The 72,089-nt window shown below is 34.8% G+C and overlaps 3 protein-coding genes across 6 annotated transcripts; 1 reads left to right on the plus strand and 2 right to left on the minus strand.

Moving 5' to 3' along the window:
• Positions 1 to 12,307: 12,307 nt before the first annotated feature.
• Positions 12,308 to 27,665, minus strand: Maip1 (matrix AAA peptidase interacting protein 1). 3 transcript variants are annotated; one of them, XR_013092347.2, is made up of 6 exons: positions 27,191 to 27,665; positions 23,189 to 23,260; positions 22,479 to 22,605; positions 20,880 to 21,027; positions 18,756 to 18,925; positions 12,308 to 14,535 (listed from the first exon to the last, which is right to left on the minus strand). XR_013092347.2 is itself a non-coding variant. In XM_076866606.2 (5 exons), the coding sequence occupies exons 1-5, from the start codon at positions 27,638 to 27,640 to the stop codon at positions 18,847 to 18,849; spliced, it is 876 nt and encodes a 291-aa protein (XP_076722721.2). In that variant the 5' UTR covers positions 27,641 to 27,665; the 3' UTR covers positions 12,308 to 18,846. The 3 variants fall into 3 exon arrangements, 2 of the variants coding, with proteins under 2 accessions (XP_076722721.2, XP_076722722.2); XM_076866606.2 differs by having other exon boundaries at positions 12,308 to 18,925; XM_076866607.2 differs by lacking the exons at positions 12,308 to 14,535; positions 18,756 to 18,925 and having other exon boundaries at positions 20,918 to 21,023.
• Positions 27,666 to 27,824: 159 nt separating this feature from the next.
• Positions 27,825 to 51,259, plus strand: Tyw5 (tRNA-yW synthesizing protein 5). The gene is made up of 8 exons (XM_076866605.2): positions 27,825 to 28,033; positions 34,037 to 34,191; positions 37,490 to 37,559; positions 40,001 to 40,045; positions 41,277 to 41,414; positions 43,461 to 43,548; positions 43,945 to 44,061; positions 46,059 to 51,259. Exons 1-8 carry the CDS (start codon positions 27,956 to 27,958, stop codon positions 46,313 to 46,315), a joined length of 948 nt encoding a protein of 315 aa, XP_076722720.1. The 5' UTR covers positions 27,825 to 27,955; the 3' UTR covers positions 46,316 to 51,259.
• On the minus strand, positions 44,359 to 58,741 carry C9H2orf69 (chromosome 9 C2orf69 homolog). Of its 2 annotated transcripts, XM_076866603.1 has the most exons (3): positions 58,396 to 58,741; positions 52,574 to 53,248; positions 44,359 to 44,485 (listed from the first exon to the last, which is right to left on the minus strand). In XM_076866603.1, exons 1-3 carry the CDS (start codon positions 58,726 to 58,728, stop codon positions 44,369 to 44,371), a joined length of 1,125 nt encoding a protein of 374 aa, XP_076722718.1. In that variant the 5' UTR covers positions 58,729 to 58,741; the 3' UTR covers positions 44,359 to 44,368. The 2 variants fall into 2 exon arrangements, with proteins under 2 accessions (XP_076722718.1, XP_076722717.1); XM_076866602.2 differs by lacking the exon at positions 44,359 to 44,485 and having other exon boundaries at positions 52,421 to 53,248.
• Between the last annotated feature and the right edge of the window lie 13,348 nt (positions 58,742 to 72,089).

A 72,089-nucleotide genomic window follows, 5' to 3' on the forward strand; every position in this document is an offset into this window, starting at 1 on the left:
AGCCAGACAAGTGAGGCTGAGTTGTGAGAATGATAATGAATATAATTTATTATGCACCTACTATGTACCCAGCATAAATCATGTTAAAATCAAAGAAAAATGAAAGAATTATGGGGGATTTCATGACATATTGAGTGGGAAAAAGTAGGATCAAATTAAAACTAAATATCTAAATTCAATCTGATTTGAAAATGGAGGAAATTAATTTTCTTAGAAAAGAGAAGAAAAATTTTAAAAAAATAATGTATGGTTGCATTTACTTTAAATTATTTTATTATGTTTTTATTATGTGGTTATGCTCTGTGTGTGTGTGTGTGTGTGTGTCTTTTTGAATGTTCTGGAGAGACAGACACCTGCTGATAACTGTGGTTTCCTTTAGAAAGTGGAGTAACTAAGTGATAGACATGCAAAGGAAACATAACTTATATTACCACCTCCAGTATAGAGTATGTAAAGGAGAGGATAGTACTAAAGACTTTCCATTTGCTTCTATTTGCACATTATTTTTATAAATGTCTAATCATGTATGTATCAATCAGGATCCCACTAAAAAGAAATAAACCCCTTAAATTATTTCACCAGTGAGAATTTAATCTAAAGAAATTTTAACTAGGTATTAAGTGATTTAAAATGCAAAATGGGAACTCTGAATATCACAGAAGTAATCACCTTTGTTCATTGCTGGGGAACAAAGGAATAAGGTTGGAATTATTAAATTTTAAAAGCTTAAAAAGGAGCTTGGTTGGGGCTGGTATCTCCAGATCTCAGAGGACAGTTTCAGATTTCTGATAAAGGAGTCTCTGTAAAGCCTCTAAAAATTGCACAATGAAATCAACTGCCTGTGCTAGGGTGAAAAGACATTGCTGGGCAACCCTAACAGGAACAGGAAACAGCTAGTTTTTCCTCTTCCTTCCACCATTGTCATCGTTTGGTGCCCCCTAATGGAGATAAAGTGACTGAGCTTCCTTCTCAGTCCCAGGGCCATGTGTATAGCTTATTGGTGAATCTCCCAATTAAGCTGTGCTACAAATGCTACCTACTTATTTAAATGAAAGAAACAATTTAGTTCTATCATAGTTGCAAGAGCCAGAAACAGTATCGAAGAAATTAGAAATGGACCTACTATATGTAACTAGGTACATTGGTTTGTTTGAGTATACGCAGGAGTCAAAAATTTATTTATGGCTTTGCCACTAACTTAATTGGATGATCTCATAAAAATAACAATTTTAATATAACAATAACAAAAATAATATGTAACACTAATTTTTAAAAATAATAATAAAAATTATTTTCTTACTTTATCATGTGCCAGGCACTAAGTGATTTTGTTACACACACACACACACACACACACACACACACACAAATTTTTAAATATTTTTAGTTGTAAATGGACACAATACTTTATTTCATTTATTTATATATGGTGCTGAACCCAGTACCTCACACATGCTAGGCAAGCACTCTACCACTGGGCTACAATTCCAGCCCCATATAATTTAACCCTTGCAACAACCCTATGATGAACAAGTTGATAAGTAACTCACCCGGGGTTACAAAATATTTTTCCACACTTTTTTAGTGGTGCATTATAGTTTGTGCATATTGATGTGATTGATTTATTGGTACATTTCTGTACATGTACACAATATAACTATAATTTGGCCAATATCACTCCACACTATTTCCCTCTTCCCTCCCTGCCTTCTGCTCATTGGTTCTTTCCCTCTACTGATCTCTGTGATTTTTAGGGGATCCACTCCCACTTTGCTTTCCTTTTTCCTCTCTAGCTTCTACATCTGAGCAAAAACATACAATCTTCTGAGTTTGACTTATTTCACTTAACTTGATGGTCTCTAGTTCCATCAATTTTCCAGCAAATTACATAATTTCAATTTCTTTATGGCTGAATAAAACCTCTGGTGGTATATATATATATATATATATCACATTTTCTTTATCCTTTCATCTATTAATGGACACCTAGGCTGGTTCTATAGTTTGGCTATTCTAAATTGTGTTGCTAGAAACATGGGTATGCATGTATCACTGTAATAAGATGACTTTAATTCTTCAGGGTAAATACCTAGAAGTGGCTTAGCTGGGTCATATGGTGGTTCCTTGCCTAGTCTTTTGAGGAGCTTCCATACTAATTTCTATAGCAGTTGCACTAATTTACCATCCCACTAACAGTGTATAAGTGTTCCTTTTTCTCTACCTCCTCTCTAGCATTTGTATTATTTGTATTCTTTTGTATTTGTATTATTTGTATTTATATTATTTGTATTCTTGATGACTACCTTTCTAATTTGTGTGAGATAGAATTTCAGTGTTGTTTTGATTTGTATTTCCTAATTGCTAATGATATTAAACATTTTTTATATATTTCTTGGCCATTTTTATTTCTTCTTTTGAGAAGAGTCTGTTTAGTTCATTTGCCCATTTATTAATCGGGTTATTTGATTTTTTTGGTGTAAAGTTGTTGTTTTTTTTTGTTTGTTTGTTTTTTGTTTTGTTTTGTTTTTTGTACAAGGAATTGAACCCAAGGGTGCTTAACCACTGAGCAACATCCCTAGCCCCCCATCCTTTTTTTATTATTATTTTGAGACAGGGTTTTGCTAAGTTTCTTAGAGCCTTGCTAAGTTCCTGAGGCTGGCTTCAAACATGCAATTCTCCTGCCTCAGCCTCCCTAGCCTTTGAGATTAAGGCATATGCCACTATCCCCAACTGGTGCAAAATCTTTTGAGCTCTTTATATATTCTAGATGTTGATCCTTCTGTCAGAAGAGTAGCTAGCAAAAATTTTCTCCCATTCTGTAGGTTCTCTTTTCACATTACTAAAATTGTTTCCTTTGTTATGTAGAAGCTTTTAAATTTGATGCTGCCCCATTTATTGATTCTTGGCATTATTTCCAGAGCTTTAGGGGTCCCATCGAGAAAGTCATTGACTGTGCCTAAAAGCTGGAGTGTTGAACTTATGTTTTCTTGGCATAGTTTCTGGTCTAATTCTGAGGTCTTTGATCCATTTTGAGTTGATTTTTATGCAGGGGGAAAGAGGGTCACAAAATATTGAGAGAAGGCCAGTAAATAAACCTGGCAGTCTAATAGAGAAATTGTCTCTTCATTACAAAGTTTTGCTATCTCTCAAATGTTAACATGGGATTTAAGTACCAGGCATAGTTATACATCCTTAAAATATAGAACAACCATCTAAGGTAAGAACTGTCATCCCCATTTTACAGATGAGGAAACCAAAGCCTGAAACCCCCAGACCTTCTTTCCCTCCCTACCAGCTGGCAGTGTAGTCTCTTCTGCAAAACAGTAGGAGCTCTAACATAAAAGAACTCAAATGTCCTGGCTCAAAGACAACTAGAAATAAAGACTGCCCTTAAATATTTATAGGCCCCTGACCTCACCAGATTGATAGAAGACAATCTGTGCATGAGTACAAAAAAATATGTCAACTCAACATAGATTTTCATTCCCTTTTATTTTTCTAGGATTTAGATTGGGGGGAAGGGAATCAATGGCTTTTTAAAAATGAGGAAACTCTTCTTCTTTTTGGCAAGTAGTTCTCTGGCTATATCCACATCTGCTGATTACCCTCCATACTGAGTTGGGGAGAGGAGAACATGTTTTTTTTTTTTTTTTCATAGTTCTGCTTTTACCCATTTTTATTTTTTTCCTGTTTGACTTAAATTTTCAGTGTACCACATGTCTTTGAGATGAGTTAATACTGTCACAGCAGAAAAGTTCAGAGCACAGAGAAGCTCAAGAATTTGCCTGAGGACACCCACCTGATAAGAACTGAGCTGGGATTTGAACTGGTGATGAATTTCACTGGAAGTGACAGTAGCAGGACTGCCAAGACTGAAATTGATCTTGTCTTGGAAATTCTATTTTTTAAATGAAAACTCTCCTGTCAGTATGCAACTTTGTAACTTTTGACAAGCCAGGAATAGGGACATTGATAAACTGCCAGTCCTTCAGCCCACTGACCTGACATCATTGAACCCTGACAGTATCACCATAGCATGTCACAGGCAGGCCAGGCAGTATGCTAACACTACCTGAGGTCCACAGTGGAGGGCTTCCCAGGTACCTACACTCCACTCTGAGGGGCCAAGCATGTGGAGTAGGGCAGGACCTGCATAAGCCACTGGAATGTATTAAATTTATAAGGATAGAGTTCCATTTTGTTAGAAAGGTTCCCATAAGGGAAAAAAAGTTGTGCATCTGGACAAAAGCAAGCCCTCTCTGTTCTCTACCAACAGATAACTTCATTTACCACTTTTACTGAGCCACTTTGGCTTATAAAAATGTTCCTAATAATAGCTGCCATTCTAGCTGGAGTGAGATGGTATCTTAGGGAATATTTTTCTCATAATATGCAATAAGAATATTCTAATTTCTGAATTTTTTAAAAAAAATAAGAATTAAGCAATGATAAATTTCCATTAAAAACTTAATTATACAGAAGGCATAATGAAACAACAATCTGTACTTAATGTTTGGCCATATAAAATGTAATGTGAAAACACCCTGTAGTCAACATAGTCTTTGAAAATAAAAATTTATGCAGCAATATAAAAAAAATGTTCCTAATATAATCTGCTGGGAAACAAGTCTTGCTGTGATGACAAGTGGCCTGCCTCAGAGCAAGATCTGAACTCCTCATTTTGGACATCTCATTTTAGAACCCCTTAAAACAGTCCAGCTGGAAATAAAAGTGAAGGAGGAAAGCAACCATCCCAGGGAATGGCACTGAAATGCAGATTCCCTGTAGTTACTCCAAGAGCAGTTAAGCAAAACACAGTTTGGGAGCTGCTCCTATTTCAACCCTTCCCTTCCTTGGGTAAGCTACCACAGGTCATGTCCTACTACTCCTCAAACTTGAATGTGAGTTACTTTAATTGACAATCACAGTTCATCAAATCCAAGACTAAGGGAGATAGGAAGGCATTGATGTTACTTAGACAAGTATTCAAATTCCTTCAAACTTGAATGTGTTACTTTAATCAACAATCATAGTTCATCAAATCCAACACTAAGGGAGGTAGGATGGCATTGATAATTAGATAAGCATTCAAATTCCAGGGCTTTACACTGGCTATGCACATCTTTGTAGGTAGTTAGCTTCTATGCCTGGGTTTCTTCATTTGACAAATGAGTGTAATATGTCCATCTTATTGGCTGATGTGTTATGTGGCTACATATGTCATAACAAAGTACCCAAAACAGCAGGAATAGCTTGAAATAGCATGTTTCTGCAAACCAGAAATCCAAAATCAAGGTACCAGCAGGGTTTGTTCCCTCTGAAGGCCCTAAGGAAGAATTCTTCAAGCTTCTGGTGATCCCAGGCATCCTTGACTTCAACAGACCTCCAGTATTTGCCTCTGATTTTATGGGGCCATCTTCTGTATCTACATGTCTTTTTCTTACTTAAAAGAATACCAGTCATAGGATTTAGGGCCCACCCTAATCCAGAATGATCCCTTCTTGATCCTTAAATAACTCCATCTGAACAAAACCCAAATAAGTCAAATTCTGAGGTTCTAAGTGAATGTAAATGGGAGAGGTACATCAATACACAATAGGGGTTATGTAAGAAGATACCTTACACAGTGCCTATGTGGTATAGGCCTTTGATAGGGTGCGGTTCTTATTGTTTATGTTATTAACAGAGAAAGGTTTGATTTAGAAATGGAAGGGCAGACCTGAGGAGTAGTGGGGAAGGGCTGGCATAAAGGCCCAGCACAGAAAAAGGGAGAGATTCAGAAAGGGGAAGAAAAAGTGCTAGAAGACAGTGCTCCATGGGGTTTGCTTGGTTCCTGTGCCCTCAGATGCCAAGACCCAGGATAAACCATTTGGACTGGATGGGAAAACTGGACACAGTCTGGCCCAGTCTGGCACTGTCCCTCCAGTGTGGTCTCACTTCCCTGAGCGAAAGTAAACAAAGAAGAATAGAGTGTAAGAAACTATCTAAGTTTCCACTTCTCCCTTCCCTTCTGTTATAAGCATTTCAAAATCTTTTTCATGAGAGTAGGAGGAGAGAAGATTCTGGAAGAAACACTGCCAGGGTGCTGAGGCTTCTCACTGAGAAGCAAGTAAACCTCAGTGATTTCAGAAGATTCCTGAGCCCTGGAAATGAATCAAGCATAACAAAAATGTGAAAGCAGCTGGGAAAGCTAGGCCTCTTCCTTCCCAAAGCCAGTATGACAGGCATCCTGGATGCTCTGAAATTTAGTCAACATAATTCTGAATACACCAAAATTTCCTCTGATGTAAATTATACTCTGCCAAGCATGATAGTAAACAGTTTGATATAAGTGTGGCATATGTTTATGTTACCAGAAGAAATGGAAGGGCAAGAGTTGAGTCATGACTAAAAATTATTAAAGACAAAGATTCAAGATTCACTTCTTCAAAGACCATCCTAGTAGCCTCCCGGCCAGGTGTGTGTAATGCCTTTTTTTTTGGTATCATGAACCTTTTGACAGTGTGATAAACTCCACATAATCTTTCTCAGAATAATGTTTTAAACTAAATAAAAATATATAAGAATACAATGCAAAACAGTGATTTCAAAAGACAAGTAATTGGGCTAGAGAACAGCTTGGTAGAAAAGTATTTGCCTAGAATGTGTCAGGCCATTGGTGTGATCCTCAGTATCAGGAAAAACAAACAAACAAACAAAAAACACAACAAAACATATATTAAAAGGCAGTTATTAAAATACTAACAACACAAATCACACATTTGTAATATGGTTCTATAAGTGCTTCTTTATTAATGCACTAAATAACAATATCTAGCAGCAGGTTCTATAGCTACTGTAATTTTAAAGTAATGAAGGATGTAAACAATATTTTAAGATATCTGCCATAAGTGTAGTAGGATCTGCAAATATCTGTGATTTGTTGCCTATATTCATAATTGAACAAAATGCTAAATTTCGCTTGGAGGCAAGTAAAAATAAACATGTTGTAGTTCTCAAAATTTATGGAGATTTGTGGCACCTCAAGAACAAACTTTTCAAAGGTACCCAGTTTTTGGTGGGACTCTTCCAGCTAGCCTGAGCAACAACTCAGTTATGTTTGCAAAGGATGCCCCCTGCTGGGCAAAAGACTATTATTATTCTCCCCAAAACTCAATTGGCCATGTTAGAAAACAATACATCAGGCAATTAATTCACTGACACATCAAGAAACAGAGCAGGAGGTTGCTTGTCAACCAGGCCACATGGCATCTAATCAGTACAGATTTTTTAAAAACCTTAGATATAAGAAAAAAGTGCTGATGGCTGGTGCTGTTGGTTATTAGCAAAGGGACCAAAATGCCAGCCTGGCAGGTTATTTTGAGGGGGGCTGATTCCCCATTATTGTTGGTCAATAATAGCAAAACTTTGCATATTGAATCAAGGTTATATTTCCCAATGGGCTTGTCTGACCAACTTCTTTAGGATCTGCTTTCAATGCTTGCAGCTTAGAGCCAAGTGGAAAGGAAGGAGGGGGGAAATGAATTCAGAACTTATTGTTTGCCAGAAATTAGCTAAGTAATTTCACATGTGTTATTGTATTTAATTCCTAATGCAATCCTGCATCAAATTTACTGTTATTGTTATTATTATTGAGAGAGGTAACTAAGGCTTAGAGAGGAAAGTCACGCTCACTCTGAATGAATGGCTGTGTGGGTTAGTTGCTGGAGGTGCGGAGCCCATTTCTAGTCCAGTCTCTTCCATCAGGGGTAGTGCCACAGATTCCAACAGCAGTGCCTACTCCTGTGAGTGTAGAGTTCTGGAGCCTATTGTTTGGTTTGGATCCCAGGCTTTATTGCTGCCCAGCAGTATAAACTTAGACTAGTTGAAAAACTAGTTTATTTTGTACCTCAGTTTCATTCTCTGTAAAATAATACCCATTGTACCCATTGTAAGGGTTGTGAATGTTAAATACAATGCTCCTAGTGCACCAAATACTTGTAAATCTTCGATTATTGCCAAATTTTTAAAAATAAAGATGAAAAAAGACTTCTTCAGAGATAAAATATGAAGCTGTTACCAATAGACATGTTCCATAAGAACTGTTCGCTATCACTCCTCGAAGACAGTATTGCCTCTTGAGATCCCAAGAAGTCAACAGCTAACCCAATACTTCTCAATCACATTCAATTTTGTTCCCCAGGGAAAAAGTGCTGCAAATAGAAAGGCATGTAAAGGGGAGAGGCCAGAGATATTGTTAAACATTCTATAATGCACAGGAAAGCTTCCCACAGCAAATGATTATGTGGTTCCAAATGTTAATAGTCTGAGACCAAGACTCCCTGCCCTAAATGGAACACCAATGAAGCACAGAATATTATAACTATGTGCTGAGCTGCTAAAGTGAAATTCTAATAGGAGGGGATATAGACAATAATTAAATAAATGAATAAATATAAGTAGATCATAAATGTGATGATAAAAAGAAAACAGCATAACAGGATAGAAAAAGATGGATTGGCATTGCTTTAGACTGGATGGTCAGGAAAGTCTTAGAGGAGGTGATATTTCAACTGAAACTGAAAAATAGCAAGTGATCAGCCCTTGAAGATCTGAGCAAAGAACATAGCTGGCAGAGGGGATGGTTCCCAAAGAGTTGCCAAGGTAGCGACCACATTGCTGTGAGAGAGAAATAGAAAGAATAGGAAGTTAGAAGGAATGGGAGGGAGGAAGGGGAGGGAGTCAAACTCCAATGAATCCTCACAGAATGGCTTCCCTTGGTCAACACTACTTCTTGGTGAGCTCTCCAGAGGGAAAAAATGCCTCTGAGTCTTGATAACTAAAATATGTGATTGCTTATGTGCTGTAACTTTAAATTGGTTTTAAAGTTGGATTTTTGTTTTCATCTTTTTTAATTTTTTGTTTTTCTGCTTTAAGAAGCAATAACAGGAAGTCTCTTTCCTAGCAGTGAATTGGTTACCCAGGTCCATTATTGGATTTGGTTTGAGATAAAACCACATGGTGTTTTCCTGTTCTCTGGAATATAGAGGGCTATTCAGAGGCAGTATTATAAGAAGGAAGTTAAAAAGAAGAGAGACCTGAACATGGTCCTATTTTGCCCTTTTGAAATCTTTTGGCTGCCCAGTCAGATGCAATATTGCAATGAACATCTGAGAATCAATAAAGCCAGGATGAAAGGATGTGGGCAGGGCAGGCAGGTGTGCTCTTGAACCCATCTAGCTTTGCCCATGGTTGCTCTGTATCACAAAGTCAGAGACTAAGTGTGTTAGTCATCTTTCCTTTACTGTAACAATATCTGAGATAATCAGATTATAAAGAGGAAAGGTTTATTAGGCTTATAGTTTTGGAGGTATCTATCCATGATTGCTTGGCCCCATTGCTTTTAGGCCTGTAGTGAGGCAGCACTTCATAGTGGGAAGTATGCGGCCAAGTAAAGCTGTTCAACCATGGCCAGGATGTGAAAAAGGAGACAGAGAAAGAAAATGGGGCCTCATAATTCCCTTCAAGGGCACATCGCCATGGACATTGAACTTCCCATTAGGCTCCATCTCCTAAAGTTTCCACCACCTCCCAGTAGCACAGATCTTGGGACCAAGTCTTTTGACCTGGGGGCCACTTAAGATCCAAACCCAGCACTAAGGAAGAGTCAATAAAGGAGCTGATCAGCTGACTCTACTACTATTCTGGAGGATCCTTTTATATGAAAGTAAAAAATATGGCAGAATGCTTTGTCTACTTCTCAGAAAAGGCAGCAGTAGTGAGATATGTGGTAGCAGTTGTAGGATGTCCGTGCCTACATCTTCTCACATAAGAGTGAGCTAGATTTGTAACTTACTAAACAAGTAATTAAGTACATTTGGAATGAATGTTCATTGGACTGATTGGTTTACAAAATGGGTGGATGGGGTGTTTCCATCTTTGAAGATGGGATAAACTATATCCAGGGTCCTCCAGCAGGAAAGTATATGGTGTAAACAATAGGATGCAAACCATCAAAGATCTGGATGTATCAGTTTGATCAAAAATTTTTCTTTGAATCCTCTATTTCATATAAGTATTTAAGACTATTACCAGACTCCAGTTATATACCACCATGGGATCTCTAAGCACTGGCTCTCAGTGAAGTTAGGAAAAGTGATCCTGCCTGTGATTTGGCAGGGTCGTACTAGTTCAGGACTCAAGTAATCCAAGCAGGAAAAATGACTAGTGATCTATATGACATCATCTTCCCCTCCTCTTAAGTTTTTTTTTTTGAGGCAACAATATACTCAGCTAAAAAACTATTTCCTAGTCTCACCAAAATTATGTATAGCCATATGACTAATTCCTCATTGGTGAAATTAAGTGTATTTTGGTGGGGGAATAGCATCTTAAAAGATAGCCAAGATATATACCCTTTTCCCATTCTTTCCTTTCCTCCGTTTTACTACCTAGAACATGGATATGATGATTGAAGCGCCATCATTCATTTTGTACTGAGGTCAAAGGTCAAAATCTAAGGAGGACAGTTGTAACTAGAGGAGCCTGGATCCCTGAATACTATGTAGAATTGGCATTACAGCCCAAAGAAGCTTATCTCTGGACTTTTATTAGTTCAAGAGAAATCACCTTATTTATTTATTTTTTATTTAAATAAATTTATTTATTTAAATCACCATTTTTAAAAATCTTTGTTTCATATAGTCAGAACTAAGCCTTAAATGATACACCAACCATTTGCATAACTGCTCATATCATCAGATTAAGTGACAAGATCAAGCATTCATATGTCTAAGTTTCTTAAAATCATTATTTTGAACCAATGAACAATATAATCAAATCAACCATATCTAAGGTCTTAGTTAACCAGTTGTGATGTCATTTGGTGCCCCCATTAACCTAAGGGGTGTAATGTACCTTGGCAGAAATCATCAAGTGAAAAAAAAATGGAATTCAAGTGCCCTATAGTCCTTTTCATTTCAAACTTGTTTGACATGTGTGATTACTGACATGCAGAAAGAATGACCATCATCCTCAGGGTCCTGGAACACAGTATTTACTAATTCTCAGCTAAAAACATATAACCAAATATCTAGAAATTTCCTTTTCTTCTGAGCCTCCTGATATATCTAATAGAGTAGTATGTGATTACTGGCTTCCAAGGTAGCCATTCCTAAGGTTAAACAAGAGAAACAATTATTGTTTGTATGTGGTAATTATCATTGCTCCTCATCAAATACTTCAGACTCCACCTTCTAGGAACACGGTGCAATTGTACTTTCTGGATCCCTGTGGTGGAGTATGGCCATGTTTTGGCTATGGAAATGTATTACTTCCAAGTTCAACATTTAATTGCTCATGCAAGATCCTTCAGAAATATATATATATATATATATATATATATATATATATATATATATATATATATATATATATATATATATTTTTTTTTTTTTTTTTTGCCACAGTATCAGGTAATAGCTTCCCATCAGCCTGTATCCAGAGAGAATGTTTAGCTACTATATCTCTTACTGGACATGTAATTTGAACAAGAAATTTAACACAATTTTTTCTTGTTTCAATATATTGAGATTTAGAGGTTGTTTGTTACTGCAGCATTCTATATTATTCTGATTGATGATCATATGATTTAAAAGAAGCATTCAGAGGATGGGAGGAATCACAGACACACTGAATGGTATAATCTATGGTTCCAGCAATCAAAGAGATGTGGGTACATCTCCTTCACTTTGCTCCATCTATGTCAACCTTTTAACATCAACAAATTATATTTGTAAAACCTTTTTGTGTGAAGCAATTTCTCACTACATATCTATCTACAAAAATTTGTCAGTAAGCAAAGCAATCTTCCCACTCCTCAGTGGCTTCAGACCTTTTCAAACCTCCTGCCAATACTGACATTTAGATTCCATACACAATTAGCTCCACCATGTGGTATTTAGAATAAATGACATTTATATAGGATTATAAAAGCAAGGTCACATATCCAATACCATATACTCCTTGAGAGAGGGAGTGTACATAATAAAAATGACAAAGAGCTTGCTAGGGTATCAAATCAAAAGCGAAGGAAAATGTTCCTTTCATACAAACTAGGAAGTTCAGTAAAAGTAAGGCATGTTCATTTATTCATTCAACTAGCATTTACTGAGCTCTATTATGTGTCCAATATTGTTTTAGGCACTGGGAATATAGCAAGAACAAGATAGAAAAAGTTCCTGCCTTAATTTAAAAGACTTACAAATAAATAAATACTGCAATGTCACTTGGTGACATAAATGCAATAAGCAAACAAAAGAACAGGGAGTAACGGGAAAGGGATTATTTATTTCAGAAATAAAGACAAACAGACCACATTTCACATTCCCAGAATTTTTTTATATAACTGATCCCAATATCAAATATTCATAAGCATGAATATTCCCTTTCATACTTAGAATATGAATACTCCTCAAGATGCACAAATGTTGATTTTGAAACTTCACCATACTCAACACATTCAAGAAACCAGCACTCCTTGGAGAAATAGATGAGAATATTCTAGTATATGTTTTTATGCCAGAAAAGACAGTACTTAAAGATTAACATCAGGTCACAGGAGTCTTCAATCTGCTGTGAGACAGGTTACAGGGGCTCCCACTGTCAAAACTGGAGAATATTTAAGCACCGGCACAAATAACTGTACTGATATTATGTCAAATGAATAAAAGTTCACAAATTTGTAGTGATACTTAAGAAAAAGATTAGGGCTCTGTTTTATAGAAGAAGGTCAATAGAAGGTGGCACAGAATAAAAGAATCATAATTTTACAATGTATATTGTAACACCGATTCATACAAGGATGAATTGACATCTTGTATGTCAATTTCTTTTTGCTGATGTAGCAAACTTAATGGCTGACCACACATAGATTTATTATTTTGCAGTTCTGGAGACCAGAAGTTCAAAATGGATGAACAGGCCTACATTTTTTAAGTGACTCTAGGGAAAATCTGTTTCTCATCTTTTTCAGTTTCTACATCTATCCACATTCTTCAATCTCATAGCCCCATGTCCTTCCAACCTCTACTTTCATCATGACGTGTACTTCTAACTCTGACCTTCCTGTTCCTTATGAGGACACTTGTGTTCACATTGTGCCTACCCAAATAATCCAGAATAACCTCCCGATCACAGGATTATTAATCGAATCATACCTGCAAAGTTCTGTTTTTCCATTTAAGACTACATATTCACAGTTTCAGTGATTAGGATATGGAATGGGATGTGGGTCCTATTCAGCCTACCCTACTTTGCAAAAAGTTGCTTTTAAGCAGAATATTGATGTTATCTGTTTTAGTTAATTTTTGTGTCACTGTGACCAAAATACCCATCAAAAATAACTTAAGAGAAGGAAAAGTTTATTTTGGCTCATGATATAAGAAGTCTCAGTCTATAGATGGCAGGCTCCATTGATCTGGGCCCAAGATGACACAGCACATCTTGGCAGAAGGGCATGGTGGAGGGAAGCTGCTCCCCTCATGGCAGCCAGGAAGTAGAGACAGAGAGACGAGGGGGAAAGGGCCATCAGGAAGATGCACCCTTCCAGGGCATATCCCCAGGAATCCACTTCTAGTCATGACTACCTGTCCAGTTAACACCCAGTCATTCCATTCAATCTAGGATTGACTGATTACAACTCTGTATAATCTAATATCTAATTATTTTACTTCTGAATATTCCTGCATTAGTAGGAGCTTTTGGAGGAAACTTCATATCCAAACCATAACAGAGCATCACTTCACAGATTACTTATTAATGACTTTTATAACTAAGTGTTCTCATTATCATCATCTTAAACCATGGGACAATGAGAAATTATATACCAACTAATGTTATATAATTTAAAGTACACAAATAATTTATAAGATAATCTTACCAAAAAATTTTAATCTGGATTTAAATAAGCTTTAGCTCTAACTTCCAGCATAAAGAAATGATGTCACAATAAAATAATCAAACACATTCAGGAAATGACACTTATTGTATGTCTACTACTCTAGACTACTCAAAATTGCAATGTCATAAAAAAGGATGGGAGACATTCTAAATTTTTTAAAAGGATGGAAAAGACATAATAACCAAATGCAATATGTAAACTTAAAATGGATATTGATACTTAACAATCATTTTAAAGACAATCAGTGGAACTTTAAATATAGTTTAAAAATTAGATCACATTATGGAGTACATTAATAACAGCTTCTTATGAATTTATAGATAATGTCCTTATTTTTTAGAAACACACAATTGTCCCATAGTTTAAGATGATGATAATGAGAACACTTAGTTATCCTTATCATCATATCATAACATTTAGTTATAATTAAACTGAGGTATATGATGAGACTCTACGAAGTCAAGCAAAAAGTGATCAAGGGTTGTGAGCTGAACAGTTCCCAGAAATCCTATAATTTGGGGAATTAATCTGAGTTACCTCTAGCCAGCAGAGAGTCTTATCCTATTTGACCCATTTTGGACTTCTGGTCTCCAGAACTGAAAAATAATAAATCAATGTTATGGTACACCACTTCGTGGTAGCTTGTTACATCAACAACAAAAAATTAATACACATGACAATCCTTGTATGGATCAGTGTTACATTATAGTTTGTAAAATCATGATTCTTTCTTTATCACCTTCTATTGGCATTCTTCTTTAAAACAGAGCCCCAAACCTTTATTTTTCTTAAAAATCACTACAAATTCATGAATTTTATTCATTTGATACACTATCAGTTACAGTTATGAACAAGCTACTCTTTAAAATGGAACAGAACTCTATTACATAGATTAAAAGCTACTGTAAGTAGACCCAAGCAAAGCTTAATAAAATCCTCAAAATGATCAAATTGAACCATAAATAACCCTAGTCAATGTAACTTGAAGCAAAAAAAAAAAAAGAAAGAAAATTGTCAAATCAAACTCTGCCCAAATTTCCAATTCATGAGTAAAATGATTGCCATCTACTAAATTTTGTTACGTAACAGGAAATAACTGGAATAATTTTGTACATGCAAGATGTGATAAATGCTTGACTTTGAATCCTTATCAATTTTTATAATAATGAAATGAGTTAGTGCCCTAATGACTTCCAAAGGTATCCCAAAACGTTTTTGTTTGGAATTGCATTTGGAACTAACAGCTTTTCAAAACATGTGATGTATTTCAGTCCATAGAGCCATTATTCTTATTGATGTTCACATTGGCTGTCCTTGCCCAAAGGAAGCCCTATCAAGTTGGCCACTGTGTCCTTTCAACATTATTTTTGTTATCTTTGATCATTTCCCTGCTTTCTTGCCCAAGAATATCTCTTTTTTTTTTTTTTTTTTTTTTTTTTTTTGTTCAAACCTGGAATTGATCCCAAAGACTGCTTTCTTTTACTAAGAAACCACATACAAAGACCATCATCTATCTGGACATTAGACATCCACCCACCCCCAGCAGAAATATAATTTACAAACAAATATGTACATTGATCATAAATCACACATTCCTCATCCATTTTTAAATCTCTGAATTAGAAATGTATATTCAAATTGATGTCATGTAATAATAGGTTGCATTTTTTTAGTAATATGTACCTTATCTATTATCTACTTCATTTAAGATATCTTTCATCTAAGATTAACTGAAATCATATGAAAATTAGGCCTAAGATTAGATGGAATCTAGATTAGCTTTTTATACTTTATAAAAATAAAACATTTCATCTTATTTTCCTACAACTTATTTTTCTTGCTATACATTTTATTTAGGAATAATTTGCATAAAACACATAAAATGACTAACATATCAGAATGCTCCCACTTTAGGTCCACAGTTTGATGAGTCACAACTGTATACAGCCGTGTAACCACACTACAATCAAGATACATGCAATTACCATCATCCCCCCAAATCTCTCTTGTACACATTAGCAAATCAAACTGATCTATCTCACAACCATCTCTCCCACCCAGCCTCAACCCTAGGCAACTATTTGTCATACAAACTAGTTTTACCTTTTCTAAAATTTCACAGGAATAAAATTATGCAACAAGTATAAAATGTACTCTTTTATGTCTGGCTTCCTGCACTCACTTGTATATCCTTTCATCTACTGAAGATTTGGGGTCTTTCCAGTTTGGAATCATTAAGAAAAAAGCTGCTATAAACATTCATATACGTTTTTATGTGTATGTTATGTTTTCATTTCTTTTGGGTAAATATCTGGGAATAGAATTGCTGGATCCTATGGTAAATGTATATTTAACTTTATAAGAAACTGCCAAACTATCTTCCAAAGTGGCTGCACCACTTTGCATTCCTACCATCAATATGTGAGGAATTCCAGGTGCTCCATGTCATCACCAATACTTGGTATTGGCAGTAGCAATGATTAGTATGTGGTTTGAATGTGTCCTGGTGCTTCATGTGTTGAAATCTAATCCCCATTGTGGGGTATTAAGAGGGTGGACTTAATCTACTGTATTTGGAGATGGGGTCTTTCATAAGGTCATAGGGTATTAACTACCACGACTGAATTCAAGTGGTTTTATCAGGAGAGAGGACAGGCTGGGTGCAGTTGCACATGTCTGTAATCCCAGTGGCTTGTTAGGCTGAGGCAGGAAGGTTACAAGTTTAAAGCCAGCCTCAGCAACTTTGTGAGAGCCTGCCTCAAAAAAAAAAAAAAAAAAAATTAAAAAGCTGGGAGCATGGCTGTGAATATAGCTCAGCAATATAGTATCCCTGGGCTTGATTTCTAGTACCTAATAATAATAATAATAATAATAATAATAATAATAATAATATAAAGCGAGAGAGCCGGGGGAGGGGACAGGCACATGGGTGTTTCCTATACCTACCCAAGTAAGGTCCTACAAGAAAACTATCATCGAATGCAGCTCCTCTACCTTGGACCTCCAGAACCGAACCAAACCAAAATAAACCTCTTTTCTTAATAATTCACCCAGTCTGTGGTTATGTCATAGGAAACAGAAAAAAAGATTAATGCAAGCAATTTATGCCTTTTTGGTGGATTTATAGCAGTTTCTTGTGTTTTGCTTTCCTAATGTCTAAGGATGTTTAGCATTCTTGTCAACTTGAGTATCTTTTATAAAGACTCTATACAAAGCCCGGCATGGTGGCACATGTCTGTAGCTACTCAGGAATCGGCAGGACTCCAAGTATAAGGCCAGCCTGGGCTATGTAGCAGGACCCTGTACCAAAATAAAATAGAAAGGGCTGGAATGTAGCTCAGTGGTGAAGCACCCCTGGGTTCAATCACCAGTTCTGCAGTGGTGGAGAAATTTATTCAAATCTTTTGCCCAATATTTATTGGGCTACTTGATTTTTCATCATTGAGCTTAGTCTAAGCATTATTCATATATTCTGGATACGTCCTTGGTCAGATGTATATATTAGAAAGTTTCTCCTAATCTGTGAATTGCTTTTTGATTCTTAAACGAGTGTCTTTCAAAGAGCAGTTTTAATTTTAATAAATTTCATTTTGAAAATTTCTTTCATGGTTTATATTATGATCTAAGAAATTTCGCCTATTCCAAGAGAGCAAAGAATTTCTCCTTCTTTTTAGAATTTCTAGTTTGGGCTTTTGTTTAGGTCTATGATTCATTTGAAATCTAGTTTTACACTAAAATTGTATACAAAATGGGGCAAGAATTGAGGTTCACTTCCTACGTGAACAAATAGTAATTCTGTTTGTTGAAAAGACCATCTTTTGTTTATTGAATTACTTTGGCATTTTTATCAAAAACCAATTGTCCATATACACACAGGTCAATTTCTGAACTCCATATCGTCCATGGGTCCTTAAGAATTCTTATGGAATGTATCTATTGCTAACAAATTCTCTCACGTTTTCTCTCTGAAAAATCTTATCTTTAATTGTGAAGAATATTTTTGCTAAACAGAATTCTGGGACAGCAGGGGTTTTTGTTTTTCTCTCAGTACTTATTACATGGAGGTCTCTCACTTGGAGGAATATGTAGACATTCTTATCTTGATTCCTCTGTATGAAATGTCTTTTCCCCCGGCCTTTCCATCTGCTTTTACAATTTTGTTTGCTTGCTTTCAATAATTTCATTTTGATGTACTTGATGAGGTTTCTTTGTTTTAAGTCTTAGTTTGCTTGTTGAATTTCTTAACTCTGGGCTTATAGTTTTTATCAATTAGGGAAAATTTCAGTCATTTTTGTCTCCCTACTCCAACTTCCAGGACTCCAAATACAAGAATGCTAGACCAACAACAGGTGGCTGAGGCACTGTTCTATTTTTTCTTTTCTTTTTTTCCTCAAAGTGCCTTGGTATGCTTCAAGTTCCCTACTTCAGTTCTGAAAAGGACAATTTGCTATAAATCCATCCATCCTTCCTATCTAGCTAGAGACCAGAAAGTAACAAATACTAGTAGTGCTTTTAAAAAATAAATTTTACATACTGTTTGATTAATGGCATAAATGTGTTGGCCATAATAGTTTATTTAAGGACTCTTAATTTAGAAATTGCTAAGTAGTTTTTTTTAGTAACTTATCATTTCTATTAGTTTGTAGAGATGTAGAGTCAGAAATGATATTAAATATGACACTAATAATGTGTTGTGATTTTTTTCATTTTGACCTCTTTTGAAGCAGGTGATAACAATCTGTGGAAAATGCTTTATTGTATCATGTCAATATACTGCAAGGAGTATTTCAAAATAATACAAAAGTAATCCACACACTTGATTAAGTGAAGATCAGATCCAAATTTTTTCTTCCTTAGTTCTTTATAGCAGTGCTAAAAGTCCATAAGCTGATTTTTTCCAAGAAAAATTATTCTAGTAACTTTGAGTGTTCAATCCGTGCAATGGTCCAGTCAGGCTTTACTCCTTGTGTAAACTCCCTCTGAAATCTAAGAAAAACATTACAAATGTCAACCTTGCATCAGTCCAAATATTTTTGGATAACATATAAATTGCAAGTGTGTACTAAAGGCAGTTTTTAGCAGTAAGCTAATTTAATAGTGGTGAATCAAAAATCAAAACAAAAAAGTTTAATCTGACAATTCAATCATAAAAATATACTGGCCAAATTCAGTACATTCTCAACTGAAGTGAATATTTTTGATGTTCAACATCTGCTAGCCCCTGAAAGAAACCTGGATATAATTCTGTTACTAAATACTAGTTAAATCCTGTCTAATATAAGCAGAAATATACTGGATTCTGGTGAGGCAAATAGCATTTTAAACATAAGATCTAGTAAACAGGAAAAGCTGTTCTTCAAATAACTGTTACCAATTTAGTAATAAGCAGTGGAATTTACTTAGAGACATTAAATCAATCTTAAAAATAGCAGAAGAAACAAGATTTAGTACTGATAGTGATCTTTAATTATAAAAATGTCTTTAAAAAGAGATAATCAGGGCTGGGGTTGTGGCTCAGAGGTAGAGCGCTTGCCAAGCATGTGTGAGGCACTGGGTTCAATCCTCAGCACAACATAAAGTAAAAAAAAAAGACATTGTGTCCACCTATAACTAAAGAAATAAAAAAAAGAGAGATAAACAAAAATTTATATGAAATAAGTATTTAAATATATAAAATATTTTTAGTAATTATATATAAAGCAAGTTTTTTTTTTTTTTAAACATACTTCTTTTGGGCTGGGGTTGTGGCTCAGTGGTAGAGTGCTCGCCTAGCACGCGCAAAGCCCTGGGTTCGATCCTCAGCACCACATACAATAAATAAAATAAAAGTATTGTGTCCAACTACAACTAAAAATAAATAAATAAATATTAAAAAAATACTTCATTTAAGAAAAATAAAACAAATGAGAATATAATTCTCTTTTACCTTAGTGAAACAAAACATTTTCTTTCTTAGGTTATTTTTGGAATATGTTATTTTAAAGCAAATTTATATAACTTTGGCAATATACTAATAGTATCTGCTTTAAAAATTAAAGAGTCATATTAAATTATGTCTCCAGACTTGACCCAGTTGTTCAGTTTCAAATTTTATCTCTTTAAAGGCAATGTCCCTTCAGTTTTGCATTTAAACCCCTACCACAAGATCTGCCACATAAATGATCAATAAACAATGAATGTTCCACATAACAATTATGACAGATTTTATTTTCTGAAGATGACTGCAACCACATCTCCCTCCAAGGTGTATTCAGCAATGTGACACTGATGATTGTTGTTCCATAAAGTGGTGGCTTGCTTCATATCCTTTAAATTGTGCAGGTCATGTGACTGCTTTTATTAGGAGACTGGCAGAAATGATGTTATTTTAATTCTGGGTATATCCCTTTGCTAGCCTATCAGTTTCCATTTTCTTTCTTTGAGAATATAATTATCAGGTAAAAGATATGACTAGCTTGAAACCACCATAAGCCCAAGCCATGAAGAGAGGTACTGGAGAGTGGTGCACTGTAGAGAAGCCAAGGGGTACCAAGGTGCCACATGTGAGAGAAATCATTGTGGAAATAAATCCTCCTGCCTCTGCCACCCCAGCTGATGTCAAGTGAAGCAGAGAAAACCCCACACCTGAGCTTTTGTATAGTTTCTGAGTAGTGAACTTGAAGGCGAAATCAATGGCTGTTTGAAGCCACTGACTTTTGGGAGTGGTTTGTTACTCAGTAAAAGATAGCTGAAATACTCTCTGATAAAATTCAGCAATATTACCTCTTTCTAATTTCTTTACACTACTAGTTCATATTCAGTGTTTTTATGACCTTTTTTCTTCATAAATAACGTATTAAGTTTTAATCCTTTTCTTCCTAAAGCTATCTTTAGTTTTCATACCTTCATACAGCCTTCCATTTTCTAGAGAAAGGAAACACCAAAGCACGATTGCACTTACTCATAGCTTGCACTAAGAAGCTGTTTAGTTTCCACGTTCTGATCCCCCAATTTAACCTGGAATACACTGGCTCCACTCAAAGTTTCACTGGGGATGTTGGCACTGGTTAGATACCAAAAGCACATCAGGATGTTAACGAACTTCCTTCCTTAGAGAAAAAAAAAAACACACACACACATACACAAATACAAATCACAATAATCTATCATCCATATAGCCAAACTAAAATCAGAAATTGGCAGTAGTTATATAGCTATTATAGATCAAAGTTTATACAAATTCTGATATACTGTTAAGATACCTAGATTGATACTTTGTTTATTTATTTTAAACTATTTTTTTAGCTGTTGATAGACCTTTATTTATTTATTTTTAATGTGGTGCTGAGGATTGACCCCAGTGCCTCACACATGGTAGGCAAGAGCTCTACCACTTAGCCACAACTCAAGCCCTGATACTTTATTTTTAGAAAATTTTCTTTGGGCTTGTGATATATTTGTCCTCATCTCTGCATCTCAGTAATAAAGCTACTGTTTATCAACATATACTTTATTAAGCACACTACATGGAATATTCCCAATTTATAGCATTTTTAAAAATTATAACAATTTACAGCAGGTATCTATTGTCAAGACAAAAACAAACAGGAAAAATCACTTTTTTTCTTTTCTTTTTTTTTTTTGCTGCTATGTAATTAACTTATGCTCAATTGCCCCAAAGAAAAAAGGCTTCTATTCCACCCTGATTTACTCTGTCAGGCAATTCTGACAATATCCTGTGTAAAAATCAGTAACCACAGTGCCAGGATGAAATATGAAATATTAGGGTTGAATAAAATACTTTTATCACCAAAAATACTTTTACAAATGTTTCAAATTAATATGTGCACTAAAAATTTCTAACCATTAAGTCCTCTATCATACTGCCTTGGGAATATGAAAGCAGAGGCTAGATTTCTGACGTCTCTGGTACATACTACGTATGCAAATCTGTGTAGAAGGAATCAATGAATTCTCAGGAATGCTATAAGGGAAGTGTACTCAATGGACAAGGAAAAGAACTGATAACCACTAAGGTTCCTTGAAAAGAACTGATAACCACTAAGGTTCCTTTCAACTTTTTTCATTATCCCTAAATCCAATCTGGGAGTTCTATAGTTAACTTTTTTTTTTTCCATACTATATCAGTCTTGAGCTGATAGTATCTACTTTTTTTTTTACTCTTTACTCCTTCCATATAATGTGTAGCTGTAAATTTAAAATGCTCAATTGTTCCTTCAAGTTAGGAGATCTGAAACAAATATGTCCAATCTGCACCATGGAAGCAGCTTGTCCTAAACAGACAATTTCCAAAGCATGTGATGATGTTCTCTCTTATGTATTACACAGCAGTAGGGAAAATACCTACATAGAAAGGCATTAAAACCATTAGCATGGCTCAACTTTTTTAGAGCTAGGTCTTAAAGAGTGAATATATCATTTCTTTTGAAGTTCTAAAAATATCTGCTTGTACAGCAAAACTACTATTTTTGTGATTATTCACTACTTAAGCTCATCTGAACAATTGGGGATCATTTAAGATGGACTACTCCAGCATTACCTTTCTCATCATAATAAATGGAGATGTCTCCTGTTGATGTATAGACAATTTCATCTATGTCAGCAGCAAGAGCATTTTTATGGTTATCAGGTAGTGAAGAAACCTTTTCTTTTAATACATGAAGCACCTAAGTTTGGGAAAAACAAACCATTAGTATACCAATTCAATTTTTGAAAATATTTCAAAATATGACCTTTATTATAGAATGAATTTTTCTAAATCTGCTTTTAAATTTACTATCATATCTACTGATCCTCAAAGGCAACACTGAAAGGCATCTAAATATTCAACTAGGTAATTCCTACTAGAACATTACACATAATAGCAACTGAAAGACATCACATTTACTTATTTATTTACTTACAAGTAGGTGCAACCATTCCAGCTTTTATATGACCCAAAATACTCATAAGGAGTATGAGACAATTTCAGATTCTATTTTGGTTGATGGTACATGCACTATTTTTTTTTTTAATTTTATTTTTTTTTCAGTTTTCGGTGGACACAACATCTTTATTTATTTTTTTTATTTTTATGTGGTGCTGAGGATCGAACCCAGTGCCCCATGCATGCCAGGCAAGCACGCTACCACTTGAGCCACATCCCCAGCCCCTACATGCACTATTTTTAACTATAAGTTAAGAGTGTGTATCATTATATTGCAAGAGTCATATATTTATTTTTAAATAAAAATTAAAAGTTTATTTTACCTCTTTGGCCACAAGTTCTTCCAATAGATCAAATTTACACTGTGACAACAACTTGGATACATGAGCAAAAGCCTTGAAAAAAAAAAATAGGAGGGGAGAGTAACAATTATTATTTCAAAATGCCATACAATTTTCATATCTAAATGGCTAATAATAACAAAGGGTATTTTATGGTAAAGGTGATAAATAATGTCAAATACTAATGGATCAATGTTAGGCATGACTTCTTTAAAGTTAGCTGACTGTTTTTATAGTCTCAGAACCTGGAAGATGATAGCATGTGGTGGTGTTCACACTAGATACCTCAATAAAAATACTCCATATATATTTTCTTTTAAAATAGCGATAAAGTAAACAACCATTTGACTAATATATAACCCACCTCTTAATCATATAGGTAGCAGTTAGAAAGCATGGAACTCTAAACTGTACTGGGAATTTAGAAATCTGGATTGCAGTCTGAACCTCATTGAGAAAGATAAGGTATGTTTACGAAAGTAGAAAGAAAGAGAAAAAGTTTACAGTTGATAGCTCCTAACTCTGAAAGAGGAGGTCTCATTTTAAATGGAGTGGGGATTGAATGCAATTCTCCACATTCCTAACAATGAGAAATGCAACAGTAAATTATGACCCTCTGAGCTGGAGTTGTAGCTTAGTGGTAGAATACTTGCCTACCATGTGTGAGGCACTGGGTTCCACTCTCAGCACTGCATATAAATAAATAAAATAAAGGTTCATCAACAACTAAAAATATATATTAATAAAAAAAAAAAAAAGACCCTCCTTGTCTTCCAGAATCTTTCAGTCTACCTAGGGTGCAAGACATGTTAACGGACAAGTTCAAGAATTATGACAGAACTAAGAACAAGATGATGATTTAAGAGGATTCAAAAGAGCCACCTAACCTAACCTGGAGGACCAGAAAGGGCTTCCTAAAGGAAGCAATGTCTCCACTGAAATCTGAAAAACTGGCAGAAAGAGATGCATCAGGCAGAGGATATGGCCTAATTGTTATGGGCTGAATTGTGTCCCTTTCATTCTTTTGTTGAAATCCTAATCCCCTGTATTTGGACATAAGGCCTTTAGAGAAGTGATTAAGTTAAAATGAGGCTGTTAGGGTGGGTTCTAATCCAATTTGTCTGGTGCTCTTATGAGAGGGGGTAATGAAGACACACAACAGAGATCCAGGGACACAAACATGCAGAGGAAAGACCATGCAAGAATAGAGCAAGAACAAAAGCCAGCTGCAAGACAAGGCAAGAGGCTCAGGAAAAACCAACCTTTCTGATACCTTGATACTGAAATTCTATTGTTGAAGCTGCCCAGTCCATGCTACTCTGCTATAATAGCCCTAGCAAATTAATATAATAGTGGAGTTGCACTTTGAGAAAATGAACACATCCAGATGAATCCATGGATTCTTTGCAAACATCCTGGAGGCATTCAGAATTCAGAGATACTGCATGTTCTGGTAAGCTTTCATGTGAAAGATGGGTGATAATTTAGGCAAAAGAAGCAAAGACCATAATCATTTTTGTTGAAACCCAACCATTAGAGTCTAATTTGTATAGCCAAGAAAGATCACACCTGAGCAAATTATTCTAAAAAGAAACAGTGAATCATTAAGAAGCTGCCCTGCTAAAGTTCTGGTAACTTACTAACATTCAACCTCTAGAGGCTTCTAGGAAATAGTCTTCTTTTTCTTAAGAAAGGCTAAAAAGTACACAATATAAAAAAACAGTATATGGTTTGATAGCAATGATAGGGAAGATATCATGTCATGTGGAATGGCAAGCAGGGTCTGTGAAGCTAACATAAGGCTGGTAGAACACTGGGCCATCAATTCCTCAATGCTAGCCTAGATGATATGTAACCATCTCAGACGCCAGTGATGCTGGAGGAATAAGATTGCTTGTACAGTGCAACACAGGCAATGTACTTACTAGCTACACATTCTTGAGATACCTTTATAGCTTTCTGGAAATGTTTCATCATATGTAAAGGAAGATTAGACTAGAAGAGGTATCTTTTCAATTTCATGTTGTATGATTAAAAAATAAATATCTTATTGAACATGATCTAACTGACAGTCAAAATCCAACAACATCTAACTTCTGGAAGATTAAACTAAGGAAAAAGAGAAAGACAATGCAGGTAGAGAAACTAGCTGATTTTACATCAAAGTATTCCCAAGCCCTAGAATTATACCCACACACCAGAAGGTATAATTGCATTGTGACAGTTAGTTACAGAGAAGGGGTTTTGGTCATGTTCTTTTATAAAACCATAGAAATTATCTTGGGTATTGAAGAACTGATTTTCTTGGTCCGAAACACAGGTTTAAGAGACAATATGCTGACACCAGACGGTCTTTTTGAAAATCAGAATAGTTGTCAACAACAAATTGACTTAGATTAAAAAAAAAAAGTACACAAAGACTGGATGATGGAATAGAAATAGTTTAATCTCAAGGAGAGAGGCTAAAAAAGTTAACAGACAGGGTTAGTGTGATCCAAAAAGTACTCCAATCTCTATGTATTCAGAGAAACAGGGGCTAAGGCCTGATTCCTGCTCAAGGTGGGGAGATGATTTGTATTCCTTACCAACACATAAATGAGCTAGTACAATCACATCTGTTAAGGTGGACAAACTCATGTCATTAGCAGGCACTGTAGAAAATAGCAGGATCACACCAACAACTGACATTGAGACCCGACATGAGCAGAGACTTAACACTTTATCATGATGCTGAGTAGACATATTAATCAAACTTGTGCTTTGGTTTATTTTTTTATAAACATATAATAGTCAAGAGTTGACTCAGGGACACAGGAAACAGGAGTTACTATTAGCGCTGATTACATAAAGTTAAAAATATTTATTAAAGGTGACATAACTAAATGGCTGAGATTATAAAAATAATTGGAAATAAATTAGGAGTAAAAATATCAATACTGTAAAATGATCATACCGATGGTATGATTATAAGCTTTATGTAGGTATTAAATGGAAAATAAACTGACTTGTTTATCAATAGTTACATGATGTTTGGGAATGACAAACTAAGAGAATCTATTAAGATTGAGATAGCCTTTGATCCTACAAAAATGCATGTACACACAAAATCTGCAAATAATCTCAGGGTTCAAAGTGACCATTATGTGGCAAGTGTCAGGCAAGGTATTATCAGTCACTCAGAAAGAGGGCCATAACAAAGTCAGGGGGCTATGAATCACTAAAAGCTAAATATTCCTGGTGTGCTGGGTACTGTGCACTTATCAGAGCCCAGATAGTTTCAGCAAACTGTTTGAAAGGGTAAAATTACTCACCCCCAGGTTATCCTCTAAGGAGTTGTGGAGGCGGTGGGGGGTCCTGTCAAAAAGTTTTAGGAAGGGCTGGGGATGTGGCTCAAGGGGTAGTGCCCTGGCCTGGGATGCACGGGGCGCTGGGTTCGATCCGCAGCACCACATAAAATATAAAATAAAGATGTTGTGTCCACTGAAAACTAAAAAAATAAATATTAAAAAACTCTCTCTTTAAAAGAAGAAAAAAAAAGTTAGGAAGTTCTGACTTTCTATGCGAAATTATATTCTAGTAGTTTGAAAGTGTTATCTCATTCCCCACCATAATCTCTTCCACTCAATTTATTCAGTAACTATTTCTGGAGTGTCTACTATGTGTCTTCTCCATTTTGCAAATTTGGAAAATCATGCCCCAAAAAAGACCGAATAGCTTTGAAGTGGCAGGAATGGGTCTCAAATCCATTTGTCTGACGTAAAACCTGTAGAGTGAAAAAGATCACTGGGGGACTTCACCTTAGCCTGTTATTGGGACACCTCCTCTGCGACCATGCAAACACACCCAGGTGTCCGAAGGGCTTGGTGTCTGTGTCACCACCAACGTTTGATTAATTTGACTTTGAGTGAGGTGACCCCAATCAAAACACTTCTGTGTGTAACAGCTGAATGCGTGAGAGGAGAACAGTCACCTAGGGAAACAAACCTGCTTCGCCCCCTCAGAGAATTCTGCGATGCTGAACTCCTTGTCGAAATAGGCCCAGATAAGGAATGCATAAATTCGAGTCCGAACCCAGTTGATGGGATTGGAGAATCCCAGAATGATCATCTTGGTTTTCTGGCGTTGCTGGGGCTGCTCCTCCGTGCTGTAGTCGCGCCGAGAGCAAACAGGGTAAGCAGCGAGGGCTGCGGGGAGTCTCGGGGAGCAAAGCAGGGGTCGCCGGCGGCCCCGAGAAGGCAGCACCAGGGCCTCCAAGTTCCAAGTGCTGCGAGGAAACGGCGCCACTCCGGAGCCTAGGCGGCGGCTGCAGAAGTAACAAAGCCCGGCCAACCGCAGCCTCACTTCGGCCGCACCGGGTGCCCGGAGTCGGATAAGCCCGCCGGGAAAGGACCCAGAAAACAGCGGACTGAGTATCAGACGGGAGGCCAGCGCCATATTTATGACCTTTCACCCCTCTGCTTGCCTGTGCCCGCTGAAAGGAAGCCGATGGGAAACCACCTAGCAGTTTCCGAGCAAAGGACTAGAGAGCAAAGCTGGCCTGTTGCTGCCACCTCTGGTGAAACCGTCCATCGCCGCTCTCTAGCACACAGGCCCTTCGGCTTCCCTCCCGGCGCTCAGACAGCTGTCCTCTGGAGTCCGCCGGACTCGCGGACCTTTTCTCCTCAAGTCGTGTTTCCGAGCGGATCACATGCTGACGTACGCTTTGGAGCCAAAGTTCCGAGGCCTTCGAAGAAGGGAACGTGAGCAACCATGACCGGGCAGCGCATCCCGGTACCTCGGCTCGAGGGCGTTACGCGGGAGCAGTTCATGCAACATTTCTACCCACAGGTGAGGCCCTCGTGCGGGGTACATCCGCGGGAAGCCAGGAGATACACGTCCGTACTATACCGGCCCCCAACTGGTTTCTTGTGGCTCAGGGTGTGGGGAAAAGGCAGCAGGCTGCAGCGATGACAAGGTCGGCTCCTCAGCCAAAAGAGAGGGCGCTTGGGGCATGTCGACTGGTTCATTTGTTTAAAATACCGGGGAAAACAACCAACTCATGGCTTCTGCGGGGCGCGCTGACTCCTGGGTGGAGAATCATTTTGCCTAACTTCCTTACTCGCTGCGAAAAGCGGTTTCATACAGAGCTCTGTTGAGAAGACGTCTCCCATTACCGTGGCCGTGGGTGCTCATCTTCTGCTGGGTTTTCTAAAGTTTAGGGCAGAATTTGCGGCTTCCCTGTTGTTGCGAACGGTACCTGTCAATCTACTCCCGAGTTGGTAGATTTGGAGGTGCAACTTTTCACTCCAAGGAGACATCAGGGGAAGCGATAGAAATCTCCAGAAAAAAATTTCCACTGGTCTTGGATTTTAACTAACCTGGATTGTATTCTAGACGTTGGAATCCCTCATTTCTTTAAAAGAAAACTCAGAGAAATATTAAGGTGAAAAAAAATTTTTTACTTGAATTGTATTGTCCGAAGAGTCTAGACTTAAAGAAGAATTTAGGAACCCAGCAGGTATTTTAATAATAATAATAATAATAATAATAATAATAATAATAATAATAAAGAAACGTTACAAAAGTGTGTCTAAGGTACGACAAGACAAAACAATAATAACAAAGATCTCCTAGCAATTTTCCTGGATACTTACATCTGTTAGGGCGGTCACAAAACTGCAGTTCTGAGAATTACAAGTCAGGGTTGAAGGTTTTTTGTTGTTGTTGTTGTTGACAGGAGACATTCATTCAACTATTTATTTTGGAGAGTAGGGATAGATAGATTGTTCCTGCTCTCCTCTAGTCCCAATTTCTATATACTAGGCATAGAATGCCTACAAGGAATTGTGAAGATAGAATTATGTATGTGGAAGTGTTTTGTAAGATGCATAAAAAAAGATATTTTGTAACTTCCTAGACAAGATATAATATGTCACAAAGGAAACGTTAAGTTTCATAAAGTAGAAAATTACAAAGAATCTTCTCTGGTTATACTGCAGTAAAAGTAAAAATTAATAACAAAATTGGAGAAGAACTTTTTGCCCAAAGCACTAAAAGGAAAAGATGATTGAATATAGTCCTATCAGATTTTTTAACATGCTCTAATAACTATAATTGTGAATGGTACCAGGTACATGAATAGACAGATCAGAGGAATAGAATAAGAAGTCCAGAGAACTCAATATTGTACTTTCTCTCTGTATATATTCAGAAATACATAGTATGTAATGAGCATGGCATTTCAAAATTTATTGGGGCAAAAATTGGTTTTTAAATAGACTTTATTTATTTGTTTTGGTACCAGGAATTGAACCACTGAGCCCTATCCCTAGCCCTATTTTGTATTTTATTTAGAGACAGGGTCTCACTGAGTTGCTTAGTGCCTCGTTTTTGATGAGGCTGGCTTTGAACTCGCAATCCTTCTGCCTCAACCTCCTGAGACACTGGAATTACAGGCGTGAGCCACTGCACCCAGCTTAGACTTTATTTTATAAAGAAGTTTTAATTTCACTTTGGAATTGAGCAGAAGACAGAGATTTCTATATACTTCCTATTCTGGAACATGCATAACCTTCTCCACCTGAGTGATACATTTGTTACATATCATTTTCAGAGGGTTCACTCTTGATGTATGTTCTATGGATTTAGACAAACTTATAACACATACTCATCACTGTAGTATCATACAAAGTAGTTTCATTGCTCTAATGTTGCTAAGGTAACTGAAAAGTCATTTATAAAACAATAAAATTAGCTGGGCCTCATGGCCCACATCTGTAATATCAGTAACTCTAGAGGCTGAGGCAGAAGTATTGAAAGTTCAAGACAGTCTCAACAACACTGACTCAGAATTTTTAAAAAAATTTTTAAAAGGTTTGGGAATGTAGCTTACTGGTAAAGCACCTCTGAAGAAGAAAATATGGATAAATTCCTCTATAATCTAGGTCTCTAGGAGGCCTTATAACAGTACCAAAAAAAAAAAAAAAGAAAATGATAAAATTAGATATATCCCACCATATGCAAGAATAAACTACAGGTGAACCTAGCATAGTGGCATACACCTGTAATCTCAATGGCTCTGGAGGCTAAGGTGGAATGATTGTGAGTTCAAAGCCAGCCTCAGCAATTTGGTGAGGCTAAGCAACTCTGAGAGACCCTATAGCTAAATACAATATTTTTTAAAATGTTTAAAAAAAGTGTGGGGCTGGGGATGTGACTCAATTGTTAAGTGCCTCCCCAGTTCAATCCCCAGTACAAAAAAATAAAAATAAAAATAAAATAACTGCTGGTAGATCAGAAGAACTGAGACTATACAAGTTGTAGAAGAAAATATGGATAAATTCCCCTATAATCTAGGTTTCTAGGAGGCCTTATAACGATAACTCAAAATTCAAGTGTAATAAAAGATTAATGTTTGAGTAGAAAAGAATTTATATGACAAACACTAGAAGCAAAGTTGAAAGATATACAAACTGGGATATTGCAACTTAAATCTCATAAAGGGTGTAAAAAAAACATTGGATATAAAGAACTTTATTTTTTAAATTTTCTCTTTTTAAATTTGTTCTTTTTAGTTTTACATGACAGTAGAATGTATTTTGACATCATACATACATGGAGTATAATTTCCCATTTTTGTGGTTGTACATGATGTGGAGTTACACTGGTCCTGTAGTCATATATGAACATAGGAAAGTTGTGTCTGATTCATTCTACCGTCTTTCCCATTCCCACTCCCCTTTCCTTCTCCCCGACTCCGCCCTTTCCAGTCTTGTGACACCACCAACCACTTTTCCTTATATTCTTACCAGCATTTATTGTTACTTGTATTCTTGATAATTACCATTCTGACTAGAGCGAGATGAAATCTCAGTGCAGTTTTAATTTGCATTTTGCTAATTGCTCATGATATTGAATATTTCTCCATAGATTTGTTGACTGATCATATTTCATATGTCTTGCCCATTTATTGATTGGGTTATTTGTTGTTTTGGTGATAAGTTTTTTGAGTTCTTACAAAGAAATATTAAAAGAAGGTTGGGGAGAAGTCCAAAAATCTGATGGGAAAGTGAATAGTCAATTTTAAAAACAAAACAAAACTTGAAAATGGCCTTTAAAAAGCTTTGATAATGCCTCTTAGTGTTGCTGTGGAGAAACTGCTGCTGTCATACCCAGTGACCAAACTTATGGCATATTCAACAAAACTACATTTGTTTACTTTCTGACTTAGCTGTTTCTTGTTAGGACTTTATTCTGGAGATATTCCTCCGAAAGTATGAAAATGTCTACATAGTGTTGTTGTACTTGCAGATTAGTGAAAAAAAACCTAAATGCCTATGCACAGGAGAATGAGTGGATAAATTATGGCCCAGTTACACTGTGTTATACTAAGCTGTAAAAAGAATGAAAGTATCTGAACTGACAGCATTTCCCAAGGTACATTTAAAAGATTTTTAAAACCAAGTTACCAAAGAAAATATATAGTAAACTACTTTTCATGTTTTCTTTTTAAGGGAGAGCTAATATGTATATTTTTTGAGCACTTGGAAAAAATATAGTAATGATAGAAATTAATGACAATTATCTCTAGGGAATGAGTATGAGATAGAAAAATGTGGATGTATAGTTATGTATAGTTGTGACTTTGGGAAATCATGGTTTTACATTTCAAAGTAATAATACCAGTAAGGATAAGAAATAATTTTGTTAAAAGCAAAACCCCAAAATAGAAATCAAAAAGTAACGAATGACTCTATCTAAGGAATGGGGGAGAAATAATCTAGGACACTTTTTAATATAGTACTTTGATTATATGTCCCCAGTGTAATGATAAAAAGTGTAGGCTTTTTTCTTTCTTTTTTTTTTTAGTAGTGGTATTACCTCATAATTCTGAAAGAACTTTCTGTAAATTCTGGAATTTTGCAATTGATTAAACATTGAGAATGATAGGAATTAAGTTTCTCATTGTTGGAGAAGAGATTACAAATATATGTACATTCAGTATGTATGTGTGTATAAATATAGTACATATATGGAGAGAGATAAATATATGTATATACATATGTGTGTTTTGGGGGTATAGATATATGCTCATGTATTTCTTAGCTCTGTCCAATGAGAAGGCAGGAGTAATGATGTGCCATTAATCCACTGAGTCCCACGTTTTCAATTCTGTGAATGTTTTGATGAGGTTGATGCAAGTGTGTTAAAGTAGTTTGGAAATCAGTCTAGAGCTTATGTATGTTATTATATTAAATAATACTAATTTAAATAATATTTAATATTACATGTTATATACCATATTTACATTTTTACAGGTGTTTCATATTTGAGATGATGGGACAAAAATGGGGTAAACATTACCCACTGAAAGAAACCAGACTGTAGGACTGGGCAGAAAAAGTATAAAAGGATGCTGGATTATGTTATTTTGCTACAAAGTAAGGAAGTATTCAGGTTAAAAAGTCTTTTTTTTTTTTAAAGAGAGAGAGAGAGAATTTTAATATTTATTTTTTAGTTTTTTGGCAGACACAACATCTTTGTTTGTATGTGGTGCTGAGGATCGAACCCGAGCCGCATGCATGCCAGGCAAGCGCTCTACCGCTTGAGCCACAACCCCAGCCCTAAAAAGTCTTAAGAACCAATTTGAAGGGGCCCTACTGGCCAAATGTAAAATAATTCAAGTTTTAAAATGACATTAATAGATTATCCAAAGAATAAAATAAATGAAAAAGTTAGAGGTCATTTTTTACATTAGTGGAACTTACAACTGTAGAAGAAATTATATAATTTTTTTTTAATCACTGCTTTTTACACTCAACCTAATAGTACTTGATTTAGACAAGATTTACCAGAAGTTAACATCAAAAATGTTAGGGCAAAATATCAGGTACCACCTAATGTGGTGCCCAGGAAGGGCCACCATATTCCTTCTGTGGTACATTCCTTCCCCAAAAATGTATAATCTGAATCTAATCATGAAAAATCTTCAGATAAGCCCAAATCAAAGGGCATTCAACAAAATAATTAGTCCATATACTTCAAAAATGTCAAGGTCATGGAAGACAAAAGTTGAAGAACTGTTCCATATTAAAAGACTTGGCAGCTGAATGTAATGTGGCATCTCAGGCTAAATTCTGGTCCAGGAAAAGAAATAATGCTAAATGAAATTATTTGGAAAATTAATGAAATCTAAATATGGACTGTGGATAAGATAATAATATTATATAAGTATGAAATATAATTTTGATTATTTACTCCATCGTTATTTACAAGTGTCTTTGTTCACAGGAAGTACACTTAGTTTCTAGAGAGAAAGGCTTGTAATGCCAGCATTTTAACCTTAGAACGGTTACGAAAAAATTAAATTAGGTTTAATAATATGTCCTTTTCTAAACACACAGTGAGAGCAAATGATATAGCAAATGGGACACAATATTCACAATTAGTGAACTGGCATAGAGAGTATATGATTCTTTGTAATGTTCTTGCAATGTTTTTAGAAGCTTGAAATGGTATCAAAATAAAAAGTTATAGAAATAATTTATTATAAAGTATAAATTTTAATAAGCTATATTTTTGTCATAAATAACATTAAAGTATATGTAATATTTAGATTTCTCTTCTTTTCTATTGATGATACTACTGTTTTGTTTTCCTAATCTTAACCTTTTGTTCTAGGTCTAATTCATGGGCCTTCTTCCGATTTTAGTGATAGTGTGAACTGTCAGAAATTTTGAGTTTGAGTATCTGGGGATCAAGAATCAAAGCTTATCCCTCTGTTATCAAATATAACTATTGATATATTGTTGGTTTTCACAAACTTTTTGTTGCACTTTTCATTACTTACAGAGAAAACCTCTTGTGTTGGAAGGAATTGACATAGGAGCATGTACAAGCAAATGGACAGTGGATTACCTAAGCCAAGTTGGAGGGACAAAAGAAGTAAAGATTCATGTTGCTACAGTTGAACAGATGGACTTCATTAGTAAGAATTTTGTATATAGGTATTTTCTTCTGAGGTTTACTCTGGGGTACAAATAACGTTTTTAAAACTTAAAAAATATTTTTATATCATTATACATCTTTTGGCTATCTGATGTAATCATGGACTAGCTTACTGATTTTTTTAAAGTATAGCGCTTTTTAAAAATATTTATTTTTTAGTTGTAGTTGGACACAATACCTTTATTTTATTTATTTATTTTTGTGTGGTGCTGAGGATCAAACCCAGGGCCTCACTTGTGTGAGGCAAGTGCTTTACCACTGAGCACAACCCCAGTCCCTAAAGAGTAGCTTTTAATAGACAAGAATTCAAAGTTAATATAATTATACAAAGATGTTTCCAAAGACCATTTCTTTAACAGGGTATATACCCAATATTTTTTGGAAGTTACAGAAGAGAGAATTTCCACAATTAAAATTAGATTATATCTAAAGTGGGTGGGTATGCTGTGCTCATTCATTGCTCCATTAATCAATTTATCCTACCACATTGGTAAATTTATCTAGTGTAGGAAATTTTCTAAAAGGCTCATGTTTTCTTTTTCTGTCCTCTAAAAAATGTAGGACAAGCTGTATTTGGTATAATCTTTCATCAATTTGTTTAACTTTTTTAAAAAAATCATAGTTTCTAACCTTCAATACTTTGATTTCTTTCATAGTTGTCATGTTATGCTGTGGAATCTCTTAAAAGGAGTTGAGGATTTAGCTTAGTAGTAGAGTGCTTGCCTACCATGCACAAGGCACCAGGTTCAATACCTTGTACTATCCCCAAAGAAAGCAAATAGATAATCATAAGCTGCTGAATATCTAAACTTGAAAGCTTTAAATATTATTTTATTTTGCAAGTTTTATGTGTTATTTATTCCCTGAGATTCATTAATAATGTTAAGTTAAAAACCAACAACTTTCAAATTCTGAGCACGTTTAGTTCCCAGCAAATTAATCTATTGAAAAACCACGTAGTTCACAAAATATTTCAGTTTAGAGATGAGTTAAACAGAGTTTCTAATGTCCAGGGGCATTCCTTTCTCATTAAAGTTTCCAAGCTCATGTTACAACTGCCAAAACTTTTCTCAATTTTTTACCATTTGAATGGTCACCATTATAGTTTTGGCTTTTAATAGACCATGAATTGAATTTAATTACCACAAGGTTTTCCAAGTGTAAGAACTTTTCACTTTTTATTAGATAAGGAAAATGCTGGAATGATGATTTTTCAGCCTGCAATTAATGATGTTCATTTTCCAGAGTCTAATGGGTATTGAAAACTCATCTTGAATTACTTTGATGTTTTGTCATGTCTTTTCAAAACTTGTTTTTGAAGCACATATATTACATAATAGTTTCAATCCCAGCTTCCTCAAAGCTTTTCCTTAGAGTTACTAAAAAGTTGCAAGATTATTTAGTGCAAGAAAAAAAAAAAAGTTTAATACTTTTTAGCATTTACCAGGCAGTAGGAAAAAAGGGAGATATCTAGGCCAAAGAGACACTAGAAAGTACAAAATTCTACAGATACAATATTATAAAAATCACTTCAGTTTGACATTGCTCCTCTTCTTTATCAAATATCTGAAGATGGATACATTAACAAGTATTAACTTTTACATTTTTCTTCTTGAGTCAGGATACTATGGACAGGAGAACCTTGTATGATGAAAGGATATTGATATCTTCTGGTTATAGATCTAATTGAAAAAAAGAGTTTAAATCTCAGAAGCTTTGCTTTGCTGCCTCTGCCTAGGTCATCATGTAATTCTTTTGTCTTGCTCTTATTATTTATTGTACTTTCATCAATTCTATTCTTATTTTATAAAGCAGCCTTTACAAAATGGGTGAAGTTTTTTTTTTCCTTCCTTTTTTTTTTTTTTTTTTAAATTTTGATGACTGCTTGCATGCTGCTGAAGGGTATATGTATTTTCATTATTGCTAACCCTAACATCTGTCCTTTCCTGAATACTCAGGTACTGTGCTAGGCATTCTAGATTTTATTCATTTTAAACTACAAAACAATCTGTGAGGTAGATATTGTTTATATGATTTTACAGATGGAAAATATGAAGGTTTAAAAATATTAAGCAACTTATCCAAGATCATGCAGTTCAAAATGATAGAACTCATACGTATACTCAAATTTGCCTGACTCCATGGCATCCATGGTAACCCTTATTTGATATTGTCTTTCTTACTGGTCTGTGTGCTAGTCCAGAAAAATGATCCCTTAATAGTGAAGCGGCATCTCCTTCCTAAGATGTTTCTTTTTATCTATGTTAATAACTGTAACCTACTAGTTTCTGCCTGTGTAATCATGCTTGCTCAGCAGCTATGTCAGGAACCAGAGCTATCTGAAGAAAGAGAGAAATCAAGGTTACTTGCATGAGAAAGTATTAAAACCCAGAATTCTGTACTAAAATGAAAGATATGGAGAACAAAGGGGCTAGGCTCAGCTTTTGGAGAGGACTTCACTGAGCCTGCAGCAGTGCTGAATAAACCTTGCTTTTCTACATCTCCAAGTGTCCCTTGTCTCTTTCTAGGGCCATAACTTTCCATTTTTTTTTTTATTTTATTTTATTTTTTTACCATTTTTCATAACAATAGTAGATGGGTTTCTGTTTGGAACATGTATGAGGTAACGAAGTCCTGAGATTGAAAACATTGAATAACAGAATAGCAAGTAAATTTATTGATATAATTAATCCAAAATTTTATATAAGAACAGTACCTTGTAGATTAATCTGAGTAGATGGTGGACTCCTCTTTTCTGCAATGCTCATTCTACATAATTAGCAGTGGTAGCCTCTAGTTCAGACTGACTTTCACATTCACAGGAGCCATTCGCCCATAACGTGGCATCAGAGACACTTAGATTTTCAGACGAATACAAGGCAAGAAGTAGCACTTTAGCAGTACAGTATCAGTGAGAACCCCATTCCTCACTCAATTTGCTTTTCCATGACACTTGAAACAGGTAGCTATTGAAACCTGAAAGTTTGTATATTTCCAAAAGTTATCAGATACCATAGAAGCATTTTTCTACCAATAACTTGGAATAGAAGGATATTGACCTGTAAGGATCCATCTATAAAATAAATATTAAAATCTTCAATTCCACGATTTCAGATAACTTACGTCAAACAAGCATACTCCTAAAATGAATTTTTAAAATTTAGAATTCCACTTAATAGGTCATAATAAAAACTATGAATATTGTAAAATGGCATGTTTACCTGCAGCAAGCCTATAGTAATTATATTACTAGTTATTCTCTTATGAAGTCTGAGTATTCTTTTGTACTTATTTCAGAACTTTGCCTTTTGACAAGTTGGTCCAGAGGGCAGCTGAAGAAAAGCATAAAGAATTCTTTATTTCAGAGGTAATTGTTTTTAATTTTTTTAGAAAGCATTAGTATGTGTTTATACGCTAACTGATTTTATTAGAAAGTATTCATATGCTAAATTATTATCTTACAAAAGATCATTAGATATACAGGAACTGTAGCCTTCTCTGATAATTGTTCTTAAGAGTTGGTTGGATATGCCACAGACTAGCATTGCCATTTATCAGTTCTCAAACCTTGGCCATATTATTTTTCTGTGCTTAAATACACTCATGTATAAAATGGAGATAATAACAGTATCCATATCATAAGAGTTTTGTGAGAATTAACTAAGCAAAACCTGTAAAATACTTAGTAGTATGCCTAACACAGATACTATTTATTATATGTAAGATATTAGTATTACTTCCTTTGAAAATGCTTGTATCTAATATGCCAAATTCAAATGCTAATGAAGAACTTTATTTCATATAGGCTGTTTCTACATTTTTTATGAATATGATTTTTTTTGAGTGGTATAACATTTGTTCAAGATTAAATTAGAAGAATTCTTATTTTCTTTATAGTCCAGCTTTAAATAGTTCAGTTTAAATACCTTGAGACAAGGCATTGAGCTACAATATTTCTATAATTAAAAAAAAAATCACTGTGTTATCTCAAAGCTTGTTGCAAAAATAAGCTGCTTTAAGCTTTTAATCAAAAACTGATGTCTATCTAAAAGCCAGCTGGGCTAGGCAGTTTAGTTTAACAGGTGTTTCATTTTCATAGTTCTCTCATCAGGCAGTGTTAATGCTAGATTGCCACCGAAATCCCTGCAAACTTGGAGGTCTGTGAATCTGTACTATGCCTAGAATGTCTTAAACCTAATTCCATTAGCTGTACTACTTTATAGCCATGCTTTGAACATGAGTATTGAGTTGCTGTTTGGCAGCTTCCTGACTGTGGGTAATGAGTGCACAGATTTCAATAGCTGTGAAATGTGAAGTAAAAGAAAGAGAGACAGGATGAAGGATTAAGTCTAAAAATTATGGAAAGTCTGTAAATAAGATTAATTTAGACTGTCAGTTCAGTCCTGTGGAAAACTGAGGCTGAGATAGAATTAGGTGTGCATTAGGGAGTAATGTCTATAAAAGGAAAGGAGAGGAAGCAGGCTTGGGTGGGGGAAGTCATCTAGTATTGTATGTACTGTATGTCAGAGGAGTCCTGCCTTGATTGGGCCTGCCCTAGGAAAAGTAAAACCTTGTTTCAGGTACTAAGGTAAACCTTAGGAAGTTAACAGCTGGCAATCCTAAGTAAATCACAGTTCTTGCAACTATAAGTAATAAGTCCTTTCTTGAATCTTGAATCTGAGCAGTAGATCTCTGTTATGTGAACTTATTTTTTTAAACCCTGAAACATTAGACTGTTAGAATATCCTTAGAATTTTGAAGAACATTTTTTGAAATCTGTTTAGCCAGTAACATACTTATAGAACCTATCTGATATGATACTAAAAATATGAAAATAATGAATCCAAGAATTCTGATAGATTTATGATCATAGATATAGGGTTTTAATGTAAATAAGATGTATTTTGAGTTTGTGTTATAATGGTTCATACTGGTTTCAAAGAGACAGAATTCTTGAGTTGGTTTGCCCCTGAACTTGACCTAACATATCTCAGTTCTCTAATTCATGGAAAATGCAGGTAACAATGAATGGGTTTTTGTTGTTGTTGTTGTTGTTGTTGTTGTCGTTATCATTTTTTGCAGTGCTGATTCTCAAACCCAGCGCTTTACAAAATGCTAGGCAAATGCTATACCATCAAGTTATACTCCCAGCCCTACAGTGAATGTTTCATATTTCAGGCAGATCCCTATTTAGCTACTCAGTGAAGTATAAATGATAATTTAAAAAATTATCCATTTGAGTTTAGTAGTATGAAATGATAATGTTTCTAACTCACACCTGAAAGGATTTCACTTTAGCATTTCTATTGTCAGGGATAGGTTTAGCCTGATAAAATGCACTGTTCCAAGTTTTTAAAAGATTTATTAAAAGCAAAGAGTATTTTTCTTATCTCTTATTTTATATTTGTATTAAATTAAGAAGTTTGTTGTTGGTGTTTAATAATATTTTGAGATCATGTATTCTATACAAACGGGGATCCTTTTATTAAGTGTTAAGAAACTGTTAAAAAATCTAAACAATTATTTGGAGTATAAAGTGTAAATTATTGTGGTTTTATGCATGGTGTGTTAAGTGCTGCCTTTAGAATTTATTTTACTTAATGTTTTGTGGATCCATTCATCAATAAGAGCCACATACATGAAGACATTTCTTCATATGGCCACCAGAGAGCATTAGTAGAAAGGGTAAGGTAATTGAACTTTTTAGAAAAATACTTCACTGGGTCAGATTTTAAGGCTTAATTCCTTCCTTCTTTACTTCCTAAAATTTTTAAATGAATGCTGTTATTTTTCTTTGGCTTGTTTAAGGATGAGAAATACTACTTACGGTCTCTTGGAGAAGACCCTAGAAAGGTAAGAAATGTAAATTTAAGATTGGACACAGTGGTATATACCTGTAATCCCAGTGACTTGGGAAACTGAAGCAAGTTCAAGGGCAGCATGGGCAACTTAGTGAGACCCTGTATTAAAAAATGAAAGGGAATAGGGATGTAGCCTAATGGTAAAGGGCCCCTGGGTTGAATTCCCAGTTTAGAAAAGAAAAAAAGAACTGTGGATTTAAAACAGTTGCTTAAAGCCTAAGTGATTATATGTGTTTTAACTTACAGTGTAATTTTTATAGTTATTGATTGACATATAACTTTTCTTACTCTATTTTTTTCTCAATGATTTGTGCCCCTAATTAAAATTATTGAAAATTGATTACTTAGTTCTTAGGTAGGACTATAGAATCTTAGTGTTTAAATAAGAAATACAATAAGAATAAGAAATATTATTATACAATAAGAAATCTATACAATAATACATCCCTTCTATTGAATATTTTATAGATGGCCAGTTGACTAATAAAACACCAATCCAAAATAATTATAGAAATCCTGAATAATTCATTATATAAGCTTTGATGTATATTTGGAGTCAAATGTATAGAGCCACATTAGAGTAGATGACAATTGTATAAATCTTGCTTAAAGTAGAAAGAACTTTCTATTAATGAAGTACATAGAGCTTAACAGTGTGATACTGTTAAATCTGCAATCTTATTTACACAGTCTGTTATTTCTTCATTAGTAAGATAATGTGTTAACAGATGTTCACATCACAATATTTTAAAACACTGAGCAAAGTTTTACCCTTTTTTTTCTTTCTTTTTTTTTATTTGTTTCTTACATGTATGACAATAGTGGAGTGTATTACATTCATGATTATCCATTCACAGTACAATTTTTTGTAACTCTGTATACAAAGTATGTTCACACCAAATTATGCCATTATACATGAGCTCTCTTATTTTTTTTGCATACAATTCTTAATAAACCTTTATACACCCTTTATCATATATCTGTTTATATATAAGGTATGTTGACACCAAATTCACATCTTCATACATGTATTTTGTATAATGATGACCCTCTTCCACCATCATAGCTATTCCCCTTCTCCCTCCCATTCCCTCCCACTCCTTGCCCTTTTTTTATTATTATGTAGTCTCATTGGTAGCCTTAGATAAAATATGCATTTTAAAATTCTTTTCAGAGGTTGTCTTTTTATCTAATATTTTGTTTTTATGTTTCTGTCAATACAGGATGTTGCAGATATCAGAAAGCAATTTCCTTTATTAGAAGGAGATATTAAGTTTCCAAACTTCTTCAAAGATGAACAGTTCTTTTCCAGTGTTTTTCGAATTAGTTCACCTGGATTACAGCTTTGGACCCACTATGATGTATGCTAACTATGTGAAAAATCTTAATCCACATAAATATAGCATTTACAGATTTAACATTCATAATTTTAATTTTTTAAGCTACCCTAAAGATCTTTGTGGTGTAATTTGCTGAAACATTGAGTTTTAAATAAGCAGTTTATAAGGCAGTGATGGGGGAGTGAATTATTTAGCTAATGGCAAAGTCTAGTTTTTCACATTTTATTTCTCTGTGGTCTTGTTTTTGATTCATCCTTATATATGTAAGTTTTATGAAGTGTATTGGTGTTTTCTGTTTTTATTTTTTAATGTGTGAAAGATGACCATGTGATAAAGCACTGGAGGGGCGGACAGGTGTGTAAATGATACACATGACTCTTGCCATACAGTCACGTTATTCAGGATAAAGGCAGGAGCTTATGGTGAACTATTTCTAATTGTAAGAATTTGGGGGTATCTGAAGAGTTTAGTATTTATATCTTTGTCTACTGTATTTGTAAGTCAGAAAGTAAGTTTGGGTGTTTTTTTTATTATTTAGTCTATGGTATTATAATTTTATTTGCTTAAATATATATATATATATATATATGTATATATATTTATACATTTTTTAAAATATTAAAATGCTAGTATGGTGTGTGATTTGGTGTCAGGAAGTGGAGAAACAGGAAGCTGAAGTAATGCCTAACAGGTTTCCAAAGATAAAATAATTTTTTAAAAGGTTCTAAATCAAACTGCTATGTTTTATATGTATATTTTATAATTCATTTAAAGACGTCTTGGGAGGATTTTAGCATAGTCAATAAATCTATAATTGAGACAGACATGAAACCTTAGCACGTTGTTTTTTTTTAAGATTTTACATGAATGACATGGTGAGAAAAATGATATGGTGACTCACAACATTTTTAGCTATAAGTTCTATGACTTGAGAACATTTTAAAATTTTAAGTAGTTTCCCTTTTACCTCAACTTGTAAAAAAATATATAAAGCTTTTCTTAAGAAATGCTAGTTATAATTATATGGTTAAGGTTTATATAAGTAAAGGGTTACTGCTAAAAGGAGAAATGCTTCAGTAGTAATGACATGTGAATAATCATGAATATATCTTGCTCAGTGTATATCTTAATTCCTTAGCTGAGAATCATGTGGCTCTGCCTTTTAACATTTTAACAGTCAGTACTAAGAAGGTATATTCTTGCATATATAGGAAACATTAAGATTACTCTATGAAAAAATGTATTAAGAAAATTTGCAGGGCCAAGGTTGTAGCTCAGTGGTAGAGCACTTGCCTAGCATGTGTGAGGCACTGAGTTCAATCCCCCTTACCACATAGAAATAAACAAATAAAATAAAGATACTGTGTTGACCTATAACTAAAAAAAATTTTAAAAGAAAATTTGCCAGATTATATTCCTGTGCAAATAATTTGATAATGAAGATATCTATAATCATATTATTGTTAGACATGTATTAAGAGTTAGCAGTGGTTGTAACCATACCCATTTTCCTAACACCTAATTTTTCTAAGGGCTTTTACTCTGTTCTCTAATGTTGGTTGGTCTTAGAACATTCCTTGAAACTTAAATAAAAAAGTTGTTAACTAAGCAGAGTATCAAGTACAATTTAACTATTTTCACAGTCAATTAATGGTTGGATAAGGGAAATTAGTTTCCTAATACTGGACTTCCTAATTTGCCAGTTCTTCCTATTTTAAGGTAATACTGTAGAAATACCTTCAATACAGGCATAGCTATATGTGGAATATGAGGATTTCCATGTTAGATTAGAATATGAGTTTTAGGTAGTGTAAGTCAAGTCTTATAAAAGATTGGGGTTTAGTCTGGGTACAGTGGCACATACTTATATATTCCCAGCTACAGAGGCTAAGGCAGGAGGATTGCAAATTTGAGGCCAGCCTAGGTAAGGGCAACTTAGTGAGGCCCTGTCTCAAAATAAGTAAATGAAAAAGAATTAAGGTTTGTAGTTAATTATGTGGAAAGTTGTTGGTTCTATTTATTTGAATTGTAGAAACTGCTTACCAGTAAGTTTTTATTGGTCTTCAGGTAATGGATAACTTTTTAGTACAAGTAACAGGAAAAAAGCGTGTTACACTATTCAGCCCTCGAGATGCCCAGTATTTATATCTATCAGGTATGGGTTTTTTAAAAGTTTTATATTTTTAATGTCTATTCATTTACTTCTTTTGAGAAATCTCTATTCACATTGAGGGGGAAAAACATTTTGGGGCACTTCTTGATATGATTTATTGTTTTCTCCATTGTATATGTGTAATACATACAGGAGTAGTCTGCCAGAAGAATGAGATTTTCATATTCTTATCTTAATTGCATGGGTATCAGTGTTCATAATTAAAGAATGGGTCATGGAAAACTGTCTTAGGTTTCAGGAGAATAGTCATTGCCCTCATGGTGTGAGTACAGTGATTGAACAGAAAAGAATTAATTTTCATATTTGTATTTGTAAAAATACTTTATCTAAAAATGCTAACTTTGCCCAATCTTTGTTTTCCTTTTTTGAATTTTTCAGGTACTAAATCAGAAGTACTAAATATAGACAACCCAGACTTAGTTAAATATCCACTCTTTTCCATGGCTAGAAGGTACGAATGTACCCTTGAAGCTGGTGATATATTATTCATTCCTGGTAAGATTTCTAGACCTCATTAATGTGCTGTTTATAAAATCTGCACTGTGACTCATACTCTATGTGATTATTTTTCTCTATGTGTGTGTATGTTTAAAGAATACCTCAGCAAACTCTTAGAAATTAATAATCTTGTTTCTCAAAAGCAATCTATGTTGCACAATTATATGTAGTATATAATATTTGATGATAAATGACTGTTACTGATTTCTCTATTTACTATATTATACTTTTAATCATTAGAGTATACTGCTACCTATAAGAAAAAAAAAAAAAATTACCTGTATAACAGCCTTGTGTAGGTCCCTCAGGAAGTACTCCAGAAAAAAACATTGTTGCCATAACAGATGTCAGCTTGCTTTGTTATTCCCCTGAAGACCTTGAGTGGGACAGGATGGGCAAATGGGAGGCAATGATCCTGACCCTGTGTAGATATAGGTGAAAGTATGTTTGTGTTTTGTTTTTTTCAAAAAAGTTTAAAAAGTAAAAACATATAATTTTAAAAATAGAAAAAAGCTTAGAGGATAAAGATATAAAAAAAGAAAAATAGTTTTGCACAGCTATATAATGTCCTTCATGTAATTGATCATCTATAAAAACTGGATGCATTGATTTCTCATTCTTATATTCATTGAGAATAACCATTACATCAATCTTAAAATCAGTTGTCTTTTCTAAAATTTGTATTTACATTTTGATTTTTGTATCTTCAGAACATCGTTAAGGGACATGCACTTTTCTATTATTCTACATATAGGTTTTTTAAAAAACAAAAAGTCCCCAAATATTAAACATTTACATATATTTTGAAACAAAAGCAAAAGTCCCATCTTAGGATTTAAATTTAACAGAATGGTTAGTTTTTTTCTTTTAAGAAAGATTCTAGAAAAATTGAAGTGAAGATTAAAACTGAAGACTACTTCTGCATATCAAACTATGTTAATCTTTTCTTTTTCCTCAAGCACTCTTAGAATGAGTTTGATTCGAAAATTTAAATCTCTCTCTAAACCTTGCATAACATTAAACATTGTTTGACATGATTAGTACTCCATCTTTGTTACATTATTGTGTTGCTTTAGCATGCCTCTGGCACTTACATTTTGAAAATGTATAGACTCAATTGAAAACAAAGTAAACTTTTTAGTGAAAATAAAAAATTAATTAGGTATATAATATATTTTACCCATCGCCTCCACCATCAAAATATTTGCTGTAGTTTTGTGTACTAATTGTTGTAAAGGAGCTGAAATATAACATGATTATAATTGCATTAGAAATATAAAACTGAGGAAGCTACAATGAATGCAAATTTAAGCAAGTTAGAAAACCAAATTACAGCTTGAACATGAAGTCTTTGAGAACAAAAGTCTTATACTGAATCAGAAAAGGTCATTGGGGCTGGGGATGTGGCTCAAGCCGGAGCGCGCTCGCCTGGCTTGCGTGCGGCCCGGGTTCGATCCTCAGCACCACATACAAACAAAAGATGTTGTGCCTGCCGATAACTAAAAATAAATAAATAAATAAATGTTAAAATTCTCTCTCTCTCTCTCTCTCTACCTCTCTCTTAAAAAAAAAAGAAAAAAAAAAGAAAAGGTCATACTTCTCAAATAATTGAAATGTTCAGTATATCAAGAAAAAAAAAGTTTTTTATGTAGTTGTATGACTCAGGAAGTGTAAACAAGTAACACAAAACATAGCCCTAGATGAGAACTACAAAACAAATATAGCTTTATTATGCCCATCAAGTTATAAAGGAAAAATTGCTATTTCTAAAGATTTTTAAACTAAGGGTTTCGACACTTTAAATTGGTTTGGCAATTCATAAAAGTTAAAATGATTCTGTTAGAAGCTGGGAGTGTGCTAACGAAGGGATCTGGTTACAAGAATTATTTCTTACATTGGCTATATGCAATTCGTGATATTTCAGTGACATTTTGGTTTTTTTTTTTTTTAACTGTAGGTTTTATTTTTAACTTGTTTTTTGAAACTTTCTCCAGCTTTATGGTTCCATAATGTAATTTCTGAAGAGTTTGGAGTGGGAGTGAATGTCTTTTGGAAGCACCTTCCATCTGAATGCTATGATAAAACAGACACCTATGGAAACAAAGATCCTAAAGCAGCATCAAGAGCTGCACAAATTTTAGACAGAGCCTTAAAAACACTGGCTGAATTACCAGAGGAATACAGGGACTTCTATGCACGGCGAATGGTCTTACACATTCAAGACAAAGCCTACAGCAAGAACTTTGAGTAAATAATGAAGTGAATGTGATGCATAATCTTTTAATAAAATTTAGTTCAGACATTGAGAAAGTATAACAAGTTATAAATTTTTAAAGATTCATTCTTTGTTAAAATAGGACAGATAAATCAGTCTCAGATTTACAGATTATCTAAATATGATGTGGGTCTTGGTATGGTTTCTACTTGATACAGATTGTTAAAAGAGTTTAAAGAGTGCCATACTACGACTACTTATTAGCTATACGATGCAAATTACTGGGCTAGGGATATAGGTTGGTGATACACATATGCTTAGGATCCTGGATTTGATCTTCAACACCAACAAACACACAAACAAAAAAAAAAGCCAAATAATTAAAAATCCAACTTAAAATGATTCCAGCAATAAGAAACTATATTGACTCTCATTACATGAAGTCTCTGATAGGTTTCAGTGTTTCCAATCCATTGATTTGGTAATGTCACCAAACTTTGGAGATTTTTTTCCCCCTTTCTCTAGCCACAGCATTGGCAGTTATCCTAAGGCTGGCTACCCTTGTGGTCATGGGATGATTGCCAGTACTTGGGGCCTTGTGTATCTTCATTTAAATGCAGTAGAAGAATCTGGCTGGATTCCAGTGGTCCTGTGTTAATATGGAAATTTGGTAGCAAATTTCCCAGAATTTGCTACCAAATCCTTGGGTCTTATTGCTGTATAAAGTAGCTTAGATCTGCCCATCCCTGAGCTAGTCATTAGGCAAAGGATATAAAATAACCCTTAGGCTAGTTAGGTCTCCTGGAGCTGGGAATAGAATCCTTTTTGAGGCCTATGAGGTATGGATGGGGCAGAATGGATAATTTTTAAAACCAGGGTTCTGATAGGAAAGGAAAAACGGTGGACAACCAACTAAGTTTTCTACTACATTTGCATGTAATCAGAATCTTTTGAGGCATTTTTTTTTTGTACACGTATATGCCTAGGCCCCAACTATGTTATATAGTATATTCAGTACATTTGGGATTTGGTATAGGTATCTAATAGACCTTATAAGCTGTTTTGATGTATAATCAGGACTGAGAATCATTGGACTATAGTGATTTGTATTATTAGTTTTGTGATTTATCCAGAACAAATGTTTAATTGATCCTGGTTTTGATCCTGATATGTCAAATCAGCCTCCTTTTAAAATTTTTTTATATAGAAAATAAATCAGTTTTAGTTTATATGTATGGCTAAATATCAACCTAATTAAAGTTTCTCCTACTAAATACATTTTTACCTAGTCTTTTTCTAAATAAATGTTTGGGTTTTCTTTTAAATGAAAGATCCTAATGTTGTCTTTGAAGACAATGGGCCATTGTGTGTCTTCTATGCTGTTCTTTGTTTTGTACCTAGCCATTATGTTGCAATGTCACTGAAACAAGACCAAGTATATTTATTGAACACAAATGTGCCCATCTAAAGCAATCTCTGTGAGTACATCATTTTTGGTGCATTTTAATTAATTTTCTCTATTGAAGATAATCCATTCATTCGTGTTTTATGCTGGAGTAGTTTCAGGCATAAAATGCAAATCACAATAAACAAGAAAGGAAAAGTTCTGATTTTCCTAGGCATCTTTTGAAAAACTTACTGAATTAACTAAGGTGATAAAAAGTCTCTCAGAAAGGAACTGTTTTAATATACTAGCCAAATCTAATTACCAGATTTTGATCTGTATTTCTAAAACTAAGCAAGGAACTTCTTCAGTGATTCCTGTTGTTTCAGGAAGAAGAAAGACAAAACTCTCTTAGTTTTGTACAGTATTTATAGCCCGCTTTTAATAAACTTTCCTTTTTTTAAATTTCCCTTTTCTTAATATGAGAATCAGTGCAAACTATAAATGTGGCAATAAACCAGTTATAATTGGCTTACTGAATATTCATTTTATTTTATTTTGGTTAGTGGGGAAGAAAACTGGGTGAAGTTAAATAACCTCTGAAGATTATTTTCCTCATCCTTAAAATAGAACTAATGCTTCATAAGTTTCTACAAAAAAATAGAGGAGATAGTTAAGAGCAGAAACAGTTGATGGCTAGTGCTAGCTATTCTATTTAATTTTCTTGCTAAGAGGTGTGAGGTAGCTCCTTTTGTAGTATTACATTTGGAAGGCTAGAGATAAACCCTCTGGGAAGTTTTAAAATTATCTCTAAGGTTGTATTTTTGTTAGGGTCTGTTCATTTTAAAATTGAGATATTTTAATCTTTTTTGCCTTTGGGGTTAAGGCCAAATGAATGAAATATTTCTCAGTATATGTTAAGGATAACCTCACAGGGATTCTAATCAACCCAGATTGTATAAATGCTTGTCCAGATCCACACAGCTGTGATAGAAGATGGGATTAATTTCAGTGGTAGTGACCATATTCTCTCTCCTTAATGTGTAGCATATCTCAAATACTTCTGAATGGATTGGATAGCTTTTCTTTGGCTAGTTTGGGAGCTGGACCTGATGTACAAAGGAATTTTCTTCTCAACAAACCTTCATATATACAAGGATTCAAAATAAAACTAATAAGCAGGCAGACAGCAGAATATAATACAAAAAAATGGAACAGTGCAGCTGAAGAATAAAGCAAAGGTATATGTACCGGTGTGGAATTTTCCCAATGTAACTTCATACAAAAGGTGTTAAAATATGCTGCCATTTGTGTAAAATAAGGTACTGTGTGTGTGTAAATATTTATATAGGCATGAATTAGCTCTGCAAGACTTTACAAGAAACTAGTGATAGTGGTTGCCTCTGAGAAGAGGCTGAAGAGCCAGTAGCAAGACTGGCAGTTTTGTATTACTTGAATTTTTGTTCATATAATCCTTTCAAAATACATTTTTAAAGCATTATGTATGAAGTGTAATTATTAAATTTTCAAGAACATTAACGATATTTTTCTTGGAACATGAGTACATTTGAATTCTACTTACTCAGTAATTAATTTCAAACATCTTTCATGAGGTATCAAAACAAACCCAACAACGCTTAATTTGTATCTTCATCCTTCTCAAAATACCTACGTGAAAACCTAAGTTCTTAAGAACCTAGTAACAAGGTTTTTCTCTCACCTATAAAAAGTTTTAATAGATATCCAAGATGAATGAATCAGAGTTTATTAACAACAAAGAAAAAAGTATTGGAAGTCAGAAGGCAGGTCTGGATAGAATTGGAACTGTGCTGCATGCATCCTTCCTCTGGTGCTAATAGATATGGTCAGAAGGAACTAACACAGATAAGCAGTCAGGCATACATCTCTGGTGTTGCGTGTCTAGTTTCAAATATACATGCCATGAGTGCTGGAGCGTCTTAAATATATCCATAAGTGGAAATTAAAATGACCTCCCTAAGGAACTGCCTATTATGCTGGGCCTCTCTGCCCTTGTATAGAGCAACTAGACTTAGAAATTAAGCTATTTATATCTCATCCTCTAAGGCATGTTTTTCTTAAAGACCCTCAAATGAAAATAAAACAGACTAGCTTATGACTACTACCTTTTGTTCCATATTTCTTTCTTTATATCCATTCTAGCTTTCATCTATTACATATTTCCATAGTAACACACTGGGACTTTGTGCTATGTCCTTATGGCCTAGACTCTGTTTGCTCTTTGTGGATGCCCAGACATCGGTGCATGAATGAAATGAGAACTGGATCATACTACATAAATTCTAAGAAACTCTCTGAAGGAGCTAGAATACAGATAACTGAAATGATGAGCAAAGAAAAGGAAGAACTTAAAAGAGACTTAGTGCTCTAAAATGTGCAACAGAAAAAAAATGGATAGAATGCAAATTTTTATGGAGTAATTTAAAAAGGAGAATGGTTCTGTTTTTACAGAAAAGATTTTCAGAGTTGCTCACTCGAAAAATCATGGAGGTTAATGAAAGCATATATAGAAACCAAAACTGGCAAGATAAAGCTTCCATTCATTCAAATGATATGAAGTTTTAACAATGTTGACAACATAAAGCACATCAAAACGCACTTCTGTAGATTATTAATTTTAATACAATTATACATTCATGCTGTGGTGGTAACAACTTTCACATTATTTGTAGGACTACTTTTCTCAATTGACTCTTTCATCACAAAGGCACAATCCAAGAGGATATACTAACATTTACAATAACAGTTTTAAATGTAGAGAAAGGACCAATCTAAAGTGTCAAACAAAATGTTTGTATATGGATCAACTAGAATATATTTCACTTCTGAAAATATTTTTACTTTTCAATATTGTCTCACTTTGATGTGATAGCAGTTTTAGGTACCCAGTGGGTCATTCTTAATATCTCCTCCATTTGTTATATAACAATTATAATTAAGCATTCATGTGACTGGATAGCTGAATTCAGATTCAAATAATATTTCATATTTTTAAAATGAATTTGTCTATTAAAAGTCCTATTTTTCCAGTTTAGTTAAGCCTGTGAAAAGAAAAGCCTTTTCTTTGTCCCTTCTTAGCTCATTTCAGTAACTCAGCTATTTTATTAGATACAAGTGAATTTAACAAAAGAATTATTAAATGAAAAAAGCCACCCAATCATGGTGCTTTAAGGCAAGTAATACATAAAATATTAGAATCTGCTCAACTTGTTTCTGTGATGGAAATTTTTGGTCTGGAAAGAAGGTATTTTAAAAATTTAGATACTACTCTTGTACAGTTAATAGAATTATGTTTTTTTTAAAGTATCTGGTTAAGAATCCTTTCTCATGAGTCTCTATTTGGAATGTATTTACAGAGTCATTAAGATGTAATTCTGGGAAGAAATCAATAAATAAACATTTTTGCCTTATATTGTTTAATAAATTTAGGTCCTCTGGGTCATTAAGATAGTCATCTTTAGCATTTTACTTTTCTCAGTCCTAAAGCAGCATGTTACTTCCCTGCTTTGTTATTTCATGACCTGCAAAAGCATTATTAATAAACTATAAAAAAGTGACTGGTCACCTTTTGTAATCACACAGCCATATTCTAATGTTGGTTAAAATTCATTAGATCTTGGTTTCTCAAAATGTATTTATCTAGGTCAAGAAAAACGGGCAGAAGGAAACTTCACCCAAATTATGTAGTAGTGTTAAGCAAATTCAGTTTTTGAGCCAAAATTAAATCATTTGTGTCTTCAAACTTTCCCTTGTAACTTTTCTTATAGCAATGTAATTTTGCATTTTGGCCAAAGAGAGCTGTTTTCTTTTGGCAGACAAAATCATGTTTCTGGAGAAACACTGATTTAGATCTATGGAATCTGTTTCCTTTTCAATAGAGCAGCTGATAGAGTATTATATATTTATTTTACCTAAGTTGATCTCTTTCAAAATACTAATATAATGAAAATTTGAAATCTACTCTGTAGTATATTTTTATCAAATATATATATAATTATATTCAATTTAAACCAATTTTCAAAAACAACTGTATTTTGGCCAATATTTAAGAAACCCCAAAACAGTCAATTAAAAACTGTCAATTAAAAATTAAGCCACAGTGTATAAGTGTAAAGGTTAAAAAATCAGCTTTATGCTATTGCACATTCTTGGAGAACTGGAAATATATTTGACTCTCAAGAAAAAACAAACAGTTGTGGCACATTAAGAATGAATCCATAAGTTTATAAAACGTAAAAGAGGCAGGATTGTTACTCCAAAATGATGGAAAACATCAGGGTGCTTTTGCTTTGTCTGAAGAGAAATGAAGTGCTTCCACTCAAGTTTTCAGTGCCAAAATAGCTAACTGCTGTTATAATGTCACCAAATTTGGTTTGAAACATTACTCAAAGAATCAACTATTTCCAACAACAGCAATTTTAGTTGTCATTAACCTTCATTTTTAAGGGTCCTATATTTTCTCATAGGATTATCACAAACCACCTTTTTAGATTTCAAATTAACTAATTCTAACCCAATCCAAATTAAAAACTGTTCACAATCACAAGCAAGGAATACTATTGCATATTATACCCATATTTTAGGAATGTGTGCTTCTCCCTAACCCCCAGACTGACAATCCTTTTATGAATTGCATCTTACATGTCATTATCTGAATTTACAGCACTCAAAGTGCATATGCTTTTCCTCTAAACAAGTACATTAATATTCTTGTAGTCTCAAAATACCTCATGAACCCTGAAGTGATTCTCTATAGAAGGAGCTTCCTTTGCAAAATGAATTTGACTAGTCACCTGCATACCAAAATCCTCAAGTATCTGAACAAATTTCTTGTGCTCCTTTCCAATCCAAGATCTCATTGGATCACGTACTTGGTAAGGTGTTACGTGGGTATGAACAATAATCCCTGTTTGTGCAAATTCTTTCAAGACTTCTGGATACGTAACCCATGTATTGCTTCCTCCAGAATGACCACCATCCAGCCAATACATCGTTCTGATGCTTTTGATGAAACCATCTATGTTCTTGTCTTTCTTGGCTTCTTTCAATTCAAAAAGCAACTGATTCAAAACAACACAACCTTTACTGAATCCAATCAAAGTAAAAGATGCACCATTTAGTGATGGTGGATTAAATCTCAGGGCAGACTCATCAGATTTTTCACAGGTCCTCTCTTTTTCTCCCTGGCAACCATTACTAGTAGTAGGAGAAGAATTAGATCTATAGTTAGATGTTTTGGAGTCCTTATTCCAAACATTGCCATTCTTCGATAGCAAACCATTCTGACTTAAGTTAAAAGCATTAACCAATAACATATAAAGGTGCTTAAAAGCTCCAAACTCAGTACTGTGTTCTGGGGCACCAAACATGTTGCTTTTCACAAAATTGTCATAGCAGCTGAATTTGTGCAAATGCATTCGGGAACACTTTATCACCCAAATATAACTATTGGGGAACCGGTGGGCTAAAATGGTGGCAACGTTTTCTAGACTCCAGTTTTCCCACTGGTAATTCTCAGGATGACGAGTCATAATTTCATGGTAATTCTGAAAAGTAAGAAAGATGAAATAAGCATTAAATATATATTGACATAAAATTATTTCCACAAAATAGTTTCCCATCTTTGTGGAGGAAATCAAGAGGTTACAATGACCTATGGCTAATGTTCTAGAAATGAAAACAATTTGTCTTCACTTTTCTGATTATAAGATTTTGAAAAAAATAAGCCTCAAATCTATTTAAGAGAAAGGGTAATAAGATATACCTCCATAATAGTAATTTTAAAAAATAACTGAGAAGGATATGTTTACTACATTTTATTTAGTATACATATGATCCAATTTCCTAATAAATGAACTGAAAATATAAATTTGGTTCATTACACAGACTTTTTGTATGTGAATACCCAAATTTAAATGAACTGAAACTACAATTAAGAGTTTAGTTTCTTTTCAATTCAAGTGGTTAATAGCCACAAGTGATCAGAAAGGGGTAAATGCTAATACTAAGTGGCTAGTGGCTATCATACTGGACAAGACATATTAAATGGTGGTAAGTGCAATGGAAATGAAAGTAGAGGAATAGGAGGGTAGAAAATCAATATTTAACACAGAACGATCAGGAGCTGCTTCTCCAATAAGATGACTGTTAAGAAAGAATTGAGGGAGTGTGCCCCATGCATAGTTCAGGCAGAGGGAAGTATAGCTGCAAAAGGCCATCTGGTGAAGACATGAGGGTTAAAAGCAAGATAAAGCCATGAGGCCATTGTGGCTCTAGTAAACAGGAGCAAAAGTGATCACAAGGAAGGCACAAAGATGGCTGGAAAAGAGGGAAGGTGCTAATCCAGCTTGTGAGGACTTGGCATCTGCTCTGAAAGGTTTTGGAGCAGAGGACTGATTCAGTCTATATTTTGTAAAGGGGCAAGAGCTGAAGGAGGGAGACAGAGAATCCTCATGAGAAGGTGGTTTGAAATAGAGTGGTAGTAGATATAGAGGTGCTGAGAAATGTTCAGACTGTGAATTATTTTAAAAGTGGAATCAATAGGATTTGTTAAGGGACTGAATATACAATTTATGGGAAAGAAATAAGATAAATAGTACTGCAATGCTACCATTTTTGTTTTCTAAAAAAAATGCAAAAAACAACATCTCTGGAAGGACAGAGATTTAAAAGTAGTCCCGGGGAAGAGAAATGGGAGACTAGAGGGACCCTCTATCCGTACCCATCCTTAATGCTAATGTTTATCTGCATTAATATTTTAAAAATCTTTGCTACTATGATAAAAATGTCTTAGTTTTGATTAAATTTGCATGTTTTGATTCCTAATTGGGATTTTGTTTATTAGCAATTTTCATTTGTTAATTCTCTATTCATGTTCTTCGATACTTTTCCCACTGGTATGCTCAACTCCTTCATAATAGTTTTATTCCATTAATATCAGTGGTTTTCCATAAAAATGTGTATATATATATATATTTTTTTTCCATTAAAAAGAATTTACTGAAGAATATTCCATTGTATGTATACCCCATTTTCTTTATCCATTCATCTACTGAAGGGCATGTAGGTTGGTTCCACAGTTTAGCTATTGTGAATTGAGCTGCTATAAACATTGATGAGGCTTCCTCACTGCAGTATGTTGTTTTTAAGTCCTTTGGATATAGACTGAGGAGGGATAGCCTGGTCAAATGGTGGTTCCATTCCCAGTTTTCTAAGGAATCTTCCATATATATTTTAAAAATTTATTCTCAGAAGATTGTATCATTTGATTTTTCTATGAATTTTGCTCTTAACCTTCTGTATATTCAGATTTATGATATACACAATTATCACAAAATCATAGGCCTTTAGATCTGGAAAGGCTTATCTAAATTCTTTTTATAGTTAAGGAATCTGATGTCCTAGGAACTATACAGTTACTATATTTATTACATATTTATTTAATGAACCAAAATGAACCCAGATTTTATGACTATCACTTTAGATTCTACCACATAGAAGGTACTATAAATTGAAATGGTGTCTCCCTGAATTAGCCCCAGGTTATGATTAGAAAGGGGTAAATGCTAATACTAAGGAACTATGTGTACTAAAATGAAAAAAATGGGATTGTTACTGTCTGTCAAACCCCAGATCTGAGAACAATGGATAAGTTCTTCCATATTCTGAAAAGAGGCACCAGGCATTCCTATAGGACTTGCTAACAGGCAGCCAAAATTGCTTCTGCAGCCCAGGCTATTACCTATTGCCAACCTGCATACAGAGAAGGGGTTTCTTTGGAGAGGATATTCATCCTAGTTGGGAATGCGATGCACTTACTGTCCTTGTAGGAGTAAACCATGGAGGCCATGCTTCTCCTCATCCCCAGTGAGGCAGGCAACGAGAGAACCTCTGGATATAGACTGAGAAGTGGGATAGCCTGGTCAAATGGTGGTTCCATTCCCAGTTTTCTAAGGAATCTTCCATATATATTTTAAAAATTTATTCTCAGAAGAGTGTACCATTTGACTTTTCTATGAATTTTGCTCTTACCTTCTGTATATTCAGATTTATGATATACACAATTATCACAAAATCACTTTGCTACTATGATAAAAATGATGTCTGGGAGATCTCCGGGAGAGATTAAGAAGTGCTTACTCCAGTTAGATGCTTGCTGACTTGCAAAAACTTACAGGACCACCACATCACTGCCATTGAATTAAGGGTTAAAGGATTTTCTAAAAACTTGAACATGTCTCTGAGAGTCCAGAAACCTTCATAAAGATTTAAACTGGGTGGTCTACCCTTACAGCAGAGTAAGGAGAACTACATTAGGTATAAGCTACAATTCCATCAAAAATGCATCAAGAGAGCATTTTTGCTGGCATAAAGTGCACATCCCAAGTAAGCAAGCTAGAGTGACCAGAATAGGATCCAACCTAAAAGGGCTGCCTGATAGAGCACAGAAAGCCCCAGGGTACATGGCTAGGGCACACTGCTTAGGACATGGTTATCTACATATCCTACTCTTTAGCAAAGCAAAATTTTTAAAGTTAAAATTGGAATTTATCCAGTTATGAAGGATTAACAAGTCATATATCCATACATATTAATAGTCTGGATTTGTAGATGGATTAGAAAATGAGGTATGAAAGAAAGATCTAAAGGATGACTTGAGCAACTGAAAAGGTAATTTCCATTAACTGGAATAAGGAAGATTGTACTGTGGTAAATATCCAGTGATTTTAGTTTGAGATATCTATTAAATACCCAAAAGGAAATAACTGCATGCAATTGGCAAGCCTAAAGTTCAGTAATATGTTTAGGCCAGATACACAAACGTCAAGGGTTGTCTTGGTATAGGTGATAAGAACACAAGACTGAGAGATCACTAGGGGAGTGAAGATAGAGGAAAAAGTACAAGAATGAAACACTAGGGTATTCAAATAATTTAAAAAGTGCCCAGAAGGATGAGAAGGAATTGGAACTTATTAGGTAATAACATATTTAATCTCCATTAACTCTCTATAAACTATTATTCTCATCTTATAGCTGAAGTAGCTGAAATACTGAGAGATTTAAGAATTGCCAGAGATTTCATAGCTAAAATATAGAGAATTTGAGTTCAAATCTAGGAAATTTGACCTCAAAGCCTATTTCTCTTCTAGAAGACCTAAGGTTTGTAGAGTACTCCATGCAATGCACAAATTAAGTGTATCACTATACAAAAATCTAATGGAATCTGAGACTACATAAAGAAAAGATGTTCAAATGAAACTACCTGTAGAACTTTTCAAATCTCATCTGAAGACTTATATTCTGTCTGGTACACTTTAAAAACAAGAAGTGCTTAATAAACATTAATTATCATTACCATTATCATCATTGCTATAGGCATGCCTGCAGTAGTTGGTCACAAATCTCTGGAAATCAGTGTCAGAAATACCAAATGCTGTTTTCCCAACCAGACTACAAAGGAATGAAATTGTAAATTTTCTCTTAAATCTAATACTAGTTTTTCATAGGCCAGATACACAAATGTCAAGGGTTATCTTGGTGTAGGTGATAAGTAAGAACACAAGACTGAGAGATCATAAGGGGAGTGAAGATAGAGGAAAAAAATACAATGCATGCAATTGGCAAGCCTAAAGTTCAGGAATATGTTTAGTCAACCAAATGAGTCCCTTATTTTGAGGGCAAGGGAAAACACTACATATATTTTACCGTTATTTGACTCACAGGTGGAAGTTAAATATATTGTGTTAAAGCATCAATTTCAAAAACAAGAATATTGTTTCATAGCATAAAAAAACCCATCTAGCTATATTTTAGCTTTACCTGTCTACTAGTGCTAACAGAACTTTATGTGATGATAGAAAGTTTCATATTCTATGGAAATAGTGTCTATCTGCACTGTCCAATACAGTACACACCTGCCATCTCTAGTAACTGAGCACTTGCAGTGCAACTAGGATGACTGACAAACTGGATTTTTACTTAATAATAATAATTTTACTTAATTACAGCTAATGTGTTAGACATTGCAGTTCTGGATTAACACCCAGCTTCCAAGACAGCATAACTATGAATATTTGCCTGCAGCTATCGAAGTAATAATAAAGACAACCCTGCAGCTATAAAATTAATAATTAACATAAAAAACAAAAAGAAAATTTAGGTGAACATCAAAATATGGACATACTTAGCAATTACTGTCCCTTTTCTTCCACCATCACCCAACATTTTTTAGGATTATTGGAAGTGTCATGCCTTTGTAATGGGTTTTTTGTTTGCCTGTTTTAAAATTGCTATCAGCGTTTCCTAAACACTATGTTCTGGTGCTGAGTTAATCTAAAAGCCATCTCTCTGTCCCTTGCCTAACACACATACACACACACCACACAGTGTCGTCTAAGAAACCAAGTTAAAAATGAGCATACATTACACGTCTCATTCCCTGTATATCTCAAATTCCACCCTGTGATGCCTGGATTGACAGCTGGCTCTTTAGCAATGGTCCCTCCAAGGACAATTCCCCTGGGTTTCCATGGGAAAGGGGTCAGGGGTGTAGAAGGGACGATTTGGGATTTCATGAAATAACGGAAGCGTGAGCCCAACTGTGGGTGTGTTCAGGAAGGGAAAAAACCGGGCAACAGCCACAAGAGAACCCACTGAATCCATAGGGGGTAACAGGTGCCTAGGCCCCAATTACCTGTACATCCCCGGGAAAATAGAGGACGTGATGCTGGGGCGGCGGTTGCGGTTCCTCCTTTGCCGGGTCCCTAGGGAGGTCCTGCCGTTCTGATCCCTCTCTCACTGCCGCCAGCAGGAGCACCTCGTTAGTGCGCTGCGGGTCGGCTCCTGGCACAGTGGACAACTGCAGGCACTGCTGGCGGCGTCCCTCGACCGCGGAGGAGCATCGTGCACCACTGCTGCCGCCCGGGTTCATGGTTCTGGCCTGCAGGCAGGACAAGGCGTCTCCGATTCCGAGCTGCGGCAGCAGGAGGAGCAGCGGCGGGGACCGCAGGAACCTGAACCCCCACATGGGTCGCCGCCACTAGAGCGGTTCCGAGGTGGGGGTGATCTGGGGGCGGGACTTCGGCAAGCAGCCCAACGGCCAGCGGGAGTGGCCGAGGAGGCAGCCGGCGCCGGACGACAATGACGTCAGGGGCTGATATCAGCGCGCAGCGTGCGTAAGGAAAGGAGGGGTGTGCGCGAACCGGCGCTCCAGTTCTGGAGGGGGCGATGGCAGGGCGGGGCCGGAGGGGAAACGTTTGTGATTGGTGAAGTGAGTCGCAACCGGGAAGTTCGAATGGAAGACTGGGAAAGAGCCAGAGAAGAGTGAAGGCGCGAGAAAAGAACCAAGCGCCCCAAACCAGAGTGGGCGGCAGTTATGGCGCCTGCGCATCAGCTGGGTGGGCCTTTTAATCCGGTAGTACATAAAGTTTTGAGTACAACGTGCTTCCGTTTCGATAGGTTCACTATTCAGGTGAGATTTATCTAGTCGTTCGAACCTTAAGAGGAAAGCAGCCCAAAGGCATAAGTAGAGTAATTCAGCCGCGAGGAGAGAAAAAAGTGAAAGTCTTTTTCGTGGCCTGCATGAAGGGAATCTCTTATCTCGCACCTTGAGTTTCCATTAGTTAGATGTACAAAGATTTCAAGTTTCGTGGGGAATTTGTGATTAGAGATGTCTAGCGCATCGCTGGTTGGTATCAGGGTGCAGAGCACGTGGCCAAGAACGGGAAAGAGCGGACAAGGCATTACTTTTTGGCACATTTCTTGTGGGTGATGTTTGCAGGTAATGGAATTTGATATTTTAGTATTTTCCAAAAAAAAAAAAAAAAAAATTGAACAGTGTAGGAAAAATGTGGGTGACCAGTTATCCTATGGCCAGTTCTGCAGGAATAGAATTTAGCAAAATTTATTAGACTGGGAAGGAAGACGTGGGCGGGTCCAGTATTCTAACTTGCTTGTGAGGCAAGGCACTGTAAAAAAGTCTCTGAGAGAATTAGTGAAAAATTATAAAAATTAGAGCCAACATTTACTGAGAGTTTACTATAGTCCAAGAATCTAAGCATTTTGTATATAACTGAGTCAACATATGTGTATACTTAAGCAGGCATAACTGTTTTCTGTGTTCCATTTATAAAACGAATATTAAATAGCTTGAAGTAGGGACACAGATGAACAAATAATAAAATCTAACTTCTTTACATAGTTACTTAGTGGTTTCATAGAGGTGTAATATGCCTGTCTACTCCGATCTAAATTATTGAAGTCCACCTGACACCATAACAGTATAATAAATAAATTATTCAATTACTAAATCTGCTTTCTAAAAATAACTGGTTAAAAAGAAGTAGCAGTTAATTGTACAATTAGTATATAACCACATTAAGGCAACCAGCCTTCATTCTTGTTTTGAAAATTGCATGCAAATTACTTCCCTCTCATTAAGCAGAGAATCGCTAAAATATAATTTGAAAGTCCAAACATGGCCATGCATTGCTAATGCAACTTTTGATTTTGAGATCTTATTTTTCCATTGAATTTTTTAATAAAATCTCTCCTTATTGAAGGGGAGGGGAACTCTTGTGTTTGGAAAGAAAATTAATTGCAATAAATATTAAATACTAAAAAGTTTTCTCAGTATATGTAAGACAATTGAGGCCATTGAGAAACAAGTAAAAATTTAAAAAGCAGAGTAAAGAAACAGGGGCTGGGATTGTGGCTCAGCAGTAGAACGCTCATCTAGCTCGTGCAAGACCCTCAGCACCACATAAAAATAAATAAATAAAATAAAGGTATTATGTCCAACTACTTCTAAAAAATAAATGTTTTTCTTTTTAAAAAAGAAATAGATTGAAATAAAACAAGATTTTCCCCACAAAGATTTATACTGTCCTACAGGAGATACTTCTCAGAGAAACTAACACCTGTCTCAATCATTTTGAGGTATATATGTTATTTATGGTAGGTCATTGACACTCAGTCTCCTTGATATTACTATAGGAGGTCTTCTTGATATTACTATACTTTTTACTTTCTCTCCCTCCTTGATATTACTATACTTTTTACTTTCTCTCTCCCTCCTTATAGGTCTCCCTGATATTACTATACTTTTTACTTTCTCTCTCCCTCCTCTCTGTCTTCCAAGAGACCAATTTTTGTTGATCTCTACTTTTCTAACAACCCTGAGCACAGATGGACCATCACTTTCCCATTTTTATTGTCTCTCAAAGCTAGGCTTTTCAAAGCTGCAAGAGGTCTTACATGTACAAAGTTACCAGTTTGTGAATTTTCCCCTTTTTTCTAACTGATAGGGATCTAGGAATGTTGTTAGTTATAGTGCCCAAAAGGCTACAGCTCATCTCTGTCCTCTTGTCATTTCTCGAAGGATCCTATAGAGCTCTAAGAACTTTTATTTTGCCTCTTAATATAAAAGAGGAAAAAAATTGCAAAAATTTGGAAGGAAACTGAAAAAGACTAATATACATTGGAAAGGACAACTATTAAAAGCACAAAATTCAATATTTATAGAAGTCAGGTCTATATTATAAAAGGTAAAAATAGCTATGTGTAGTATAGAGCCAATGGGCAAAGGTAGAAGGCACAAAATCCAATATTTACAGAATTCAGGTTTTTACCACAAATAGTAAAAATAGCCATATGTAGTACGATAGATATTTATAAAAATTGACAAAGTGATATGTCGTATTTGAAAAAGTCACTATTCACTAATACCATTTGTGAAATGAAGGCAGCACTTTCCAACCCTTTAAATTTTTTTCAAGAGAAATCAGATACAGAGATTTTTATGTGTCATTTGCCAACTTACAAATGTAGACAACTAATTAAATTTTGTTTATTAAATGTATCCAATTAAATGTATGCATAGGTAAGATTTGTCCTACAGGGTACAAATGTACAAGTTCTCTTCTAAAAGATAAAATGAATGGATACAGGAAAGCAGAGAATTGGGGGTGGGGGAGACAAGACAAAAGTCCTTATATGTGGTTTCCTATAAAAAATTACTAGGGAAGAAAATGAAAGAAAAAAAGATTTCAAATTCTTTTATGGTGTTTGACTTGGATCCCATTTGATTTTCTTGTGGACATTCCACCAAGTATTTTAATTCTTTTCAATTCTTGGTTTTAAACAGGTATTTTGGGACTCTGTGTGTGTGTGTGTGTGTGTGTGTGTGTGTGTGTGTTAATAATCCTCTGTGCTAAAACTAGACCTTGAGAGTAACAGGCTTCAAATGAGGTATATGACTCTAATATATAATTTTGCCTCAAAATGCTTAATTTAAAAAATTAGACAATAAATAAAGCCATTTGGCAATTTAAAGTTTTAATTTGAGAGACTAGTTTCACTGAGACCTTTCTGCCATTCTGTCAAGACCTTATAGATTATCTTTAACATTCAGTGAATCCTCAGATGCAATGATTAGCTAACAATACTTGCATACACTGTACTTTACTTACTGTTAAAGCGTAAGAGAAATAGAATTAATTAAAGATGCAATTCTTAACAAAATACTAGGGTAGCCTAATCCAGCAACATATAAAAATAATTATCTCACAAAGTGAGATTTATCCCAAGAATGCAAGGTTGATTTTACACCTGAAAATCAAATAACATTATTGTTATGGTTTGGATGTAAAGTGTCCCCTGAATGCTCACAGGTGAGACAATGCAAGAACTTGTGAAGGAGAAATGATTGGGTTATAGCCTTAGCACCTAATCAGTGAGTTAATCCCTGGTGGGATTAACTGAAGTGGGAGGGTGTGGCTGGAGGGTGTGGAAATTGGGGCATGGCTTTGGGTATATATTTGTATCTGGAGAGTAGAGTTTCTCTCTCTGCTTCCTGGTCACCTTGATGTGAGCTGCTTCTCTCTGCTACACTGTCCTGCCATGATGTTCATCTCACCTTGAGCCCTGAGAAACAGAGCCAGCCTTCTATGGACTAAGACCTCCAAAACTGTGAGCCCTGAATAAACTTTTCCTTCTCTACAGTTTTCTTGTCATATCCTTTAGTCACAGCAGCGAACATGCTTACTAAGACAATTATATACTATATTAAGAGCATAAAAGCTAAAAGTGACATAAATCATCTTAATAGACACAGAAGAAGCATTTGACAAAATGCAGCACCTTTATATGTAAAAAGAAAAAAAAAACTAGGAATAAAAGGGGAACTTCCTTAAGCTAGGTATGGTGACATATAACTGTAATTCCAGCTACTGTGGAGGTTGAGGCAGGAGGATCAAAGTTTGAGACCAGCCCAGGCAATTTAGTTAGACCTTATTTCAAAATAAAAAAAAATAAAAGTGTTGGGGTATAGTTCAGTAATAAAACTCTTGCCTAGCAACCTGGGTTTAATCTTGCAATGAGTAATCCAAAAATAAATTAAGAAAATTTCATTTATAATAGCATAAAATACTTTAAATTTCATTTATAATAGCATAAAATACTTAGAAATAATTTAAGGGAAGAATTACAGAACTTAAATACTGAAAGTTACAAAATATTTTTCTGAGAAATTAAAGAAAACCTAAATAAATGGAAAGACATCCTATGTTCATGGATTGGAAGACCTAATGTTTTTATGATGCATTTCTCTCCAAATTGATCTGCAGATTGAAAACAATTCATATGAAAATTTCAGCTTGCTGTGTTTTACAAAAATATTAAGCTGATCCTAAGATGCATATGAAAATACAAGGAACCCAGAATACAAAACAATCTTGAAAAAGATGATAACCGTTGGAGAATTCATACATCACCATTTCAGAATTAACTACAAGCTGTAGTAATCAAGACAGTGTGTACTGGCATTAGATAAACATGTATAAGAGTGGAATGGAGTTGAGAGTCTAGAAATAAACCTTAAATTTATGGGCACTTGATTTTCAATAAAGGCATTGAGATAATTCAGTGGGAAAAGTCTTTTAATAAATGGTGCTAGGATGACTGGACAGGCACAAACAAAAGAATACATGTTTGTGTATTACTACATGTACAAAAACTAAATCAAAATGATTCATAGATTTAAGTCCATGAGCCAAAACTACAAAGTTCTTAGAAGAAAATATAAGAGTAATCTTCATGATCTTGTAATAACCAAAACCTTTTATATGACACTAAAATTACTAGACTCAAAAGAAAATATTAGACAATTAAATTTCATTTAAAAATGTTTGAGCTGGGCACAGTGGTGCATGCCTGTAATCCCAGTGGCTCAGGATGCTGAGATAGGAGGATCTTGAGTTCAAAGCCAGCCTCTGCAACAGCAATGAGCTAAACAACTCAGTGAGACTGTCGCTAGATAAAAATACAAAATATGACTGGGGATGTGGCTCAGTGCTCAAGTGCTCCTGAGTTCAATCCCCAGGACACCCCCCCCCCCCCCAGAAAAAATGTTTGAGTACTTTAAAGGACAATAATAGAAAATAAGACAATAGCTCACAGAATGAAAGACCATATGGTATTTGGAAATCATATTCTAATAAGGTAGTTGTATTTAAAACATGTAAGGTATTCTTATTACACAACAATAAATACAATCCAGGTTTTAAAATGGGAAAAAGATCTTAACAGACATTTCAGAGAAGACATAAAATGGACAATAAGCATGTGAGAAGATGCTCAACATCATTAGCCATTAGGGAAATGCCAATCAAAACCACAGGAGATACCAGAGGAGGAGGGGGAAGAGGAAGTGGAAGATAATCAACAGGTATTAACAATGATATGAAGAAGTTGGAACCCTCATTCCAACTGGTGGGAATGGTGTAATTGCTTTAGATAACAGTGTGATAGTTTAGCAAAATGTTAAACAAATTTATCATGTGACCCAGCAATTTTACTCCTAAGTATATATTCAAGAGAAATTAAAACAACTACATAGCAAATGTTTACAGATGTTCCTATCAGCATTATTCAGTTAGCCAAAAAAAATGCAAATAACTCAAATGATCATTAACTGATGAATGGTTAAACAATGGACCATAAGTTGATGAATATCCATACAATGTAATATTTTTCAACAATAAAATGGAATCAATAGCATACATGCTACACCATGAACCATTCTTGAAAGCATTATGCTAAGTGGAAGAGAGCTGATCACAAAAGCTCATAAAATGCATATATTCACTCATGTAAGAGGTTCAAAAACAACAAATAGGAAGGAAATTAAAAAACTAGTTGCTAAGTACACACTCAAGAGAAAGAGAATCAGGTGCTATATCTTGAAAGGGAGAAGTATCAAACTCTTAAATGCATATTTTAAAACAACAAGGTTCCACTTTAAACCCACCAGAATTTGGTATGAATTCCGTGTGAATTATTAAATAATAAAATAAGAGATGAAATAGGCTTGGCTAAGACTGGATTATTTTATGTGACTAAAATTAATTTATGGTTTATTTCTAGACTCTCAACTCCATTTCATTCTTGTACATGTTTATCTTATCCTGAAAGAATTAGGAAGCCACTGAATAATTTTAAATAGGGAAACTATAATCAGATCTGTACTTTAGAAATACCTCTGTTAAAACAGTATGGAGGGGGCTGGGCCTGGGGCTCAGTGGTAGAACACTCGCTTAGCACATACAAGGCCCTGGGTCCGACCTCAGCACCACATAAAAATAAATAAATAAATAAGGTATTGTGTCCATCTACTACTAAAAAATAAACATTTTTAAAAAAAACAGTATGGAGATGAAATTTGAGGATATAGAAATGGAGCTAATGGGAGTCAGTCAGACAGCTATTTTAGTAATTTCTAAATATCTGTTATCTATTATCACAAAAATTCAGTTTAATAAATCTAAAATTCAGTGACCACAAGAGCATTTATCACTGCTTATGAATGTAAAGGTCAGTTGGGCAGTTCTGCTGACCTGGGCCAGTTTAAACTCAGCTGTTTTCTGTGTTCATGTGCAGGGGGAGGGCTCACCTATGATATCTTTACTTGCATGTCTGATGACTGACTACTGGCTAAGGCAACAAGGATGGCTTATGTATCTTTCTAATTATCCAGGAGATCAGTCTGGGCGTGTTATCATGGACACAGTGCTTAAGAGAGTGAGCAAAAAATAAGACTAGACTTAAAGCTTGCACCTTATTATTTCATCCATATTCTATTAGCCAAGCAAGAAACAAGGTCATCTCAATTCAAGTGATGGGGAAATAGATTCCACTTCTTAATGGGAGAAACTATAAAGTCCTATTGCAAAGAACATAGAAATATAGAGGGGTGAGGAATTGTAGCCATTTTTGTAATCATCTCAGTCCACCCTCTGACGATAATTGTTCACATTGTTCTTCTTGATGGGGTTCAGGACATACTAACCCGAAATATAATATCTTGCATTTGATACAGTATGAAGCCAGGCTGGAATAGTATAGCACTTGCTTTGAAAATGTGAGGCCCTGGGTTCGATCCTAGCACCACATAAAAACAAACAAAGGCATTGAGTCCATATACAACTAAAAAAAAAAAAACAGTAGAAGCCAAAAAGCCATTCTCACCCATCATGTGAGAGGTGCGGACCTCCCTATGCCCAGAAAATAGGATTATTCATGTCTCAAGACACGGGATCACAGAGAAGAATCTGAACAAACAGGCCTTACTAAGTTCTTCCAGTTTATTATCATTAAGTTACACCTTCTTTGTCCAATCATACTTCTCCAGAACTATCAACTTCTTTATAAATATAACATAAAATACACCGGTTTCTGAGTTTTTCCAAAGCTTCATTTCTGAAGACTCTTATTTCATGTAAAATATGTTAAATAAATGTGTATGCTTTTCTCTTTTAATTTGTTGTTTCTAGAGGCCTTGGCCATGAATCTGATAATGGATGTGACATCTTTTCTTCTTCATGCTCAAATGTGAAATACATTCACCTCTATCCCCAAACCCCTTAATACTCATCCAATCATGGTTCATTCTCTTAACTTCAGAATCCCATGTTCTATATCAGATACAGGTGTGGCAGTTACTCTTAATGTGGAAATCTATAAAGTAAAAAGATTAGCTACCTGTTCCTCACATACCCAACGTTTAGTGGCGAAATAAGAACAGGAAAATCATTCAAAAAGGGCAGCACAATGCAGTCGTTGGTTACAAGTAATCCTGAAATTCATCTAGGCACCTGAAGCTAAAAGCCCCTTCTCCTGGTAAAGGCAATATTCCTTATTTGGGTCCCAGCTCAGTTTTCTGGGAGTGATTCTCTGGACCATTGTGTTCTGTGACTTTTGTTTCTGGGAAATATAGTGTGAGACACTTTTCCTTCTCCATTACCCTTTGGATGCACTAAGGGAAGAGCTCATGTTGTCAGTTGCCATAGGTAGGTATTTTCTTCTTCCTCCTGCTAAGTACAGCAATCCTGGACATTATTTGTAAAACAAACAAAAAAACATTTGAAAGCTGGAAAGAAGAAAGCAGACCAGTTAGGAACTTCAGTCCTCAGGGAACAACATGGTTCCCTGGTGATGGAGATGAAGGGTGCCACATCTATTGTCCTATCTATTGCAGAATTGGAGCCGAAGAAACTTAGCAATTCAAAAATGCCAATAGGCACAGACAACAAAAGCCTTAAGAAAGAAAAAAAAAAAAAAAAAACTGCTTTCTCTAGACAAATGACCAGAAAAGGGAAAATGTTCATAAGACTGAAGGCCTAGAAAATAACTGCTGTATTCCAGCCAGATATCACAGATAAAACAAGTAAACAAACAAACTGTGATCCTACCCACACTAGCAAATGTTGAATGTGGAATTTCAACTTGTACTCTCTTCCATAGGTAGCATTTAATACCCAACCTACTTCTTTAACTTCCAGTACTCTCTTACATGCTCAATGGGACTATTCTATGATCTTGTATTATACTCTCTATTTTACTTTATCAGGACTATAATCTAGACTATTTCTTATATATTCCTTATATTATCTAGTCTATTCCTTATATTCCTTGCTTTATCTCCAAGTATTGTGATTCCTTTTGTTACAGTCATCTCAATTGCCATCTTTTCTCTCAAACTTTCTCAATTCTGTACCCCTTTCCTACCCTTAAGCTGGAATTTAGTGTTCCCTCCTTAAAATATCAAAGAATTTCATTTGAACTTCTTTTGTGGCATATTTTATGCCTTATGTTTTAGTTATATGAATTTGATTCTTGCCACTAGAATATTCCCTTCTCAACATGCATACAATGTAGAACCTGGTTTTCACTAAAAAATTTTTGGAGCATATAATATTTATACCAAACGTGTACTAAATATTTGGACTACAAAGATAAAAGACCTAGCCACTGTCTTAATAAAAATTCACAGTCTAGTAGAAGTCAGACCAAAAAGCAATTACTTTTCTATAAGATCTACTATGGAGGAAAACCTCTAATACTGTTTGTGGAGCACGGAGTACAGAGTACTTAATGCTGTTTGAGTTTGGGAAAGAGGGAAAATTTATCAAAGGAGAATAAATAGGACTTAGACTACTCATTTAACATCATATGCATGCAGTAGCATAAAGGTCTAAAAGAGCATTGCATATTTGGGGTGTAAAAGTTTGGAACACTATGGTGTTTGAGTTAATTTTTAAAAAGAGATAGGATGGGGCCATATCTTGAAGAAATTTCTGAATCTTACAGAGGATTGCATTGTTATCCTGAAGGACATGAAAGCCATTGGAAAGTTTTAAGCTAGTGAACTGGATGATCTTTTCTTAGATGGGTGCTTCTAGCAGTTATATGAATAACAGATTATAATTATCTAAGTTTAATGGCAGGAAGGAAAGCCAGCTAGCAGGATGTTACAGTCATTTAGGTTAAGTAGTATTAGTGTTTGAATAGGCCAAGGAGAAGAGATGACCTATTTGAGAGATATTTGGAAGCTAGAATCTATAAGATTTTGTGATTTATTTGATATGAAAAAGATGAATCAAGTGTTATATGCAGGTTTGTTTGAGAGAATAGTATAACAATGTTCTCCCTTATATCCAATTACCAAGATCGATACTTTTCAAACTTTTGCCACATTTGCCTCATTCACTTAATCTACTCCTTTTTTCTTTCATATATTTTCTTTGGAATTTTAATGCAAACTCACATATTAAGTCTTATATCCACTATGTACTTCAAGGTCATTTGTTCTGTTAAATGACTCACATTTTGGATTTATCTGTTTACTTCTTTATAATGTCATTTAATTGGTTCTATACTCATCCACATGTCTTATAAATTCTAAAAGATCTCAGAACTTCTCAGCCTCTACAATTGTGTGAACCAATTCCTTATAATTATATAATAATTGTATATATTATATAATTATATATTATATAATATTTTATATATTTATAATTATGTAATTATTATAAATAACAATAATTCCTTATAATAAGTGTTCCTGTGTGTATATTCTGTTTCTCTGGAGGACACTAATACAAAAGGTTATTTTTTTCATTAATTTACTAAGTAGTAATCTGCCACTTTTAGTATAATATGTCACTTAATCATTTTTTTACCATCAGTAGGTTTTTGTGTATATACAATATAGTTTTTCAATTTATATAATGCTGTGCCCTGCCATATGTACAATAAAAGTTGGTTAATCTTGCCAAATCAGAAATGTATATTTCTAAATAAATAACTAAGGATGCCAATAATGCTCTTTACTTACCCTACAAGGAAACCTGGAAAATTTGAAGGTTATATTTAAATCTGCAGTTTTTCAATCTCACTTAGAAAAAATATCCAGTTGGCTGAGGTTGTGGCTCAGTGGCAGAGAACTTGTCTTCCACACGTAAGTCACTGAGTTGATCCTCAGCACCACATAAAAATAAATAAACAAAATAAAGATTGTGTCCATGTATAACTAAAAAAAAAAAGAAAAAAAGAAAAAGTATCCAGTTGGTTCTCTGTTTTTCAACACTTGATTCATAAATGAATTTAAAGTAATCCGGTGATGGAATAAAGTAATTCTTCAAAACCTCAAATTCTCTACACTGGGTACTCACCAAAACAGTTGTTTTATCATGTTAATTTAAAGAGTTTTTGTTTTTTCTGTTCAACAGTATTCCTCCTCATTACCAATAGCTGTGTTGCCAAGAGAGCCTCTGCTGCCAGAAGAGCTTCTGTCTCACTGTCAGAGACTCTAGAAGATAAAATGAATTCTTGCTCACATTACTGAAATTAGGAGAGATGTGCTTCCAAAATGGAATTGAGAATTCAGTTTTTTTTTCTTAGAAACAACATTATAGGGTCCTTCAGTCTATCATGTATGGAATGACTCTTTATGATCTACTCTAAGTCTATGAGCTTCTATTACACATCCTAAACAGCTACTTTACCCCCACCCATTTTTGTGGCACTGGAGAGCCTCACAGAGGCTAAGCAAAACCTCCATCACTGAGCTATACCCCGAGTCTATAACCTTGTCTTAAAAAATAAACTTTTCAAAATTAGGTTGGAGGCTTTTAATATAGGTCTATCAAGGAATGGGAACCAATTCACCTCAGCAAAAAGAAACATTTTATTACTGATGTTTTTTAGAACTGATGTTGCATGATGATAATAACTTAAAAGCAGATCTATTTTTTAGTCTGTTTTCTATTGTTTTAAAATATCTCTTACAGATAATGCCTCTCTTATTACCTGTTTCCAGAGCTGATACATTCACTCTGCTCTCCACCCCACTGCTTGGTGCACCACTGCTTCTCTCTGCATTAGAGATTGGGGGGGAATAGAAATTAGGGTTATGCTGTGAAATAAGGAAAAATATGAAAGGAAAAAGCCTGGACATGAAACTGCATTCTCCATTTTAGACAAAATGAGTGACTAGTAACAGCCTCTTTGAACTTCACTTTTCCCATAATTAAATATTTAAATTGTCTATTTTTGTGAGGATTAAATGTAATTTAAGGCATCTGGCACTTAGCATATACTCTTAACCAAAATTAATTATCTCCTATAATAGTCATTTTCATCTTTTCTAGTAGCCCAGGATTTTAAAAATACATTTACTTTGTGTAGGTATTTTCCAGTTTTATGCAGTAAGTGCTGCTTCCCCAAGGTAAACTCTGAAAATGTTTCCAGACATCAAAACAAGGGTTTATAGATCTGGGACCTACACTTCCCATGAGACATAATTGCAGAAGATTTTGGTCTGAAGATTAGGTTGGTAGCTTGAGAAAGGAAGATTTCTGCTTGAAAATCAATTTGCTGATAAAAGCATCTGATATTTAAGGTGGCAGTGTTTGAAAGGTTAAATTCCTAGTGCAGCACTTGCCTTGCTGGGCAATAGGAGTGGCAGCAGTTACATTTCGTATTTGTTGAAATAGTAGTAAGTACTGACAGTGACTTTCTCCCTGGGCCAATTCTGTGGTGTAATTTTAAACTTTGTTCCTGGGGGCATGATTCCATGCCTGTTCCAGGCTCCTTTTAATAAACTTTTCTGCTCACCCAGCCAGAATCAGGTTCTGTTGCATATCATTAAACCTGTTACAGGACAAAAAAATATCATCTTAAACAGCACATATGCTGGAAAGCAAACCCTAAAAGAGTTTAGTGAGATATTATTATGTGGAGACTGAGGAATGTAGCCTTTAAGGAAACTATATGTAATATTAGAATATTTTTCCAAGTTTCTCTTTTTGTACTACAATTTAGAAATATTTAAAACACCTTAGACTTTTATGTTCTCTATGAAACTAATTTTCAAAAAATTTTAATCTCTGGATATTTATCTTATACAGTAGTCCCAGAAGAATTATCAATGCAAATCAAAGCCAGAATAAAAATTAATCAGGCATTATGTGACATATTAAATTTCTGGAGCTCAACTCAGATCCCTTAATCTCTCAGCAGCAGCAATGGAGTGACAGCTCTCACTCATTCGGTGGGGAAATAACAAAGCAAGAATAAAATTGCTGTTGCAAAATGAAGCACATCACCACATTTCCATCTAATGTATTATACTTCATGAGTCTCCTAGGAACCAGGAAAACACAGTGAAGTCTTTAAAAGTGAATCCAGATGTCAGCCATCACCATCGAAGTACTTTAATTATCAAAAAACAAAGAAATAACTCCTTAGGTACATTCTAAGCAGGTGTTCCTTCACAGAAAACAGAATAGCTGAGGAAACAGCTGTGGCGTTATATATGCTTCAAGACTAAGGAGGCAAACTGCAACCTAAATAACAGGAGACCCAGAGGTGGCATGGAAAATTCACAACTATTAGAATTTTGCAAGTATTAATCTATGCAGCATAATGAGTGATTAATATTAATCACTCCATTTTCCAGATGGGAAAACTGAGTGCCTTTTATCACAATCACTTCTAATCCAAAGTCTGTTGATCTTTGACAGGTTCACTACATAATGAATTTACAAGGTG

Source organism: Callospermophilus lateralis, chromosome 9 (genome assembly GCF_048772815.1).
Source record: "Callospermophilus lateralis isolate mCalLat2 chromosome 9, mCalLat2.hap1, whole genome shotgun sequence".
In the NCBI taxonomy this organism is placed as follows: domain Eukaryota; kingdom Metazoa; phylum Chordata; class Mammalia; order Rodentia; family Sciuridae; genus Callospermophilus; species Callospermophilus lateralis.

What these genes read in the sequence shown, in the direction of transcription:
- Maip1 (XM_076866606.2), bottom strand. Translation starts at nt 27,640, where the DNA reads ATGGCGCTGGCCTCCCGTCTGATACTCAGTCCGCTGTTTTCTGGGTCC. An exon ending in TCTCTGAGGGGGCGAAGCAG is followed by an intron (nt 23,261 to 27,190) that starts GTTTGTTTCCCT and finishes TTTTTTTTCAAG; the next exon opens with GCTTTTGCTCATGTATCCAA. An exon ending in AAGAACTTGTGGCCAAAGAG is followed by an intron (nt 22,606 to 23,188) that starts GTAAAATAAACT and finishes TCCCAAACTTAG; the next exon opens with GTGCTTCATGTATTAAAAGA.
- Tyw5 (XM_076866605.2), top strand. Translation starts at nt 27,956, where the DNA reads ATGACCGGGCAGCGCATCCCGGTACCTCGGCTCGAGGGCGTTACGCGG. An exon ending in AAGAATTCTTTATTTCAGAG is followed by an intron (nt 37,560 to 40,000) that starts GTAATTGTTTTT and finishes GGCTTGTTTAAG; the next exon opens with GATGAGAAATACTACTTACG. An exon ending in TGATATATTATTCATTCCTG is followed by an intron (nt 44,062 to 46,058) that starts GTAAGATTTCTA and finishes AACTTTCTCCAG; the next exon opens with CTTTATGGTTCCATAATGTA.
- C9H2orf69 (XM_076866602.2), bottom strand. Translation starts at nt 58,728, where the DNA reads ATGTGGGGGTTCAGGTTCCTGCGGTCCCCGCCGCTGCTCCTCCTGCTG. An exon ending in ATTTTCCCGGGGATGTACAG is followed by an intron (nt 53,249 to 58,395) that starts GTAATTGGGGCC and finishes CTTACTTTTCAG; the next exon opens with AATTACCATGAAATTATGAC.